The sequence below is a fragment of the Calliphora vicina genome, chromosome 4, assembly GCF_958450345.1.
Source record: "Calliphora vicina chromosome 4, idCalVici1.1, whole genome shotgun sequence".
In the NCBI taxonomy this organism is placed as follows: Eukaryota; Metazoa; Arthropoda; class Insecta; order Diptera; family Calliphoridae; genus Calliphora; species Calliphora vicina.
The window spans coordinates 99,085,119-99,147,650 of NC_088783.1; the positions used below are offsets into that span (position 1 = coordinate 99,085,119).

General features: G+C 32.1%; 2 protein-coding genes across 2 annotated transcripts; one reads left to right on the forward strand and one right to left on the reverse strand.

Moving 5' to 3' along the window:
• Window positions 1-8,044: 8,044 nt before the first annotated feature.
• On the reverse strand, window positions 8,045-9,735 carry Rpt3 (26S proteasome regulatory subunit Rpt3). The gene is made up of 4 exons (XM_065507116.1): window positions 9,606-9,735; window positions 9,463-9,546; window positions 8,953-9,400; window positions 8,045-8,882 (listed from the first exon to the last, which is right to left on the reverse strand). The coding sequence occupies exons 1-4, from the start codon at window positions 9,627-9,629 to the stop codon at window positions 8,209-8,211; spliced, it is 1,230 nt and encodes a 409-aa protein (XP_065363188.1). The 5' UTR covers window positions 9,630-9,735; the 3' UTR covers window positions 8,045-8,208.
• A 23,268-nt stretch (window positions 9,736-33,003) lies between these two features.
• On the forward strand, window positions 33,004-59,944 carry LOC135959173 (uncharacterized). The gene is made up of 3 exons (XM_065510244.1): window positions 33,004-36,216; window positions 37,088-42,539; window positions 51,084-59,944. Exons 1-3 carry the CDS (start codon window positions 33,060-33,062, stop codon window positions 53,644-53,646), a joined length of 11,172 nt encoding a protein of 3,723 aa, XP_065366316.1. The 5' UTR covers window positions 33,004-33,059; the 3' UTR covers window positions 53,647-59,944.
• Window positions 59,945-62,532: the final 2,588 nt, after the last annotated feature.

A 62,532-nucleotide genomic window follows, 5' to 3' on the forward strand; every position in this document is an offset into this window, starting at 1 on the left:
ATTTCATATTTCTGAAAGTTACCATTCAGAATCATGTGTGCTTAATTTTTAATTTTTAGTTTTTTGGAAACTCTAGGTCCATTATAGAAAATTTAATTTTCACTCACTAAGGACCATTTCATATTTCTATGTCCATTATTACAGAAAATTCAAAAACTACTATTAGAATATATAAAAAGTACCAAAAAGCCCCCAGTTGTGGTTTCCCACTCACTCGGGTCCATATAAGCTTAATTTCATGCCTTTAACTTCATTGGTGAAGAAATTACAAAAAGTAACATTCGAATAAAGAAAAAGTACCAAAAAGTCTCCTCCTAGAATTCTCACTCACTTACGCTTAATTTCATGATTCTAAGTCCATTGTTACAGAAAATTAAAAAAAGTACCATTATAATAAAGAAAAAGTACCATGAAGTATCCGCTTGAATTTTCACTCACTTAGGACCATATATGCTTAATTTCATATCTCTAGGTCCAATAATACAGAAAATTCAAAAAGTACCATTAGAATTTAGAAAAAGTACCAAAAAGCAGCCACCTGTGGATTCCCACACACTCGGGCCCATGTAAGCTTTATTTCATGTTTCTAGGTTCATTGGTGAAGAAATTACAAAAAGTACCATTCGAATAAAGAAAAAGTACCAAAAAGTCTCCCCCTAGAATTCTCACTCACTTAGGACCATATATGCTTAATTTCATGTTTGTTATAGAAAATTAAAAAAGTACCATTAGAAGAATAAAAAAGTACCTATAGTTCAGTTCTCAGATTTTGGTACCTAAATATTATCCCCTATTTTTAATACTAACTTCACTCAAATACATATCAGCTAACTTTAATGACGATAAGTGAAATAATTTAAAATATTAAAAAAGTACCATTAGGAGAAAAGTACCAATTTTCCTTTTCCTCCTTGAACACCTCTCAAGTTTGAAATTTAAAAATAAACCATTTTGCCTAAATTGTTTATGCTACAGGCATGTCTCAAAAGAATAAAATCTATGTTAATGTTCCCAAGAAAAATATGTTTTAAAAAAAGTACCAAACTGTTTACCCGGATTTCGCCCAATATCCTTGACACTCGAGTTCCTAATAACACCCTGTTAGTTAATTTTTGTATGAATCCAGGAACCAATGTTAAAAAAAATTGGCTAATAATTTCAAATAAAATGTATTTTCCCGATGTTATCTCCTTTTTGGTACCTTTTTCATCCCCATTGCGGTGGTAAAATTTTATTCAAATAAATTTCTGTGTCGTTGTGGGAGCTCATAATAAAATATTCGTATTTCTATGTCAAATTATAGAAAAACATATTTTATGAATTATTATATATTTAATATATTTTATTTTATTGAAAGGATTGCATTAAAAATTCCTTGTGTCCTTAACGTAAAATTGTGAAATCATTTCAAAAATTCTAAGCTTCGTTTTTTCGTAATCAGCATTCCTTACCATATGTGCCAATGCCGTTTGACTTGGAATTTCTAAATCTTTTACCTAGCGTTTACATATGCAAGTAACAGTTGCAAAAACTCAACACATTCATACTTTTGCACGTCCAAGCAGTTAAGCAAGTAGTCAATGTATCCCTTAAAGACAGTAATTCTCACAAATGTCTTATCTTAAGTCTTAGGACATGCCCGTGTTAAAATGACTAGTCACGTGGCTATTGAAGTAACTAGCTTCCACCCTAAAGGATGGGTAAAATCACTAGTTCGGTACTGTCTCCTAGAACTAGTAGGTTATAACACAATTAATTGTGTAAATTTACACATGCATACTGATTATGATACTTGACCTTTCAGCAGTTCTAGGAGACAGTACCCATCTAGTGATTTTACCCATCATTTAGGGTGGGAGCTAGTTACTTCAATAGCCACGTGACTAGTCATTTTAACACGGGCATGTCCTAAGCAGGGGGTCAATTGTCTCTTTTTGATTACAATGGGACTGGCTAATAGCTGGTCCAAAGTAGGCAACTCCAATGCGTTGCCTACATTGGACCAACTTCACATAATGGTTACATATTAGTTACCTTACTAGCTTTGTAACTGGTTACTTGATCAGTTACTTGGTTATTTTAACACGTGCATATCCTAAGCAGGGGGTCAATTGACCCTTTTGATTACAATGTGACTATCTGATAGCTGATCGAAAGTAGTCAACGGTTCGGAACAAATTTTGTTTAAATAGCTCTTTTATGATTTTGCATAGTTTCACTGAAAATTTTCGGGATTGGAATAGTGGGCGTGGCACGCCCAATACAAAGTAAATATTTAATTTCGAATATCTGGAGAACTATAATTGTAAAACTGTTTAAACTTTTTACGAATTAATTTCTTATTACTGTTCGGAGTTAAGCTGAATATAGACGGAATTAGATTAGAAGACGTAGCATCTCCCAGAGTAAATTTTGATTTCGAATATCTGGGGAACCAAAATGGGAGGGGTCGGAAAAGGTGGTGAGTCACCTCCCATACAATGTAATAATTGCAAGGTTCTTCAAACTTTGTCCGCATAGCTCTCTTACCATTTTACATAAAATGGTCTTGGCACAAAGTTAATAATTAATTTTGAGTATCTGGAGAACTATAACAGTATTTAAACTCTGTATCAATCAATTTATTACCATTCTACCATAGCTAAAAACGAATTTATTCCTGATCGCTGTTCGAAGTTTAGCTATGCATGATCGGCTTAGTAGGAATGAACCCTCCCTTGTAAAGGCAAGTTAAAGTAAAGCTTGATATTTACATAAAAGGTTAAAAAATGGGTGGGATCTGAGCGGTGGAGTGGTATCTCCCATATCAAATTAGTTAGTTATTTTCGAATATCAAGTGAACTGTAATTGAGAGATTCACAATATTTTGTATGTGTTATTTTCGTACCATTGCACATAGGTCTAAAACAGTGATGTTCATCCCATACAACAATTGTTTAAAAAATTTAAACACATTTGTTACGCTCTTTTAAAGAGCGTAATAAATGTCTCATTTTTTCAGAAATTCAATAAGCATTGTTGTTGGTTGGTTTTTGGATGAAGCATAGCAAACACACGCGTTTCAATTACAATTGAACACAAAAAAACAAAGTTAAAAATAAATAAAAAATTTGAGAGTATTTCGGCCGTATAATGTATATTCTTCCATTTCCTTAAAATTTAAATTATATTCATTTAATAAATTGGTTTTATTTGACAAAAATTCTAAATTTAAACTTTCTTCATTTTGTTATTATTTTAAGTGTTTGACATTATGTTTGCTGGGTAGCTCTCTCACCAAATATCTTCATTTTTATTTTTGAACATCACTGGTCTAAAAATACACAATTTATGGCAAAACTCAAATCTTGAGATGAAATTTTTGGTACTGCAATGTTGAAGTAAACACTTGAAATCAGAGTATGAAAACAAACAAAACATTTCGCAAACGTTTGCAAAATGTACAAAACAAATCAAAATTTTTATATTGTATTGTACATGAGCAAAAACAAAACAAAAACTTTTCAAGTGACAAAGAGAGAAAACGAAACGATTAGCTTTTCACTCATCTTCATTATTCAATTTACCGTTACAATCGTACATTTGAGTACAAAACAGATAGAGAAACGTATTTTTTATTCGTTTTGTTTTTTTTTTTGTACTGTGTTCTCTATTATAATGAGTAAATCAATTACCAAACGTTTGTTAAACGTTTTTTATCAGAATGTTTCAATATTGTTCTTACTCTTTTCTTTTTTAGCTGCTTACGTTTATATTATGCGCTCATGAGCAAAAACAATACAAAACAAAATATGACAATCATTCTCATTGTTTTTGTTTGGTATTTGTTTTAGTCACTGCAAAGAACAAAACAAAACGATTGCAAACGTTTCGATTTGTTTATTTCCGTACTCTGCTAGAAATATACTTATTTGTACTTCTACACTTTAGACCGCGATGAAACAAAAATAAAATATTTTTCTTAAATTAAAAAAAATATATGTATATATTCCTATTATGTTGGTACTAGCTTATCCAACAGATTTTTTAGTTAAATAAAGAAAATATTTCTTATTTAGATTATAGTTGATGATATATATTTTATATGTCAAAAGTTAAATATTAAAAAAGTTTGCTGATGTCCAGAACATATTAGATATATTTTATTCATTATTATTATTATTTTTATACAGACTTCGGTTAAGAATAAAACAAAATTCAATATGTTATGAATTATTTGCAATCAATATATTTTGCCATAACTTGCCCGTCTCGTTAAAAGTAATAGCAATTTCTTAACATTCTTTTTGCTTCAAAAATTTAGTTTTTTTCAAACATTTTATTTATATTCATTAAAACTTCGACTTTAAGAATAAAACAAAATGTAAAAACCCAAAATTAGAAAATATTTGCAATCAATTTATTTTATCATACCTTACCCGTTTTGGTCCAAACTCAACCTTCGTGTAGATATGCCAAAAGTAGGTGGGTTTGGGTCAACTAGTCAACTAGAGTATAAGATAGTCTCTGAAATAACTGGAATTGACGCTGAATTAATATATCGTTTAAAAACCATTTGACTTGTTTATCGTGCCAATTTACTCTTCAGTTAGATAATTTCGAAAATTACTGCTTTGAAACAGCTCACCGAATTCAGGAAATGTATGACTGGTTACCCATGACATCTACGGTTCATAAGGTTCTCGTCCATTCAAAAGAAATAATGCAAAACACCATGCTTCCTGTCGGTTACTTTGGAGAGGAAGCTGCAGAAGCAAGGCACAAAATTTATAAAACCGATAGGTTGTCACACGCCAGAACAAGCCGAAAGGAAAATTTTTCAGATGTTTTTAATAGAGCTTTGGATACATCAGATCCTTTAATTTCTTCGCTACTGTTGAAAACACGTGTACTAGACATGCCCTTAAAAAATAGATTTACTTTGGATGGGTCTTATTTTGTTCGTTAGTAGCTAAAACTAACTACTGCAAAATTTAAGTGCAATCGAATAACTAGAACACGTGCCGGAAATCGATTGAAAATTGTGAAATTGGGTAAATAATCACGCCTACGACTGTTTCGTATTAGATTAAAGATAAAATGCAAACTGTTTCTTTAATCTAGTACGAAACTGTCGTATGACGTTTATGCCAACCACGATGAGGGTGAATGGTACTTTTTTCGATATCTTAAAAAAATTCCCAATTTAAATACTGTTTTTTAAACATTTTCAATAAACCTAAGCTTCTAGAGAAAATTATCTTTCTAACAAGGTATAAAACATGGACATCGAGTTAAAAAAAACCCAACATATTATCGACATTTTGTTTTCTCTACATGCCAAAGCAGTAACTAAGCTAGTTATGAATTGTGAATAAGACCAACTATCTATGAACTATTTTTAAGTTTCTGTTTTACTAGTTCCGACTTTCGTTATGATTTCTGAATATGCGCCATTGAAGCCTAAGGATTTGTTTGTTTCTCTGAAATCCAATAGAAAAAGCAATTTTTTATACTTATACTTTTAAATACTTATTTCTGAGTATTAAAAATTAGAAATTGTGTCAAAAAATTTCAGAAACACCCTCAAATTCAGAAGTTATTCTGAAAAAACCGTTTTCAGTGATGTTCGTCAACTTATCGATCTGTAACTCAGTCAGTCTCTGTCCGACTTTAAATTTTTAAACGGAGTTGGAAAGAAAACCGATTACGCTTTAAGAATATATAAATGAAAAACAAAATTTATCAACTTTTTTGATTTTGGCGCTTTTTATTGCTTATTTTGATATGGAAGCTTATACATATTTATACCAATGTATTAAGGAAATTTAGTTCTTAACAAACCATCGTTTTAATTATTCAAATCGGATGAAAAAAGTAAAAGTTATTCAACTTTACATTAACAGCTTTTTTTAGTGTTTTCTCTTCCAGCCCATATTAAAAAAAAAAACCATGTAAAAAAAATTTTGTACAATTTTTAATTTACAAGGTAAATTTTTTCGAACTTTTTTCGAAAAAGTTTAATAACTTTTGCAAATATGAACCGTTTGTAACAAGCAATGTCTCATATTTGTCGACATCGACATCACCTCGACACTAAATCGGTATTTACTAACAATGTTGTGTTGATGTCGACTTGTTATCGATAATTTAAAAGAAATAAGTATCATTCCTATGCATTTCGTGACAGCTGTTGATTATTATTTATTATTCGTATAAAAAATGCTTTTTTCTATTGGATTCCAGTGAAACAAACAAATCCTTGAGCTTCAATGTAATGAAAAGAGACTATGATTTGAATATTTCGAACACCGGCTTCGATAGTAAATATTTCATATGCAGCCGGCACTCGCCCGGCCGAAATATTTTACACTGTGGTAGTACGTGGCAGGATAATTTTTTTTTATTTTGTTTACAATAGATAACTCCGCTAATAGCAATATTTTTTAAGTGATTTGAAAAGTGTCAATAGAACTGACTTAAGCCTGAGTTCATCCCAACCATGGCAGAATCTACCATGCCCAACCATGTTTAAAATTAATTGAAATAAATAAAATATTAATAAATTGTAGCTCTACCTTCTTCCATTACGGTTTCAAATTGCTTCCCAATGCTGATTTAATGTTTTTAATTTCTCTAATCACAACTATTTTTAATTTTTGTATGAGTCGTTGTCAAATATCGTATCGACAGAAAAGACTCGTTTCAGACAATGTCGACTTTAACGCGTCTTAGAAAATTTCAAATTGCTGTCAATAGTTAACCATTTTTATCGATATTGACTTCGCAAATATCGTTTTAGCGCCGTCGACGTTACTTAATGTCGTAACGACATACATAATAGGGGTGATTGTTGAATTTGAAAAATTTCGAAAAAAAAAAGCGAAACTATTTATAAAAACTTACACAATTTATTGGAATACAGATTTTATGCATACATTTTATGAAAGCTTAATTCTTTACCAAACTCTAATTGTTTAAAATTTTGAAATCGGTCTAAAAATATGTGAGTTAGAGGTACTAAAGTACTACGACCTACCCTAAAACCTTTTTTCAAAATAACTCAAAATTTTGAGGGTGTTTCAAAATCTTTGAAAACGGTTTTAGTATGTCCTCACCTAGGCCTACAACCTCCATTAGGTGGCTTTTCAAGTTCTGACAAAAAGTGTCATTTTGTAGCAGAGTGTTATCGATAACAAGTCGACATCAACATAACATTGTTAGTAAATACTAGAGATGAGCGATCCCGTAATTTTTGAAGAACGTCGTTCTCAGTGAACGTGATTTATAAATCACTGTTCTTTTAAACAGTGACCGTGATCACGTTTTGTCTATTTTAAGCAAAATAACAATTATGTTAAGAATAATATATTATATATTATTTGCATTCTTAAACCTGCTCGTATGTTAACCAAAAATTAATATTTGCTGACATAAAAACGTTTTTTAAAAAAAATTGAAAAATAACAAATTAAGCAAATGCAACACAATTTTAAGAGAATTAACTGATATGGTACTTAACATTTTATTTTATACACTGTGTTGGAGATGTACCTGTTACTTGCAATATTCAGTAACTGTTGTTACCAGTGATTTTTCAATCACAGTGATTAAATCACAGGTATGGAAATATCGCTCATCTCTAGTAAATACCGATTTAGAGTAGTGGTGATGTCGACTCGAAGTGACAAGGACTACAAAGTGATATCGACATACATAATAGGTGTTATTATCTGGTCGGAGTGGTGGACACTTAACATAACCCTTTCAGGGTCAAAAATAATTTAGGTCGAGCTAAAAGTATTAAAAAGAAATATTTATAATTTGAATACGCTGAATCCGGGAAAAATAAAATTTTTTATATTTGGTTGCACTGGTTGTCTGTGTCTGTCTTTTATTTAAAACAAAAAAATTAAAACTAACTGTATTTTATTATACAGTAAAAGCGCATAGGAGCAGAGTATGTTATAATGTCGAATATATTCGACAAAACCACTGAAAGGGTTAATCAGTCCGTTAAGGACTGCTAAGATGCAATAGTATTTCATTTACAAACGCACCTATGTCCAATACTCACAATTATTTTTTTAGATTTTATTTAAATGGACAACTTCATGAGTCACATTAAATTTTGGATTATACAACGGATATAAGCATATTAAAATACACTTATTTTAATGAAATGAGTTTTAATTACAAAAAATAGATGAACATACATATATATTTTTCTTATTTGTAGAATTCATGTTCCTGTTCGTCTTTCTTGATGTTGTTCTTATAGCCTTTTTCAAAGTCCTTCGACAAAACAATGTAACGATTTTCTCTAACTGCATGCATACCAGCTTCCTGACAAATTGCATTAATGTCAGCACCCGATATCTTATCTGGTCTTGCAACAAATTCTTCCAAGTCAACATCTTCGCTCAAGTTCATCTTGGAAGTGATTGTCGAAAATACTAAACGTTTTTGACGTCTGTCGGGCAATGGGAATTCAATTTTTCTGTCTAAACGACCAGGACGAAGTAAGGCCGGATCCAAAGTGTCAGCACGATTTGTAGCCATTATAACTTTAACGTTTGTTGTCTGATCAAAGCCATCCATTTGATTAAGTAATTCCAAAAGAATACGTTGTACTTCACGATCGGCGCCAGTCTGAGCATCAAAACGTTTTGTGGCAATAGCATCAATTTCATCTATAAAAATGATTGCTGGCGCATTTTCCTTGGCTAAACGGAATACATCGCGAACCATACGTGGACCTTCACCAAGATATTTTTGGACAAATTCGGATCCTACGACTCTAATGAACGATGCAGTTGTGTGATGGGCCACAGCTTTAGCTAACATGGTTTTACCGCAACCAGGGGGCCCGTACATAAGAACACCACGGGGCGGATCGATACCTAAAATGATAATTTCATTCCATTACTCCATAAACCTATTTTGGTCTCTGGTTTGCACTAATAAACTCACCAATTTGTTTATACAATTCAAAGTGTGTTAGCGGCAGTTCAACAGCTTCTCGTATTTCTTGTTTCTGCATATCCATACCACCAATATCTGCATAACTAACATCTGGCTTTTCATCCGGTTGCAACATTGAAATCGAACTATCGGCTTCTGGAGGTAACACATCAACCAAGGCATTACTATGCTTATGCAGGGCAACGGATGCTGACGGTTTCAACAATTCGCGATCAATTGTTGACAAAATACGAACATAATAATTTGAACCTGTCGTGGAACCAACAATACCAGTATTCTGGTCGACAGCTTCCAAAAATTGACCAATTACAAGAGGAACCGACTGAATACGTTTTACTTCCTCTTGAGCATGAAGATATTCTTTTTTCAGATTTCTTTGCTCATCCTTAATATACTCTTCCTGAACTTCTAGAAATTCTAGAGTTTTTTGCAATTTCTACCATGAAAAAATTAACTTAATACATATCCATTATACAGAAGCAGACCAATAAACTTTACCTTGTAGCGTACATATAGATCATCGACATCCAATTCATCCAGTGAACTGTGAGCATCTTTCAATTTAAAATCGAATGTCTCTTCCTAATGTTTAAAATAATTTCATTATTAGTTATAAACGCATCGATTTCAGTTTATTTTACCTTTTCTTGTGATAAAGTTTCCATTATTAGTTATATTTACTAACAAAACAAAAAATTTTCCTTCGAACTTTGCAAAATATTGCAATGACTTGTTAAAATAATTCACGGCAAAACCATAGTTGCTCAAAATAGTAGCCCAGGGAAATAAAAAGTTGCCACAGTTTTAAAGAACTGTTTTATCGACAACAATTTTTATTGATTTATTTATATATGACGTTTATTAACACACATAATTTAATAATTATTTTCAACATTTTTAACACATTTTCAAAACACGTCCAATTTGCACAAACTAAAATATTTTTTTTTATAATTTTTGACGTCTGTTTTACTAACAAACAAATGAAAATTAAAAACATTTTTATAAAACTCTGTGCATAGATAATTATATATAGAGACAAGACAGTCCGATTTGTCAAACAAAAATACAACAAAGCATAATACCATGTTCTGACGAGCGGTTGAATTACTTAATTCATAATCAGAATTACTATTGCGAAACAACCCGTTCTCACGACAGATTCGTAATTCAATTTGACATTTAATTCTTCTTCTTGTTTTATTTTTGTTTACTTGTTTTCTTTTGATTTTTCTGATTTTTTGGTGCGAATTTTAAATTTGTGTTTTGGCAATGGAGAAAGAAGGTAAGAAAAAATATAAAATTGTAATAACAATTAACAATTTTTTTTTTAATTAGATTTTTAATTATTTTTAAATAATTTATATACAAATATGTTTATATGAAATTATTTTTTTTCTTCGTTTTGTTTTGACAGCTGACATTGAAAAACACTCGATAAAAATTAGAGATGAATTCGTAAGGTAATTCAAACTGAATTACGTAATTCAGTTCGTAATTGGGGGTTGAATGACGAATGAGAGCGTGAATGACGAATAATGCCGTCGTGAGAACGGGGTATAAGTCTGATACAAGAATAAAATGATAGGACTTCAGTTTATATGCCTTCAAAAAGGTATACTTACACATTATAAAATATCCGATACTCATTCCACTCTGCCTGCTCTTAGGAATGCCTCATTACTGCATATTTTTCCCGCTGGGCATACTTAGACTTAGGTACTTTTTCACTGACACGTATTTAGAGTTACGTACTGCTGTCAAAGAGTCGGACTACTTGTTATACTTTGTTCTTAAATAAGGGAATTAGTTGCCTCAACCTTGCTACCATCAATAGATCCAAAAATCGAATAATCCCATTTTCAGGATCTTTGAAAAGTTTTTTTTTTGGGAATTGTGGGATTCTCAATAACAAATATTTTTTTTCATCTTCGGATTTTAATCAAAAAAACTATAACTGTAAAATTTAATTTAAAAAAATCAGCTAAACAGTTATAAATAATAATAGTATTTATTCACTTGTAAATGTACAAAATTTTACTTTCACAAATTAAAAATTCAATAACTCAAAAATAGTGGCAAAAAATAATGCGATCACACAATCTTCCATGAGGTATTGGTGGGTACTAAGTATGTGAACAAAAAAAAATGGTATTTTGATAAACATGACGTATCCAGTAAACAAGAACTCCATGTAGTACAGTCGGCATATCTGGGTTAAAATGTTTATACGTTTTTGGAAATAAGACAAAACTTCCTACACTTTGATATTTAATATCGATGGCTTAATATAGAAAGGTCGTATCTCGTTTTTTTCCAAATTGACCTCCCTTATATTTTCTTCTAGTCTCATTAATGGTTTCCAAATACACACATAACTTACAGTATGTCTTCACATGTAATTTTTATTTCTTAACATAAGAAATAACGTGGTGGATTTTATATTTTCTTATTTTTATTTATTTCTAGTTTTTTCTGCTTAATTTATCTTTATTAACATTATTATTTTTGTTTTGTTTTGGTTTTGCAAATTAAAAGAAAAAAATCAAATTTGACAATTTATGTTGAACATTATTTGTTCCAAGGTATATTAATTATAAGGTAGTGTTATCAGAACAGCTGATCGTTTTTTGCTACTATGTTCATTTTTCCGTGGTGCAGAATCAATGTCAAACTTTCTGAATTCGCCGATGACACTACCTTATAATTAATATACCTTGATTTGTTCCAAAAAGTTTTGCAATATATGTAGAAAAAAATGTTTCTGTCATCCACAAGTGAACATATGGTATTGGCAATAGAATTTGAAAGTTCAGTTATTCCAAGCTAATAGCGCGTGGAGACACCATGTTAGCTTCAACATGTGGTTTTATCCCATGTTTGGTAATGCAGTTCTTTTCTCGGCAATGCTGTGGCCAAGGTGCATTTAATAAGGTGCCATCGGCAGCACAGCTGATTATAGAAATAGTACGCACAAATGTCAAACTACATATATAAAAAATATTCGCCCGTACGCCCGTATGTCAAACTCTATATATAAAAAATAAGTGAATTCGCCTGTATTTATTTCAATTCGCCACTGTTGTCACCTTGTTAAATACGCCTTGGCTGTGGCCAAAAATATTGGTACGAAATTTTACTTGAATTCAAATATAACGATTTTAACAGTTGATTTAAAGTTACATAATGCTTTCAAACAAAAGTGCCTCTCAATCTGTAACATATCTGTGGGTATTATTAACATCAAGGCGTATTTAACAAGGTGACAGCAGTGGCGAATTGAAATAAATACAGGCGAATTCACATATTTTTTATATATAGAGTTTGACATACGGGCGTACGGGCGAATATTTTTTATATATGTAGTTTGACATTGGGGCGTGCTATTTCTATAATCAGCTGTGCTGCCGATGGCACCTTATTAAATGCATTTAATAAGGTGCCATCGGCAGTACAGCTGATTATAGAAATAGCACGCACCAATGTCAAACTACATATATAAAAAATATTCGCCCGTACGCCCGTACGCCCGTATGTCAAACTCTATATATAAAAAATATGTGAATTCGCCTGTATTTATTTCAATTCGCCACTGCTGTCACCTTGTTAAATACGCCTTGAATACGCCTTGCATGTTATTTACCAAAGTGCATTTAATAAGGTGCAATCGGCAGCACAGCTGATTATAGAAATATCACGCACAAATGTCAAACTACACATAAAAAAATAAGTGAATTCGCCTGTATTTATTTCAATTCGCCACTGCTGTCACCTTGTTAAATACGCCTTGTTATTTACTATCCCCCATTTTCTCAATCGCTGGTTATTTTTTATCGTGACGATAACTGACAGCTCTCATACAAAAAAAATGATAATTGGAGGTTTATGGTTACGAAAAACAATAACCAGATATTGAGAAAATGGGGGTATATGTTTTTAACTTTTGGGTACCTCGATACTATCCAACGATTTCAAAAGTCGGTTCACTTGACTTGAAATCCCTCATATATTAAAATCGAATCGAAAACAAAAATTTGATTATAGTTTTAAATTTTTCATATATTGAGGTATCCCCAATTTGGCGCATTAAGACATCATCCACCAAATTCGAAACTTAAACTCAGTTACCCATCTTATATAGGCGTGTGAAATCTTATTAAAATCGTGTATTGAACTATATTTAATCTAAAATTTTTGGTAAAAATTTCGAGACTACTGATTTGTTTACAGCTCTCAAGAGGATGTTGAATTCACACGGACTACTTGTTATGCTATGGTTTCAGCAAATAAAAGGATGCATTTTTTTTGAATCATTCAATATTTTTTTTTTAAATTCATATCTATGCTTTCATTAATGATCGACTCAGATTGGTATTATTTTTTCATTCAAATTGGAATAGATTTAAATCGGAACAAAATGTTTGAATGAAACAAAAGAATAACAGCTATATGTATAACTTAATTTGTATTAATTCTAGTTGGCACCGAACATACTGTCTTCAGATTAATAATATTTTAAAATGTATAACAATATTTTTAACGAGATGTTTTTAATTCAAAATACAATTGCCATTAATTAAAATAATCGACTTAATACTATTTTATAAAAATTATTTGTACAATAAAGTACAACTATGTAAATAATGCAACTTTGAAGAAATTTAATATGGCAACGTTCTAAAGTAGTCGACATTTTGACGAAGTTCAATCGAGTACATAAATATTTTCTCTCACAGAGATGGAAAAAGAAAAATACATTTTCTGAATTATTAAACATTTAAAAATCACAAGTGTTATTAAAAAAATATCCCCTAATATTTGTTATAATAAAATAATGAATTGATTTTACTGCATGGGCAGTTGTTTGCCCTAAAAACTTGAGGAAAATTTGTGCTGAAAGTCAAAGTAGTTCGTTGCACGTCTCGCAGCAGCTCCCCTCAAAAAAAAAAAAAAAACAATGTTGAAAAAATCGCCTTCGCCCATAATCGTAATCAAAGTTTTCATATATCCTTTATAAAACACTAAGATATTTTACTATGCTCGTACACCTCACCTAAGCTTTACAACATTCACTTTAAAATTTGGGCAAAACTTGGATACCTCCTGAAAAAATTGAGCTAGCTCACTTATTCATTGTACTCCCTTAGATTGGGCTTAGGTGGATGCGCCTTTTGCATTAGTGAAAAGTCATATAATATATAAGAAATATCAGTGCAATTTGTTGGAAATATTTATATATAATAAAAGACCGATCGATGGAATGAGCATCTACTCTGTAAATATATTGAAAACAAAAAAAATTAAAAAAAAAAAATACATGCAAAATTGTGTACTAAAGGTGTCCTTGTTGATTTGCAATGAATGAAAGTTATTGAAAATTAAGTGCAATAAGAAAATAAATTTGTAAAATGCTGCTAATGCATTTACTGTTGATGCATTATCTTTGTTTATATCCAATTTGATTTGCGGAAATATTAAGAACAACAACAACAATCAGAAGATTTTGTCTCAACTACAACCACCATTTACCCTGACTGCCAGCCTGTGTGCCTGACCGCCAGCCAGCCTGCTGTTTTTTCCCGTATGTAAGTTATTCGTCTTTTTCACTACCTACTAATCGTTCAACTTTACTCAATTGCAGTATGAGTGAGTGGATGAATATACGAGCGCTTTTTTTATTTAGTTGTAGTTGTTGTAGCACTGTTGTTGGTTAGTTAGATTTCAACGATTGTTGTTTGTGTTGTATGTTTGCTTCAATGGTTGTGGGACTGTGAGTTATTTGGTTTTTGTTAGTTTTCTTGGTTTCTTGACGATTTTTTCCTGTCTTTTTTTGTTACATTATACAACCAAACATTTTATTTCGAACTCCTTATACATTTATAATACAGTCATTGTGTATGTGTCACATTGCGAGTTGGTTGATGGTGTTACTTGCTATAGTCAGTACATGTAGTATGTAATATGGATGCCAAACGGGACTGGATTTTTCAATCCCGGTATTCGGGATTTTCTAAATGTAAATTCCGGGATTCCTTAATTTTTCGAGATTTTTGTTTCACAATAGCGGTATTCACAATGTAGAGTATTTGGCCTAGTAAAAAAGCAGAAAAGCTATTTATTGACAAACATTTCTATATCTAATGTATTTCGTTTTTAGTTTTTTGATATTGTGCTCTTTTACTACATTACATTGAAAAACATCACACTTAACAACATACATACATATATATATTTAAATAAAAATATCGTTAGTTTAGTCTGAAAACTATAGAGAAATATACATAGAGCGGAAACTCTCCTTTCAAAGACCTAACTCAGTTGTCAAAAACCTAAGAGGTGAGAATGGATTAGTAAATAAAACTACACATTTGAAAACAAAAACAACACTCGTATGTATGATTATTTTGAGTAATTTTCTTGTTTGAGTTTTTTTATAGTTTCCGCTCTGTTTATGGTTCAAACTTGTAAACCACACTTTTTATGAAAATTGAGATTTTAATACAAAACGTTAGAATAAGAGGCTAACTATAAAACTATACGGTGGCGGTTAAAGTCGGCTAACTAGAAAATTATTTGGCGGCGACTTAAAGTCAACTAAGCCGGCAACGGCCGATAATTTTTATTAACCTTAAAAAACGAACCCATCATAGGTACATACAGTGGTGGCCAGGAATTTAAGACAAAAATTGTTTGCTAAATTCCACGTGATTGTCAATTATTTTTTCAAATATTTCCACAAATATGTATGCATGAGGACTGTTTTAACACACAAGTGTGTTTTATTCGACTGTGTCAATTCATACATATTCACCACGAACACATACAATTTTTCTACAACTTGACCAAACAAATTTTTTTTTAAATAAACATATTTTCTCACATTTATATCATTATATTTTTATTATTATAAAATATTCGGACCAAATTTCGTATTTTAAGTTCCGTTAGTTTCGGTCATATCATGTTATTAACAGCGGATGTTCGCTGAGGTGGGTCAACGTATTTCCACATATCTTTGTCCATATATGTTTTACCGATTTTTCCAAACATTTTTCAGAAACTAGAAACATTAATAATAAATTTCATACCCTTAGAGGTCTTTTTATTTATGTGTGTGAAGATAAATTCGTATTTAACTAGTAGAGACACAAACCACATTTTGTAACAGTGCTTATTTTGCAGTTAACAGTGCACTGTTATGCATTTAACAGAGATAGTATTTAAGAGGTAGTATATTTAGGAGGCTAATACAGGAGAATGGAACCAAGTCCATGACCAAAACTATATTGAAGTGGTAATCCATGAGGTCTGTAATAATGAAATATCTAAAATATTTATAGAATTACCAAATTTGGATGTCTGTTTCGAAATCAAATTCTTTAGAGGATCATTGGTAAAAATGGCCATTTTTGGAATGGTACACGTAACACACTTTATAGGTTTGGTAGTCCAAGGGGTGCCTAATGATGCACTATTAGTGGGATAGCTGAACTAATTTTGGGATTTGAGAAAATTGACTTTCAAAAAAATATGATTTTTAAAAATTCTTTAGAGGATTGGTAAAAATGGCCATTTTTGGAATGGTACACGTAACACACTATATAGGTTTGGTAGTCCAAGGGGTGCCTAATGATGCACTATTAGTGGGATAGCTGAACTAATTTTGGGATTTGAGAAAATTGACTTTCAAAAAAATATGATTTTTGAAAAAATTCTTTAGAGGATCATTAGTAAAAATGGCCATTTTTGGAATGGTACACGAAAGACACTATATACGTTTGGTAGTCCAAGGGGTGCCTAATGATGCACTATTAGTGGGACAGCTGAACTAATTTTGGGATTTGAGAAAATTGACTTTCAAAAAAATATGATTTTTACAAATTCTTTAGAGGATCATTGGTAAAAATGGCCATTTTTGGAATGGTACACGTAACACACTATATAGGTTTGGTAGTCCAAGGGGTGCCTAATGATGCACTATTAGTGGGATAGCTGAACTAATTTTGGGATTTCAGAAAATTGACTTTCAAAAAAATATGATTTTGAAAAATTCTTTGGAGGATCATTAGTAAAAATGGCCATTTTTGGAATGGTACACGTAACACACTATATACGTTTGGTAGTCCAAGGGGTGCCTAATGATGCACTATTAGTGGGATAGCTGAACTAATTTTGGGATTTGAGAAAATTGACTTTCAAAAAAATATGATTTTTAAAAATTCTTTAGAGGATCATTAGTAAAAATGGCCATTTTTGGAATGGTACACGTAACACACTATATAGGTTTGGTAGTCCAAGGGGTGCCTAATGATGCACTACTAGTGGGATAGCTGAACTAATTTTGGGATTTGAGAAAATTGACTTTCAAAAAAATATGATTTTTGAAAAAATTCTTTAGAGGATCATTAGTAAAAATGGCCATTTTTGGAATGGTACACGAAAGACACTATATACGTTTGGTAGTCCAAGGGGTGCCTAATGATGAACTATTAGTGGGATAGCTGAACTAATTTTGGGATTTGAGAAAATTGACTTTCAAAAAATATGATTTTTAAAAATTCTTTAGAGGATCATTAGTAAAAATGGCCATTTTTGGAATGGTACACGTAACACACTATATAGGTTTGGTAGTCCAAGGGGTGCCTAATGATGCACTATTAGTGGGATAGCTGAACTAATTTTGGGATTTGAGAAAATTGACTTTCAAAAAAATATGATTTTTAAAAATTCTTTAGAGGATCATTGGTAAAAATGGCCATTTTTGGAATGGTACACGTAACACACTATATATGTTTGATAGTCCAAGGGGTGCCTAATGATGCACTATTAGTGGGATAGCTGAATTAATTTTGGGATTTCAGAAAATTGACTTTCAAAAAAATATGTTTTTGAAAAATTCTTTGGAGGATCATTAGTAAAAATGGCCATTTTTGGAATGGTACACGTAACACACTATATACGTTTGGTAGTCCAAGGGGTGCCTAATGATGCACTATTAGTGGGATAGCTGAACTAATTTTGGGATTTGAGAAAATTGACTTTCAAAAAAATATGATTTTTGAAAAAATTCTTTAGAGGATCATTAGTAAAAATGGCCATTTTTGGAATGGTACACGTAACACACTATATACGTTTGGTAGTCCAAGGGGTGCCTAATGATGCAGTATTAGTGGGATAGCTAAACTAATTTTGGGATTTGAGAAAATTGACTTTCAAAAAAATATGATTTTTGAAAAAATTCTTTAGAGGATCATTAGTAAAAATGGCCATTTTTGGAATGGCACACGTAACACACTATATATGTTTGGTAGTCCAAGGGGTTCCTAATGATGCACTATTAGTGGGATAGCTGAACTAATTTTGGGATTTGAGAAAATTGACTTTCAAAAAAATATGATTTTTGATAAAATTCTTTAGAGGATCATTAGTAAAAATGGATATTTTTGGAATGGTACACGTAACACACTATATAGGTTTGGTAGTCCAAGAGGTATCTAATGATGCACTAGTAGTGTGATAGCTAATTTTGTGATTTGAGAAAATTGACTTTCAAAAAAATATGATTTTTGAAAAAATTCTTTAGAGGATCATTAGTAAAAATGGCCATTTTTGGAATGGTACACGTAACACACTATATATGTTTGGTAGTCCAAAATTAGTTCAGCTATTGGACCCCTTGGACTACCAAACATATATAGTGTGTTACGTGTACCATTCCAAAAATGGCCATTTTTACTAATGATCCTCTAAAGAATTTTTTCAAAAATCATATTTTTTTGAAAATCAATTTTCTCAAATCCAAAAATTAGTTCAGCTATCCCACTAATAGTGTATCATTAGGCACCCCTTGGACTACCAAACGTATATAGTGTGTTACGTGTACCATTCCAAAAATGGCCATTTTTACTAATGATCCTCTAAAGAATTTTTCAAAATCATATTTTTTTGAAAGTCAATTTTCTCAAATCCCAAAATTAGTTCAGCTATCCCACTAATAGTGCATCATTAGAGACCTCTTGGACTACCAAACCTATATAGTGTGTTACGTGTACCATTCCAAAATTGGCCATTTTTACTAATGATCCTCTAAAGAATTTTTTCAAAAATCATATTTTTTTGAAAGACAGTTTTCTCAAATCCCAAAATTAGTTCAGCTATCCCACTAATAGTGCATCATTAGGCACCCCTTGGACTACCAAACGTATATAGTGTGTTACGTGTACCATTCCAAAAATGGCCATTTTTACTAATGATCCTCTAAAGAATTTTTTCAAAAATCATATTTTTTTGAAAGTCAATTTTCTCAAATCCCAAAATTAGTTCAGCTATCCCACTAATAGTGCATCATTAGGAACCCCTTGGACTACCAAACATATATAGTGTGTTACGTGTACCATTCCAAAAATGGCCATTTTTACTAATGATCCTCTAAAGAATTTTTTCAAAAATCATATTTTTTTGAAAGTCAATTTTCTCAAATCCCAAAATTAGTTTAGCTATCCCACTAATAGTGCATCATTAGGCACCCCTTGGACTACCAAACGTATATAGTGTGTTACGTGTACCATTCCAAAAATGGCCATTTTTGCCAATTTGTTTTCGAAACAGACATCCTAATTTGGTAATTCTATAAATATTTTAGATATTTCATTATTACAGACCTCATGGAGTACCACTTCAATATAGTTTTGGTCATGGACTTAGTTCCATTCTCCTGTATTAGCCTCCTAAATATACTACCTCTTAAATACTATCTCTGTTAAATGCATAACAGTGCACTGTTAACTGCAAAATAAGCTCTGTTACAAAATGTGGTTTGTGTCTCTACTAGTTAAATACGAATTTATCTATGTGTGTGAAGATAAATTCGTATTTAACTAGTAGAGACAGTAGTATATTTAGGAGGCTAATACAGGAGAATGGAACCATGTCCATGACCAAAACTATATTGAAGTGGTACTCCATGAGGTCTGTAATAATGAAATATCTAAAATATTTATAGAATTTACAAATTTGGATGTCTGTTTCGAAAACAAATTCTTTAGAGGATCATTGGTAAAAATGGCCATTTTTGGAATGGTACACGTAACACACTATATATGTTTGGTAGTCCAAGGGGTTCCTAATGATGCACTATTAGTGGAATAGCTGAACTAATTTTGGGATTTGAGAAAATTGACTTTCAAAAAAATATGATTTTTGAAAAAATTCTTTAGAGGATCATTAGTAAAAATGGCCATTTTTGGAATGGTACACGTAACACACTATATAGGTTTGGTAGTCCAAGAGGTATCTAATGATGCACTAGTAGTGGGATAGCTGAACTAATTTTGTGATTTGAGAAAATTGACTTTCAAAAAAATATGATTTTTGAAAAAATTCTTTAGAGGATCATTAGTAAAAATGGCCATTTTTGGAATGGTACACGTAACACACTATATATGTTTGGTAGTCCAAGGGGTTCCTAATGATGCACTATTAGTGGGATAGCTGAACTAATTTTGGGATTTGAGAAAATTGACTTTCAAAAAAATATGATTTTTGAAAAAATTCTTTAGAGGATCATTAGTAAAAATGGCCATTTTTGGAATGGTACACGTAACACACTATATAGGTTTGGTAGTCCAAGAGGTATCTAATGATGCACTAGTAGTGGGATAGCTGAACTAATTTTGTGATTTGAGAAAATTGACTTTCAAAAAAATATGATTTTTGAAAAAATTCTTTAGAGGATCATTAGTAAAAATGGCCATTTTTGGAATGGTACACGTAACACACTTTATACGTTTGGTAGTCCAAGGGGTGCCTAATGATGCACTATTAGTGGGATAGCTGAACTAATTTTGGGATTTGAGAAAATTGACTTTCAAAAAAATATGATTTTTGAAAAATTCTTTAGAGGATCATTAGTAAAAATAGCCATTTTGGTCCATGACCAAAACTATATTGAAGTGGTACTCCATGAGGTCTGTAATAATGAAATATCTAAAATATTTATAGAATTTACAAATTTGGATGTCTGTTTCGAAAACAAATTCTTTAGAGGATCATTGGTAAAAATGGCCATTTTTGGAATGGTACACGTAACACACTATATACGTTTGGTAGTCCAAGGGGTGCCTAATAATGCACTATTAGTGGGATAGCTGAACTAATTTTGGGATTTGAGAAAATTGACTTTCAAAATTACTCTAAAGAATTTTTTCAAAAATCATATTTTTTTGAAAGTCAATTTTCTCATATCCCAAAATTAGTTCAGCTATCCCACTAATAGTGCATCATTAGGCACCCCTTGGACTACCAAACCTATATAGTGTGTTACGTGTACCATTCCAAAAATGGCCATTTTTACCAATGATCCTCTAAAGAATTTGTTTTCGAAACAAACATCCAAATTTGGTAATTCTATAAATATTTTAGATATTTCATTATTACAGACCTCATGGAGTACCACTTCAATATAGTTTTGGTCATGGACTTGGTTCCATTCTCCTGTATTAGCCTCCTAAATATACTACCTCTTAAATACTATCTCTGTTAAATGCATAACAGTGCACTGTTAACTGCAAAATAAGCTCTGTTACAAAATGTGGTTTGTGTCTCTACTAGTTAAATACGAATTTATCTTCAGACACATGCAAAATTTTACGTTTGACCTTCACGTTTTAAAGGTTAACGTTGTCCGGTTTTAGCAACACTTTCGGAGTATATTTAGAATTATCTGGCCTATAATATTCTATATAGGTTTTACATGAAATTTATAACAGTAAGGAAGTTGATATCATTCGTCAAAAAATTAGTTTTTCCGGAAAATCGCAAAATTTAAATCGCAGGTAGGGAAAAACTGTAGGAGGTATGGAAATTTTTTTATATTTTTATTCCCTTTTATATTCTCAATAAATCCCAGTGATGATCAAAAAATTCTGAAATTTGTTTAACAAAATTTTTAAAATTTTGAAACTGCCGTTAAAAAAATTAAATTTGTTTGGTCATACCAAACAAATTTAATACGATGATAAAAACTCATATACGAGTAACTATGGATATACATATTTTAAGTAAAAATGAGCTTTTATTTTAACATTTCTCAAAAAATGTTAATTTTGTTCATATATTTCTTGTTCCAGTGGCCTGAGATACGTCAATAGACTGGGGAATTTTTTATTTACTTTAACATTTTTTAACCAATTTTTGTCTTTTATATCTCAATGTGTGTGAAGTTAAATTCGAATTTAACTAGCACAGACAAAAACCACATTTTTTAACATTGATCATCATAAATAAATTTGAGTACATGAAATATATCTGAAATATGTATCTGAAATAATTTCAGAACTATAAAAAATAATAAAAAATAAATTTCTGACGTAAAATAAAAGTAAGATAGTAAGAATTAATATTGGAATTTAAATAAAATTGAGTTTTTTGAAAACAAAAGCTGGAGAGGATTAGTGACCATTTTGGGAACTGGGTGAAAGGTTCGCATACTACACTATATAGAAATGTTGGTGCAATGAGCACTTGTTGGAACTGTTATAGTGGGATACCTGAAATAATCTTGGGATTTGAGAAAATTTAAGTTTTTTGAAAAAAAAGCTCGAGATGATTTGTGACCATTTTGGAAACTGGGTGAATGGTTCGCATACTATACTATATGGAAGTGTTGGTGCAAGGAGCACTTGTTGGAACTGTGGTAGTGGGATATCTGAAATAATCTTTGGATTTGAGAAAATTTGATTTGAAAAATAGTATTTTTTTGAAAAATTTTCTGGAGAGGATTTTTGTCCATTTTGGGAATTGTGTGGAAGGTTCGCATATTACACTATATAGATATGGTGGTCCAAGAGATACTTGTTGGAACTGTGGTAGTGGGATATCTGAAATAATCTTGGGATTTGAGAAATTTCGACTTGAAAAATTAAATTTTTTAAAACTTTTCTGGAAAGGACTTTTGTCCATTTTGGGAATTGTGTGGAAGGTTCGCATATTACACTATATACATATGGTGGTCCAAGAGGTACCTGCTGGAACTGTATTATTGGGTTATCTGAAATAATCTTGGTATTTGAGAAATTTCGACTAGAAAATGTTATTTTTTGAAAAATTTTCTGGAGAGGAGTTTTGTCCATTTTGGGAATTGTGTGGAAGGTTCGCATATTACACTATATAGATATGGTGGTCCAAGAGGATATGGTGGACCATTTCAGATAACCCACTAATACAGTTCCAGCAGGTACATCTTGGACCACCATATCTATATAGTGTAATATGCGAACCTTCCACACAATTCCCAAAATGGACAAAAATCCTCTCCAGAAAATTTTTCAAAAAATAACATTTTCTAGTCGAAATTTCTCAAATCCCAAGATTATTTCAGATAACCCACTAATACAGTTCCAGCAGGTACCTCTTGGACCACCATATGTATATAGTGTAATATGCGAACCTTCCACACAATTCCCAAAATGGACAAAAGTCCTCTCCAGAAAATTTTTAAAAAAATTTAATTTTTCAAGTCGAAATTTCTCAAATCCCAAGATTATTTCAGATATCCCACTACCACAGTTCCAACAAGTACCTCTTGGTCCACCATATCTATATAGTGTAATATGCGAACCTTCCACACAATTCCCAAAATGGACAAAAATCCTCTCTACAAAATTTTTCAAAAAAAAAATAAAACTTTTCAAGTCGAAATTTCTCAAATCCCAAGATTATTTCAGATATTCCACTACCACAGTTCCAACAAGTACCTCTTGGACCACCATATCTATATAGTGTAATATGCGAACCTTCCACACAATTCCCAAAATGGACACTAATCCTCTCCAGAAATATTACATTTTTCAAGTAGAAATTTCTCAAATCCCAAGATTATTTCAGATATCGCACTACCACAGTGCCAACAAGTACCTCTTGGACCACCATATCTATATAGTGTAATATGCGAACCTTCCACACAATTCCCAAAATGGACAAAAGTTCTCTCCAGAAAATTTTTAAAAAAATTAAATTTTTCAAGTCGAAATTTCTCAAATCCCAAGATTATTTCAGATATCCCACTACCACAGTTCCAACAAGTACCTCTTGGTCCACCAAATCTATATAGTGTAATATGCGAACCTTTCACACAATTCCCAAAATGGACAAAAATCCTCTCTACAAAATTTTTCAAAAAAAAAATAAAACTTTTCAAGTCGAAATTTCTCAAATCCCAAGATTATTTCAGATATTCCACTACCACAGTTCCAACAAGTACCTCTTGGACCACCATATCTATATAGTGTAATATGCGAACCTTCCACACAATTCCCAAAATGGACACTAATCCTCTCCAGAAATATTACATTTTTCAAGTCGAAATTTCTCAAATCCCAAGATTATTTCAGATATTCCACTACCACAGTTCCAACAAGTACCTCTTGGACCACCATATCTATATAGTGTAATATGCGAACCTTCCACACAATTCCCAAAATGGACACTAATCCTCTCCAGAAATATTACATTTTTCAAGTCGAAATTTCTCAAATCCCAAGATTATTTCAGATATCCCACTACCACAGTGCCAACAAGTACCTCTTGGACCACCATATCTATATAGTGTAATATGCGAACCTTCCACCCAATTCCCAAAATGGACAAAAATCCTCTCCAGAAAATTTTTCAAATCAAATTTTCTCAAATCCCAAGATTATTTCAGATATCCCATTACCACAGTTCCAACAAGTGCTCCTTGCACCAACACTTCCATATAGTATAGTATGCGAACCATTCACCCAGTTTCCAAAATAGTCACAAATCATCTCGAGCTTTTTTTTTCAAAAAACTTAAATTTTCTCAAATCCCAAGATTATTTCAGGTATCCCACTATAGCAGATCCAACAAGTGCTCATTGCACCAACATTTCTATATAGTGTAGTATGCGAACCTTTCACCCAGTTCCCAAAATGGTCACTAATCCTCTCCAGCTTTTGTTTTCAAAAAACTCAATTTTATTTAAATTCCAATATTAATTCTTACTATCTTACTTTTATTTCACGTCAGAAATTTATTTTTTTATTATTTTTTTTATTTTTTATAGTTCTGAAATTATTTCAGATACATATTTCATGTACAACAATTTATTTATGATGACTGTTAAGTGCTTAACATGTTAAAAAATGTGGTTTTTGTCTGTGCTAGTTAAATTCGAATTTAACTTCACACACATGATAATTTGTTGCATATAAAATTGTTCGTCAAGGAAAAAAGTCTACATACACCTACATGATTTAGAAAATGCTTATGTCAATATTTAGGGCATTAATAAATAAGTTTATTTATAAAATAAAAAATTAATTAATTTACATTTTAGAAACAATAATAATAAATACATTAAAAATTCATAGGAAAAAAGTCTACATACAGCTACAAAAAAATAAATATTATTTTAATATTTGGTTGGTCCGCCTTGGGCATCAATAATTACTTGTAGACGAAGATGCATTAATTTAACTAAATTCTCTGTAATAGAGGGTGTTATTTCGGACAATGCTCGAATAAGATCAGATTCACGGCTACTAATTTCATATTTACGCACAAATTTTTCAAAACGTCTCATATGTGCTCTATTGGGTTTAATTCTGGTGACTGGGGTGGTGAATATAGCTGTATTGGCATTATAAAGAAGCCAGTCTCGAATATAGCTGTATTGGGGCATAATAAAGAAGCCAGTCTCGAACAACGTGCGCAGTATGCTTGTGGTCGTTATCATGCTGGAAAATCCATTGATTTTCCAGGCCCAAGCTATCAACAGATGCCTTTAGATTTTGTTCCAATAAGTTTTTATATTGATAGCTGTTCATGTTACCTTCGACAAAAACCAAACTACCCACACCAGATGACGCCATGGCACCACAAACCATAACGTTGCCTCCACCATGTTTGACTGTAGGTATAATATTATTTGCATCAAGTGCAGTGTTTGGTTTTCTCAAAACTTTGGATCGGCCATCACTTCCGAAAATATTATACTTATTTTCGTCGGTAAATATAACACGATTCCAAAAATCCATACCCTTGTCCATATGAGCTTTAGCAAACTCAAGACAAAGTTTAAGATTCTTCGCTGAAATGAGTGGTTTTTTGCGTGCTGTTCTGCTATTAAATCCATTGTCATGTAAAATTTTTTATAATTGTTCGTGGAGTAACAATGTTACTGAAACATTTTTCGATCTGTTCCGCCAATTTTGGGGCGTTTATTTCCTGGTTCACTACTTTCAAAATACTGGTATTATCAAGTCTCGAAAGCTTTTTAGTTCTGCCAGATCTTGGCTTATTTTCGGTTCTATTGGTGTTATTATAATTTTTTATGATCGTCTGTACAGTAGCCGACTTAATTTTGTTGTCTTAGCAATTTCACCATAAGATTTATTTTCCTTTCGGAGATTTACTACCATATTCCGAACTGAAATATGAATCTTTTTTCAATTTGCCATTTTCAAGGATAAAAATTCAAAAACAATTCTTTAAATATCACTTTGTGTCTGTCCACTTAAACAATTGCAATGCTTGTAAATTTAAATAAATCAACACAATTAACATTTTCTTTGCAGCTGAAAAACAACCACCATACCATTGCGTTGCATCCTGCATGCTTCACCGACGTTTTTCCTACGCGCAAAAAACCGCGTAACGTGATCAAAAGAAACGTTTGAAGTTTGCTAAGGAGTATTTCAATTGGTCAGAAAACAAATGGAAGACGGTCCGATTTATCGACGAATCCGAATTTAATATCATTGGATTGATTTCATGTGTTACGTAAGACGATGGTATGGATGTTGTTTTCCAGCTGCAGGAGTTGGCCCATTGCTCAAAATTAATGGAATAATGGATGGATTTATCTATAGAGACATCTTGGAAAGAGTAATGCTTCCAAATGCTGAGGATAATATGCCTCTTCGATGAGCTATTCAGACCGATAACGACCCCAAGTACTCTTCACATGTTGTTAAATCGTGGTTAGCACAAGAAAGAGTTGCGGAAATGGAATGGCCAACACAATTACCAGATCTAAACCCGATTGATTGAGAACCTTTAGGAAATCGTTAATCAATGAATCGATGCCGAAAATTGCACTAATTCAGGTATTATGTTTCAAGGATTGGTAGATGCTTGGAACGGTATTCCTGCAAATTTTATGGCCAATTTGATAGCATCACTGCCTTGCCGATGTAAGGCCGTCATTGAAAATATAGGATTTTCCACGAAATATTAAGTTTTATAGACATAAATGTTTTCGAAGCAATTTGTTGCATATGTTTTGGTCAATGCAATATCAACCCATACGTAGCAAGAGGGTATAAAATCACACTCGCTTATTTCAACAAACTCGGCAATTGTTTGTTGTTGTAACAGTTCGACTTTGACCGATTGTTCTTTCCAGAAATGATAAGAATATTATTAATTATTTGTGTTGATGACAGTAGGTTATAGTGGGAGCTGGAGAAACTGCGCCTGACTCACTCATTAGAACGACTGTTGATCTACATCTAAGGATATAGATACTCACCTTATTATCAACGCTCAACATGCCTACCTTAAGGGTAAGTCTGTTGAGAGTGCGCTTCATGAGGTGGTGGATTGTGTAGAGCACAGTTTGAAGTATTAGGGAATATACTTTGACTGCGTTTTAGGATATATAAGGAACTTCGGGTTAGTTGGATAGTTTCAATGCTGGATAGCAGGATTATCAACTTAACCCTAGGGGACGATAAGATCAGAAGACGAGTTACTAGAGTCAAGCCGCAAGGTGGAGTACTTTCTCCTGTTTTGTGGCTACTGGCGGTAAACTATATTCTCAAAAACTTTGAGTCTAAAGCAGGAGTGCACAAGCCGTATACTCTTGGTGCTCATTTGTTTTTGTAAAAACTCTTAGCTTTAGGCTGTGTGTTATATATACTCAGCACTAGCAATACAAAATACACAAACAACTTATTTTTTTGTCGTTCTTCAGTGAATACACGCATGTTCAAAACAACAATACTTTCGTATGCTTTGCTGGTAAACATTGACGACAGCGATCATCAGTGTAGATTTTGTTTTTGTTTATCGTATGCTATTGTTTAAAAAAGTGTGTTTTGAAAGTGTTTTTTTTCCTTTTTTTGTGTATGTATTGGTTTTAACAAAAAATATTGAATAAAAATTAGTTTTTAAAACCATCGAAGACAGAATTGGTGCTCTTTACCAAGAAATATAGGGTGGAGAGTTTCAATTTAACAAAATAAGACGGCCTTGAGCTGATTTTATCAGAGGGAGCCAAATATTTAGGGACCTTTCTTGATAGCAAATTGTCATGGAACATTAAAGAAGGGCTTTAATGCATACTATACATGCAGGAACTCCATTGGCAAGAATTGGGGTTTGCGACCGAGAATGGTAAGTTTGATCTATACATCTGTTATTTGGAATATTATTACTTGTGAGGAATCGTAGTTATAGGATTATACTCAAAAAAGCTCAAAGGTGTGTATTAGAGTGCCAGTTGATTTTTTTTAGATTTCAAAGAGTGCCGGGAATATTGTGATACTAGGCCTAAAAGTTAAGTTCTGAAAATTTGAGCCAAATCGGACAACGATTTCGGGACGCGCATCGAGGTCAAAGTTCAGATATATGCAAAATTTTACTATTTATATGAAATAAATATGTTAAACTCTTTAATTTTCTCCATTGTTTTCCAGAAATATGTAGATTTATATGTATTAATGAAAATTACATTAAAAAAAATTGTTGGAGATTAACCCTGTATCTCTTTTGGTTCAAAATTTCCCACAAAACTGTATTATTCTTTTGCAAATATGTTGAGAGTGTGTCGGCAAGGAACTTACTTAGGATATTTGTGTCATCGTTAGCGAAACCATTGCGGGTAGGTCACACTAGGATATTGTATGAGGCAGGTCTTATCTTATGCACATAAACTAAATAGATAGATTTGAAGAGATGTGTACGCTTCCAATCGGAGACCCATATGATACATTGTGATATAACTAGTTGTGACTAGATGACTATTCCCCTGATAAAGCCTAAAAGATTAAATCATATCTAGCTATATCCCCCAGTTCAACATGGAATCTTTCCCCTAGCCATTTTTGTCTGAAACCCTGTAGTCTAGACCGATATAGACTGGTTATCAAGTTCATCTGCTATCTCATTTCCCCGTGTGTAACAGTGCCCTGGTACCAAACACAATATAATTGTGTATGGTTCCAATAACGCTTCTAGACCCCTCTTGCAGTTCAACACTATGCTCGAGTGTACCATACGTTATGCTATTGGAAGCACATCTCTGAACTTTACTGAGTATCTTCCTATAACTACTTTTTCTCATTGCCTCCCACAAACCGTGCATCCATAAGTAATAAAGGGCCTTACAACCGATGTGTAAATCCAGTTTACTATGAATGGTCGTAGTCCCCAATTCTTATCAATAGAATTCCTACATATGTAGTAGGCATTGAGACCGCTTTTAAGCCTTTCCTGAGTATTCATATTCCATAATAATTTGTTATCTATGAAGATCCCTAAATATTTGTATCCCTCTGATAAAGTCAGCTCAACGCCGCACTGTGGGAAAAATGAACAATCTAGCTTAGAAAAAATATTTTTTTTTCAAATTTATAAACCTATAGCATAGAATAATTCTATGGTAGTTGCTACTAAAAAATGCATTCAACATTTTTCGATTGATTGTTAATTATGAAAATACAGGGCCGTAAATGTATGCAATGAATAAGTAGTACGTTCATGAGGGATTTTGGTTTCATGTTTCACCCAATGTATTATGAAAAGTTTTATTGCGCTATTTTGGATAAAACAAGTCCTAAAGATTACGAGGACATGATTTGTTGTAGTAAAAATGATTTCAGTAATTCCTTTTGCAATTAAATATATAAAAGAATGTTTTTGTCAAAATTTCTTAATGTGAAAAGGGATTAGAAAAAAGTACACCTAATTGCCGCCAAATTAATTTTTGAATTTGAAACTAGACCTAATAAAGTAAGCCTGGACAAAAAATTGGCTGCCACAAAGTGCCACAAAGTAGAATTTTAAGCAATTGTTTAACCCTCTGGCTCTGGTATCAATATTTTTCTATGAACCCTGGCACTATTTACATTTGTAAATACGTTTAATTTCTTGTATAATACATTTAATTTCCTATATAATCATATTGTTAGGGATAGTCAACCATTAGGGATTCTGGTGTAGCCGTCCTTAATTTCACCACAATAGGGCCAGGCTTCAAATAACTAGGACCAAAACATAGTTTAAAATTGAAATATTTACATATATGTATAAATAGGGTTAAACAAATATAACTTGTGGGCGATATTCAAGTGTTTGTTTTTTATGGGTTTTTGCCTGTTTTTTGAAAGTAAAACAAAAACTTTCTTATGAAACGACAATAAAAAACTAAAATTTGTTTTCTATATAAATTCCCAAATGGAAATTCTTATTTTCTAAAACAAGCAGTGAAATTATTGTGCATCTGATTTTTAAGCAATTAAGGTTTTTCCAAAATTGTATGGTCTTTTACTGTCTAATAAGGCTGTTTGTTTCTTACTGGTAACAAAACGCGAGAAACCCCATCATAAACAAGAGATTTTTTCAAAATTTTTCAATGAAAATTCATATCTTCTATATAAATAAAACTCAATTGTCGTTCGTTGGTAATTGCATCAGTTGAGAACGCCCGGACCGATTTAGACATTTATTTTTTTAAATGTTGGTCATGGTCCAACTTAGGTTTTTACGGAATGAAAAATTGACCACGCCGACTTTTTTCGATTTATCTAAAATCGGAAAACGGCTACACCGATTTGGCTAATTTTTTGTTCAGATGTTCGTAGTTATCCATTTTATGTTTTTACTGAAGGACAAATTGACCACCATGTTCGTAGTAAAATTCGTAAGCAAAATTTACCACGCCCACTTTTGTTCGATATATCTAAAATCGTAGAACGCCTGGACCGATTTGGCTATTTTTTTTTAAATGTTAGCAATAGTCCACAAAAGTTTTTTACGCCCAATAATACCCCCACTTATCAAATGCTGTAAATACCCAGCAGTTTGAAAAGTGCCAATTGGAAACCTTGCACTAGCTATATTACTACTTCTACAACTAACTAGTTCGATGTGGCTGCTAAAGTGGTAGTTAAATGGTTATCATTTGCACTACATTTCACCAGCATATTCAGTAATAAACAATAGTCAGATATTTGTCTTTAGTTTTTGAAAATAAATTCAAGAAAAATAAAATCTTCTAAAATATACCACTTCGATGGCCACATGTAATGCTGAATTCGAATTCGACGTAGCGGAATTAGTGCAATGAACTGCAGAGTATGTGACCAAAGGTAGTGACATGACATCTGGGAAATGGTTGATCGACCGCCATCTACAACATTGACCAGATTTTTTGATATGCGCCGGAATGATGAATTTGACTTGGAATCAATCGTCAAAGAAATTTCAACGGCGGAAACAAGGCATTCCAGTTCCAGGTTTCCCCCATTTATTTTCCAACGACACATTATTTGCGTTGGCAAAAATGGATTTTTTATATAAAAACTCACAATATCTAAAATCGCTTATAACTTGGCCTATAAGCGTTTAAACAAGAAAAGCAGCTCGATCTGTGATCACTCATATTTTTTAACAAAAATATCTAAATTTGCTAATAACTTGGCCAATAAGCGTCTAATCCAGAAAAGGAGCTTGCTCTGTGATCACTCATATTTCTGAACAAAAATCGATTTTTTATATAAAAACCACAATATCTTCGCTAATAACTTGGCCAATAAGCGTTTAATCAAGAAAACTAGCTTGATATGTGATCACTCATATTTCTGGCCAAAAATCAATTTTTTATATAAAAACACATAATATCTGAAATCGCTAATAACTTCGCCAATAAATGATCACAGTAGCTTGATCTGTGATCACTCATATTTCTAGACAAAAATCGATTTTTTATATAAAAACACACAATATCTGAAATCGCTAATAACTTCGCCAATAAGCGTTTAATCAAGAAAAGCAGCTCTATCTGTGACCACTCATTTTTCTGAACAAAAATAGATTTTTTATATAAAAACTAAAAAAATGTCTAAATTTGCTAATTACTTGGCCAATAAGCGTTTAATCAATAAAAGGAGCTTGATCTGTGATCACTCATATTTCTGAACAAAAATCGATTTTTTTTTATAAAAACTCAAAATATCTAAATTCGCTAATAACTTGGCCAATAGCCTTTAATCAAGAAAAAGTGCTCGATCTGTGATCACTCATATTTCTGACAAAAATTCGATTACTTATATAAAAACTCAAAATATGTACATTGATTTACATGTAAGCTGTTGTTGCTTGGACAGGACAACGTCTGTCGGGTCAGCTAGTTTTTAAATAATTCTTCAAGGTTACAAAACGCGCGAAACCCCATCACAAAAAAGAGTTTTTTTTTCAACATTTTTTAATGAAAATTCTTTTCTTAAATAATTTGTATTGCAAAAAGCTATTGCTATGATTTAATTAACCAAAAAAAATATTTTTTGTTGAGTTTTATCTAACAAAAAATTCTGATTTATTTTGTTGAACTTTAATATCAAGAAAAATTTTAATTTCCATTAAAACCTTCCTTTTGGTGCACCCTGTAATGAAACTGGGTGCCTACAAATACAATATATTTAAAGATCAACCTATTAGCTACAATCGCTCCATACATTTCTTACTCCTCAGATCAATAGTTTAAAAGATACGATTTTTTATAAGCTAGATTATGACTCTCTATCCAATATATACTGGTAAAGAGTATACTAGTTCAAATTGAAATCAAGTTAATTTAAATTTTGGTTAATTAAATATTAGTACATATTTAATTTATTAGTAAATATTTAATTTAATATTAGTACATATTTAGTTTATTATTCAATTGCTGTATTTATCAATAAATAAGTAAAATAATGAAAATATGTTTACACATTATTTTTTTCTTTTTAGATTGCTGTATACTGTAATAGCAACATCTGCAAAATACATTGATTGCAAAATCTTTAAAAATGTCTCGTTTTGGTCTACGAAGTTGTTCAGATGGTTTAAAACTTATAGAGGACAAAAACAATCGTCGTAAATCTTCTAACCCTATATCAATATCTACAAAACGTATTGTACCACAAAAAGAATTGAAATTCTCAGCACACGTCAATAACAATGAGGACAATTTTATTGATGATATAAAAATCGAGTCGGATGAAATAGAAAAGATTTCTGATACATCTGATAAACTGGCGAAGAATAAGAATCCTGGAGGAATTGGTGAAGATGACGACGATGATGATGAAGATAATAACAATGACAACGACAACGATATTGACGATGAAGACAATTACAGACAACAATCTCCTGTTTGTAAAGGAACACTTATCTGCAGTTTACCGTTAGATCGCATCAATGAGATTATATTGAAACTAAATTTAAATAAATCGAAAATTGAGCATGAAAAGGAATCTGATGAAATAATGATTGAGGAGACGTTGGACAACGACGACGATGAAGAGGATGATGCCAACATATCAAAACAGTACGCTTCGAATATAAAGAATCTTTGTTTATACTGTGATAGGAAGTTTTCATCTCATAAAATGCAATTGAAACACGTCGACAAATTCCATTGCTTGCAGCAGGACCGGCGTTGCAGTGGCCGAAAGGCTCAGTTGCAACAACAATCGCAGGTAGTTCCGAGAAAGCGCAAATCGGCCAACGGCTCACAAAACTTTCCAGGTTGCAATTTTTGTCAAAAAAGCAAAGGTCCTTTGCAACCAGTTATATTACCAGCAACGGAATTAAGTTCATTGTTTCTTCACTTAACCGACTGCCATACAGATAAATATTTCGGTTGCAAAACGTGTGTTATAAGATTTCAAAATATTTCTAAGTTATCTAAGCATATGGAAATAGTGCATAAAAGTTTGCCATTCGCCTTCGATGAAAGCAGCAGTAAATCAAAGGATAATGATACCGATTCATTAGTTTCCATTGACAAGTTAACTATCGGAGAGAGAAGCAAGTTATCTTTAAAACGGCAGCAGCGTTCACAAAAGTCGTTAAATAGTTGTGTGACAGCCAGTGGAAGCAACGTTGCTACAGTTAGTTCTACATCTCAGTGCAGCACTGCCATAGCACCGAATACGTCTGTAATCGGTGCAGAAGAGCCGATACTATCCCGCCTAGGATTGACTCAAAATCGTTTACCGAATAATCGTAAAGGAGTTCGATTGCGAAGGGAAAAACTACTTCCAGAGATGCTCCTAAAATCCGAACAAAATCACACATCATCAACTAATTTTGCATTTGGCCAAACTACCTCCATATCTGCCTCTTCCACCTCCTCCTCCACCTGCTCACCGAAATTACGTGGCAAATCAATAAAAGGGATTAGTGGATTTTCCGGCGATACAACTTCAGACGTTGTTTTTCGTGTACCCACACGCAATGATATATTGTCGTGTGTATTTGATGACAACTTCTACAAAGAAGTTGTTTCGAACGTACGCAATAATTTACTCTTCCATTTAGATGGTAAACTTATGGGGAATTCGATGCATGAACTAGATACATCATTGATCCGTCACACTCATCAACCTCCAATACGAAGTACACTAGTCAAAAGCCCGATTGTTGTTACGACTATGGATAGTGAAATTCATGCTGCAACAAGCCTTGCTGCTATTACAGCATTTCCGACGCTATTGACTGCCGAACAATTTGGTGGTGATGCCAGTTCAGCAAAGATTCGTCGACCTCATACTAAGAACTCGTGGAAGTGGAAGTGGGATAGTGTTAAAAAATTTAAACTTATCAATGAGGGTGGAAAAATCGTTAAGAAAATGAAACATCCCATGCTGGGGTTGCGCGACCTTTCCAAACTGGATATGTGGACCCAGTTGACTATGCGGCAAAAACATGAGTTACAGCAACAACAAAAAGTTAACATAACACTAGGTGAACATCATTGGCATCATGTAACAGCGGCTACAGACATTTCAACCGACCAATCGCGCGAAGAAAAACAAAGACTCAACGATCAGCTAAACTTTATATTAGACATGCGCCTTTTGCCGCACATCATACTTGAACAAAACGAACAGGCCATCATAAAGCTAGAGAATGACGAATTTGGCATAGCTCCCACCCAAATGGTGAGTGAAGACTGCGGTGATAGTTTTATGGCACAAACTTTTGCCGACGAAAGCTTCCTCTCTATGCTTAATCTTCTGCCAAATTATGACACCCAAAATACTCGCACAAAATTGGTGCTAAGCGGAGAATGGGCCAGACCACGCTGCTATCTTTGCATTTGTTGTGGAGCTAAATTCGAAAAACTGAAATCGTTAGAAGAACACAAAATGTTTCGTCACTCGCAAATTCTTTCGACTCATTATGAGGTCGTTGGTCGGGAATTATTAAATGGAAATCTATTGCGTCATTTATTTATACCGAAGAAAGCTCTCAGTCGCTATGGCAATGATAGTGACAACAGTTTGATATACAGCGGTGCTGCTCGTCGACTATTCTGGCATAAAAACGAAACGCTTATTCGTGAAATTACCAATAACGAGGAGTCCTCAGACAGTTTGCAATCGGTGCTTCATAGTTGTGCGACAAACTCACCAAGTCTCAAGAATAGCAGCAGTAGTACTGAAGACTGTGACATTGATTCAAAATTGTCAACAACAGCTGCTCTTCAACTGATTGGAGACGCAACAGTCGTCTCACCAACGCACAGTATTCAATCATGTAGTTCATCTTCATCAACACGCGTTAAAAGACAACTGAAAATTCAAACTAGTTCACGGTCATTGCCAATGGTAAATACGAATGCTAATAGTAGTAGTACTAATAGTAGCAACGTCAATGGATCCGGTTGCTCTAAATGTGGTCGCAAATGTAATGGTGTTCTCGATCTGTATCGTCATATGCTTGACTGTTCTGGCGATTACATTTGGTCTCTAGCAAAGAAACGAAAATACCGCTACTATTGCGGGTCGAAAAAACGGCGTCCCTGCAACAAGCACAGTATTTTGGAATTAAGAAAAAATAAGAGCAAAACATCTAAAACGCTATCAATTTCAAATGATAACACTACCGAAGAAGGTGCAGTATCATCATCGAATTTTACGAAAACCAAATCATCCCCTCGATCTCGTCCAAGTGATGGTAAGTTAATATCGTTGGAAGTTCACATTTTATAAATAACATACATGTTTATACTAACAAAAACAAAATATCAGAAATTAAGAATTTTACTCCATGGTATATGTAGATGTACACTTTAATCCACTCATAGGTTTTTGGTATTCTTTTCCTACCATTTTTGAACCCTATTATTTCTTCTGAACTAGAAAGTTGTCTCAATTTTAGATAATTATAAAACACTAGAATTAGTAAATAGGAGAATTTTACTCCGGACTTTTTTAGGATGTCGAAGAGATTGAGACGATGGAACACAACACCTGTTATTGTCTTATGTTACGACGACATAAGAAAAAGTCTGGGCACACGATTCTACGATCTACTAGAGGGGGATAATAAAAATCGTCCGTTTGGCATTCCTTTGGTCACCTTCCTTCTAAGACTCTCCTTCCCTATAATTTTACTACATGCAACTATCTAATTTACCAGGATATTCTGGATCAATGGTCCTTTAACGAATCCCTAATAGCTTCAATTGTAATATTATTGAAGGCTTTCTCGGTGTCCAAAAACATAAACATATTTTCATTTAATCCTATAAAAAGCTTATTTTGAATAAATCTAGAAAACATTAGTTGTGTTCGCCTACTTGTTTACTTTTAAAAACTTGTAACGAGAGAGCAAGATAGTGTTAAAAGTGACAGTTCGTAGATAGCGAACATGATATTTTTTACTGGACATTTTTTGTCCAGTAAATTATTTTTACTCTCTAATATAAAGTTACTGGATTTTTTTTACTGGAAAGTACGCAAACACACCTATTATCTATTATATATAATTTTCTATAATATGTGTACTAAAATAACATAATAATTATAAATAAATTTTATTTTAGCTGAATCCATCAAAAAGATGTTGGAAAACTTGCCTCCAAAACGTATATGCAAGAAAATATTTCCTACTCTAAGTAAGACTAAGAAATCCATCAAAAATATAAAACCCAAATTATTAGCTAAGCACAAGATTTACAATAGTTTGAGAAAGACTCGTGTACGACAAATGTCGCAAGCAGCTAAAATTTTATCAAAAACCAAATCACAATTAAAAAAACCTAAGAAAATGGCAACTAGATCAACCGCATCGACTATAAAATCTAAAGCTGCTAAAAATAGAAACATCAAAAATAAGAAAGCTATTAAAATGGCAATGAAGAAAAGTATTGAAGGGGAAATCACTGAAAAACCACAATCCAGTGAAGAAAATATTAAGAATAATATTCATGAAACATTTACAGATGAAGTGGATCATTGTAATATTAAGACGGAGAATGAACACGCAAAAGATACTATGATAAAGGAGATTGATAATTCTGTTAAACCTTCCGAAGTTGAATCCAATGATCAGATATTGAAAAATTCAAGTGATTTGTTAATACCTGAAAAATCAAAACAAAGTAATGAAGAATTGTCTCAAGCTGAGAAATCAGATTCAATTGATACAGCTACTAAAGAAACAAGCGAACCTATTCTAAATGCTAACCATATTACTATGAATAATGAAGTTCCAATGGAAATTCAAGACAAGACGAAATCTATTAGTAAAGTGGTAGGAACTAACATAATAGTGCCGGCTGAATCTGAACGTAATACTCAAATAATTACTAAAAACGTTAAGCGGAGTAAACGTATCAGTGATTGCATAGCAATGTTAACTGGGAAGCTGGAAGAAAAACTTAAAACAGAACAGAATACACTAATACCACCTCTCCAAGACAAAGTGACTGATAGTGGTATAAAGCTGCCTTTAAAAACGTTTCCGCCTCCTGCTGTTCCACCCCCTCTGCCAATACAACATCAACCGATTTTTGCTTTGCCAAAACCTACTGAAGTCACAGCATCCGGAAAGAGTTCTCCTAAAAAGACTCCAAAGCGAAAAGCTATTTCCAGACGTATTATAAAAACAGATGTGACGGAAAGTATTCCAATGCCTGTTGCAACGACAAATTTTGATAACAAAACTTATGACAATACGAAAATTATTAATCCAGTTGAAATAACTGCTCCTCCAAGAGACATTTCGTTGACAAAGCCATACACGTTACAACAGATTTCATCAACACAGCAAAGTGTAACAACAACATCAGTAAAAAATCTATCTGAACTTGTGTTTTCACAAATGGAAAATAAACGGCTATCAAATTTTATTCCTACAACAGTAGTGTCTTCAATGCCTCCACCAGTTGTTCCTCCGACTGCATCAGCATTAATGCCGAAGATGCCGCTTTTTATACCATTGGATAATGTACGGCAACAGATAGCGGCATCCCATATTACGCCAATGGGTATACCTATGTCAAATTTGCCTGTACCCATTTCAATAGAAAATGTAGTCCAAGCCACTCCCGGTTCCATACAAACAACAGCAGTCGCATTGACAAGCGGTAATATTATGCCACCACCAGTCATTCCTATTATGACAGCTGTTCCAGCCCACCTCGCAGCTCCTTCAGGACTTCAACTATCTGTGCCATCTTTTAATACAACGAATGCAGTTGCAGAACCATTAAATCTATCCAATTCCTCTAAAAACATACAGAAGCAGAGTCAGGACTTATCATGTGCTGGTAATCAACGTCTAAGTGGCATGCCTGCACGTCGACAGACTATTTGTGGCTTTGAGGTACGTAATTTTGCAATATTTGATGAAATGGAGCCACTAGATCTTTCAAAAAAACCACGTCCAGAGAAAATTCATTCTGCTGCCCCTTTTCCACCTAGACATATAGAAATGGCTTCTCTCTTATTGCCCCCACAACTTCATGGCGTAACAAGTGAGTCGTCAATTCTGGCTATGCCGCCTCTAACACCGGAAGCATTGCTGAATAAGCCATTCTACTCAAACCTAGATCTTCTGAGAATACCCCAAGTACGAAATCCGGTAGCAGGTCAAGTGGCTGTTGTCACAAATGAGCCTGTTCAACCACCTGTTGTTTTTAATACCACTGCTGTTCCACAGCCCGCTAAGACAGTAAATAAGAAACGAAATAAACCATCAGCATTACAGATAGCATCTAATATAAACGTGATGCCAGTTGCAAGTACCGGTGAAGGTATAGTTTTAAATTCAATCACAAATATTGCTAAAGGGAATAATGCCAAAGATTTAATAAGTACCACCACCAAAAAAGAATCATCTGCTAAGAACAAAAGCACTCTTCGTATGGACGAAGAAGTTATAAATCATATAGATGATGCCATTAACTCCGTGATCAATGCCGTAAATGCAAGTATGGACAGTGAAGAAGCCCAAAAGGCGCAGGAGATGACATTGCTAAATAACCAAACGGCACCGCAGACTTCGATTCAAATTAAAACTACTGATGATGTTAATGCTCCCAAGGAGTCAGTTGCTGAATTTAAATATTTAACTGCTGCCAGACGAAACATGCGATCAAAAACGTTAGACTGTCGACCGGCGGCGCTAAACAAAGCAATTGTGAAAAACCCTTCCGCCAATATTATTCAACGACCAGATGATGCTACTGCTGTTCTCACTGCTACCACCACTACTGTCATTACTACAGTTACTCCCAATAAATCAACGCCTAAGAAAAACAATGAGATCATCAAATGTTTGGGTAATAAAATACACATAACTGATTGCAGTACCCAAGTGACAATATCTGAAAGCGTTAAGGATAAAAAGGAAACTAAAAAGAATGAAAATAGAGTAAAAGTCGTAGACTTGGAATCAAAACTATTGGATAAGTCATCTAATGAAAATATGAATGATCAAAACAAAACCGCTGTCGAGGATACAATTGTTGAAAAACCTTTAACTTTAAAAACTGTTGAAAATTCTAGCAAGGAGGATGTTATGCAAACAACTAAGCCAGTTGTAGAAAATATTGCAATACCAGCAATTAGTCAAGTAGAAGAACGATTAAATAAAACTATTGTTAACTCGGTAACAACGAATACTATCAATCTGGATTTAGAACAAATGAGTAATAACAATAATACCTCATCAGGATTTCATAGTTCAGCGCAATCTGATCAACAAACCTCTGTTATGTCAACGACAACATTGGCGGTATCAGTGACTCCTGTAGCTGCCGGAAGCGATACAAAGAAGAAACAAAGACGACGTCGCAAAAATGAGTTGGCCGCTATTGTGGCGGATCAATTACTGGAGAGTTTCAAGCTTGACAAAGCGCGTCGAGATAACTTGAAAAAATTGGAAAATTTGGCTTACGAAAAAAGTGAAGATCTTCTATTGACTGGAATGCTGTTGATGTCAAGTACCAAAAGAAATGTGGCGTCGTCTTCTACAAACAACATTAATGTCCCAACGGAGAATATAGAGAATGTGGTTAGTGTAAAACGTACCGGAAAATCTCAACGAATCAATCAAAGTAGTGAAGCTCAAAAGCAAAATGAAGTTACGGCAGTTGAAAATAAAACAGTTAAGGAAAGTCCAGAAATAATTGAAAAACCTGTGGAAAATGAAAAGGATCCATTAGATGTTGGTGAATCTGTCGATGGTAAAAAGAACAACAAGCGCCGGCAGTATCGACGGCGCGGAAAAACGCTCGATAATGAGAATATAAGTAAACTAAAATCATCATTGGAATCATTTTCTATTGATATTGAACGGCAACTTACTGAATATGAAGCGAAAAATGTTAATGTGTTTAAAAATGTTTCACCTAATGAGGGCGCTAAGCAGTCATGTAATTCAAAGAACCAGACACCCACAAATGTCAATAAACCATCTATTATTCTAAGACCAAGTATTCTTTCCGTAACACTTGAGTCCGGCCCAAATCAGGAGATTCCACAAACCCCAACAAAAACTGTGACAAACGATTCTAATAAGACCGTGGTTTCAAGCAGAGATCCACGTCTTAATAAAAACATTCACAAGGAAGGTGAGAAAACCACTGAACCCATCATATGTGCTGACCCAGCTAAAGAAACTGTATTAACTCCAAAAAATAATGCAGGTCCTGAGGAAATAGGAGATTTGGAAGAGGACAACTACTTAACGGAAATAGCTAAAAACGTCAACGAGAAAATAATGTCAACCGAAAATGAAGAATTTGCATTCAAGGACGACGGTTTTGAAATGGTAAACGATATGGGAATGGATGATTCGAACAGTAAATTCTCAAGGCCACCCACGTCTATGAGTGTTCGGAGTGCACCGAATTTCAATGACGATCGCTCGAATTTTGGATCTATTTGCGATGAAAATACGAACACCGAAGTTATGGACATGGATTTGGACGATGAAATGAGTGTGTACACAAGTTATTCCCAGGATTTGGGACGTGGGCGTGGAAGAAGGCGGCGTCGTAGACGTAGTATTTTGTTGACACGAAAACCCAAGAAAAGAGCGACCAGTCGTGATATGTCGGCTGATAAAATTGAGTGTATTTTATGCAAAAAGGTATTTTACAGTGCCAATTCTTTATCAAAGCACAATATGACACTGGCCCACGTGTCAAAGGTTTCCGAGCAAGAGTATTTACTATCGAAATCTCAATCTAATATACCAATTCTTACAAATTCCGAAGAACTACAAACGTATGGTTCTTTGGGACCTTATGCAAGAAGATCAACCAGACGATCTACAATATCTGAGCCTCCCATGCTATCTCGCTGTGAATCAAATCCATCTCCATTGCCATCTACACAGACTAATGTAATTCCGCCATTAACAACTCATCAATTACCACAGGCGTTAACGACATTTAAATCCACCACACTAACAGCGCCAGAAACGAGCTGTTTGGTTCAAGAAGACTTGAAGCAAACTGAAACAATTGTAGATGCACCCAAGTCAACAAAGACTTTACAAAAACCCACCACAAAAGATCAAATTCCCGACAATGAATACGACGTTAATATTAGTATCAATACTGCATACAATGGCAACTCCCGTTTGAATCTAAATCCCGATGAACGATTATTTTTTGAATGCTGCAATATCTTAAAAAGTGCGGAAACTCCTCGCCTCAGTAATGCTGTAAGCACCGGTGAAGAATGCAACATTAATACTAATTATTCCTATGCCTATAATCATCAGGAAAAATCAACAACTCACTCCAATATTAATGTTAATCGTCCACATGCGAATAATTTGACCATAGAGCCTCCTACCTCCATGCGAACATCTAATATACCTGCAAATCATCATCAACTAGCTCCCCCGCAATTGGCTAATAATAATGTGCATGCTATAAACCTACCAACTCTGATGGACCAACAACAAATTTTATTTAGAGATCCGCAATTGGTTAACCAATCAAGTTGCTACAACAAAGGCCCCGTACATGACAATAGGTAAGTTGTAAGATACATACTTAAATTATTTTTATAACTGATCTTAGATTTCATTGTGAAACAAATATACAGGGGTTCTTATGATTTTTTGAAGTCCATAGAGTACAGAAATACTAATAGTTTTTCTTTTAGAGCTAGTTTTTGTACTTGTCAGTTAAACTCAGCTTAACACGTTGTTATATTAAACCTGAAACATGTTTAGCGGGATTTCACCAATGATTGTGTTTCTCACTAATGGATTAATTTTGTTAGCATTGGCTGAAGGAAATTGAAATAGAAGAGAAAATTATTAATAAATTAAATTACATTTTACTAAGTAGTAAAATTAAGAAAGAATTATAGATTATATATATATATATATATTATGTAAATAATATATTATTATTAAGTTCAATAGATGTACCTGAACTGTCGTTTTTATAGACCAATTTTTATAAAATTTTACAAGTCTGTGATATTTATATACATATGTATATTCATTCCTCATATATATCCACGGAAAATGAACTCTGTTAGACATATTTTTTTAACAGTTTCTTGTTTGTTAATTTGTTTCAAGTGTTATTTATGCATTTTTATTTATTTATTTTTGACAGACTCTCATGCTCTGTCTGTAAACGATTATGGCCTTGAGCAAACCTTGTTCTTCAAACCTTCTTCTTTACAAAGTAGCGTTTTTTTCATAAAACATCGAGTAATAGAATAAGACAACAGTAGTTCTATGTTATTTATATATACATATTATCATTTAGTTAAGTACAGCACATGTTATCGAAAGAAAAAAAGACTCAATAAATATTTACTTACTTGCTTACTTCCTCAAAATTTTTCATATAAACCGCGTACATAACTTTTTTTGTAAATTTTAACTTTGTAAAAGAAAAAGTAGCATTAAAGTATATAAAATGTGTATTAAAAATTATATTGATGCTAATAAAGTAATCAAAACAAAGTGCTGCTGTGCTGAATTGTTTATTTTATTTTTCATCTGTTTGTGCTTTGGCATTTATCTGAGCATCATTGGTTTAACTCACCAATGATGCTCAGATAAACCGAGATTATATAGTAAAATAAACAATAAGTGAGAAACACAATTTTTAGTTTTAATTTAGGTTTAAACGAATAATGTAGATTATCTTTATTCCAGAAACTAGCTCTTAGTAATTAGTATTTTTTTGTGAAATTAAAGTATTGTTAATAGTAGTGTTCGTGTACTTGATAATTTGTACAAATTATCACTGGAAGGTACGGGATTCCGTTCGTTTACTTTTAAAACCTTGTAACGAAAGAGCAAGAGAGTGTTAAAAGTGACAGTTTGTAGATAGAGATAAAAATATGTTTAAAACATATGGTTGCAAATATAATCAAAACTAAAAACTTGAAAATTAATACAATTTACAAGTTTGCAAAGAAAAGATTAAAATAAAACAAAACAAACGTTTTGAATTGATTTATAATAAAATACAACTTATTTTTACAAATTGTTGTTCGCGTACTTTCAGATTGAGAGTAATTTATTTTTACTCTCTAAAATAAAGTTACTGGATATTTTTTACTAGAAAGTACGCGAACACACCTAATGTTACAACTTCAAAACATCATAAGTATGTTATTTAGTAACTGATGGAAAATACCTGAGTTTCGATAGTTTAAAGTCAGCATGCTCTCCAAGTAAAGCAGTAGATTTCTATTTGCCTGCGTGTTTTGGATAAAATTTAAGTACTTCAAAGTGAATGTATATTTCGTGACTTCTTAACCCTAACCCTGCTGTTAGGTTAAGCCCATTTGTTCCAATTTTTTAATTGTTTTCTTTGTAATTTTTGAACGGTGATATATACTGAGTTTGTTTTTTAGCTCACATGCTATATAAAAAATACAAGGTTCTGACTTAAAATCGGACTTAGAAAAATAAAAAAAGTTATGAATCTTAGGTTATGGATCATTTGGTCCATAGTATATTTTCTTTGGTTTTCTTTGATTTTTTTACATTTATTTAAAAAAATAAGTAATTTATTAGTTTGTTTTATATGTTTTCTGAAATATAATCATCTTCCGAATCAGAAATATCGGAGTCACTTTCTGCATTTAGAAGTTCTCGCACTTCATCTTCGTTCAAGTTTGCCATGTCGTAAGTAAAACACGTCAGTTCTATTAAAAACTGCACACAAAGTGATCCAAGCATTTGCAAATATTTGTGCTTTTTTACAACAAAAATCCAAAAAGGGGGATCCCACAATTATCTTTTACATATTTAATCTATTTCAAAATCCATTGCAACGATGTATATAAGGCTATAATAGTAAGTTGGACCAAAATCGGGAAAAATATTTTTTAACCCGATTTTTTAAAAAGTTAAAAAACAATTTCAAAATAAAAAAATTTCAAAAACGATTTTGAAAAGAAAAAATAATTTTGTTTACCTAAAAATATTTAAACAAATTTATTTTAAAATATAATTTCGTGAAGGGTATACAGTGGCGGCCAGCTAATTAGGGACAAAATTGTTTACTGTATTCCATGTGATTCTCAATTAATTTTTCAAATATTTCCACACACAGTATTGGCCATAACTAAAGCACCCCCTCAATGAATTTTTTGAATCATAATTTTTTTTGATAAAAACGGCTTTTTTGGGATGTATTTTGTATATATTTTATTAACTAATATTGTTAATGTTCATTTAATATTCATTTAGTAAAAGATAATTTTATTAAAAATTAATTTAAAATTTAAAATCATATAAAAACTCAAAACTCAACGGACAAAACAAAAGCACCCTCTTATAAGATGTTTAAAAATTTGACTCGGTACTGCATATTTGCAATGTGAGTTATCGGGAATCACAATGAATGGACTTAAAAATTCCAGAAGATAAAAATATAGGAAGACGTAATGTGCAAAATTTAAGTTTTATAGAGTTTATTGCGAAAAAAAAACAATGACAAGGAACAAGTACTCCAGTAAATTTAAAATTAAAGTTATTGAAGACTGGAAGACGGGCTTATCACTACATGAATTTAGTAAAAAATATTCAATTAACAGATCAGTTATTTCCAGGCTCGTTTCAAAATTTTTTAAGACTTGTCGATAATCTCCGGTGCATTCTGGAGGTCGTTCGCGAAAAAAAACACGATATTATGATTTATTGATCAAAAGAGCAATACATAAAGATCCTACAGCATCAGCTATTCAAGTACGAACAAGTTTAAGATTATGCGTTAGCGAAAGAACAATCCGTAGAAGAGTAGTAGAAGCCCGATTATTCAGCTGACGACCAGCAAAAAAAAACATTTCTATCAGCTAAGAACAAGAAAGCTAGACTGAAATTTGCCAAAGCCCACATCGACTGGAGTGTCCAAAAATTAAAGACAGTACTGTTCCCTGCCGAATCCAAATACAACTTAAAAAGTTCCGCTGGAATAAGGCGTGTACGCTGACCAAAAGGAGGAAGACTGAATCCTAAGTATTGCAAAGGAACAATTAAACATGGAGGAGTCAATGTGATGGTCTGGGGTTGCTTTTCTTGTCAAGAATATGGATCGGTTCATGTACCGTGATGTATTGAAAGCTGTAATGTTGCCGTATGCCAGTGAAGAGATGCCAATTATAGGGAGCTTCCAACAGGATAACAATCCTAAGCACCCCTCCAAAGTTTGTAAGACTTGGCTACACAGCAATAAGATTCTAGTTCTTCATTTACCTGGTCAATCTCCCGATCTCAATCCTATTGAGAACTTGTGGCACATTGTTAATATGAAAATAAATCGTGAAAATTGTTGAAATAAGGATCAAAAATTTTCACGATTTATTTCATGTCGTTAAAATAGCCTGGGAAGGAATATCGAAAAACGCCATAAAAACATATTATCTTATATGCCAAGAGATGTTCTTGTGCCATCCATAACAAAGGATTTGCAACAAAAAATTAACTAACATTTTTTTTATAGTATATCCTTAAAGGGGTGCTTTAGTTGTGTCCGTTTCATTTTCTACCTTAAAATATTTTTTGATTTTAAGTTACCTCTTATAGAAAGGTTAACTTTGAAAGTATTTGTTTATCAATACTAAACATATTAACAAATGAAAATAATACATAATAGATATTTAAAACTATGATTTTATACAAAAAAATACCATATGAAAAAAATTCATTGAGGGGGTGCTTTAGTTATGGCCAATACTGTATATATACAGTGACGGACATTACAATAGAATCACTACCAATATTTCATATAAAACTATGATTTATATATAATATATTAAACTCTATTTTTATTTTGCCTTTGAATTTTGTTTATGTGGTCAACGCTTACAATTACAACTTATTACAATATTAATAACATTGTTACTTTTCAAATTAAATGATATGAAAATTGGTAAATCAACTGGTATGGTTCTACTAGATATAAAACCTGCTTTTGATTCAGTCTGGCACAATGGCTTAATCTTCAAATTGAAAAAATTTAATTTTCCTATCGAAATTATTAAAATTTTACAAAATTTCCTTGAAAACAGATTCTTCAATGTTTTCTTGGGGAATACTTCGTCACATAGGATCAATATTAACGCTGGCTGTCCTCAAGGGTCATGTCTGTCACCAGTTCTTTACAACATTTTTACAGCTGATGTTCCTGAACTTTCAAATTGCACAATGTCAATATTTGCTGACGATACATCAATTCTCTGCTCCGACATTCATTCAGTGGATATAATTCATAATTTGCAGTTTGCTCTAAATAGCTTGAATAATTATTTCAAAAAATGGAAAATTATGATAAATCCCGAAAAAACAAAAGCTATTTATTTTACGAGAAAACGGAAAGCATGTTTTATTCCCCATAGTTCGTTGCGATTTTTAAACTTCGACATACCTTGGGACAACGATGTCAAATATTTGGGTGTTATACTTGATACCAAAGTTAACTTCAATAACCATATACCATATATAGTTAATAAAATCAACAAATTAATAAGAGTATTGTACCCTCTAATAAATAGAAAATCTCAACTAAATATTGACAACAAGAAACTAATAATTAAATCCATATTTCATCCCGTTATGTTCTACTGTGCACCAGTATGGTTTTCGTCCGCTAAATGTCATATAAAGAAGCTTCAAGTAGCACAAAATAAACTACTCAAGATGGTATTCAATCTACCATGGCATTATTCCACTCGTCGTCTACATGATCTTGCTGGCTTCGAACTTGTCCAAGAAAGACTAGTCAGATTGACCACAAACTTCAACAGCAGATGTTCAACTTCTCAGTACCCATATATTAATGAACTTTATTCAACGTAATTTTACCAGTAGTATAGTTTTTTTTTTTTTATCTTAATTTGTTTCAAATAGGTTTTTGAACATTTTTTTCCTTCAATTCAAATAATAAATCATCTGTATATATGTACATATATATTATAATTCATAGCTTATTATTAAGTAGAAAAGGAGCATAAGCCCTAAACTCTTTACCTTCTAAGACAAATGTATATAAATTTAATATTATCGAAATAAATAAAACAAAACAAATGATATGAAACGTAAATTTTGTTGAATACATTGCGACAATAAATAGAATCTCATTTAAAAAATTAAATTAAAAGTTGGCTCTGACTTTTTATTTTTGGATTTTTTTGTTAATGAGAAAATATTTTAATAGTAATTATTAAATATTAGCTATCGGTAATAAAATATTTATCAAAAAATGGGTCGCGCAAAACATTGCACTGAAGAAGAAAGGAAAATTATTAAAAATTTAAGTTGTTCCGGCCGATCTCAACGTGAAATTGCTAAATTAGTAGGACGATCCCAGAAATTTGTTTTCAATGCGTTATCCATCCGCAAGCCGCCACGTTCCATAGGAAAACCACGAAAAACTATTCATCATGATGATAATTTAATTGTTATAATATCCAAACGAGATCCATTTAAGTCCGCTGACGCAATCCGGAAGGAGATTGTTCAAAGAAGATTGATGGATGCTGGTCTGCATGGCAGAACTTCAAGAAAAGTTCCTATGCTCACTAAAAAGCACGTGGCAGCAAGAAAGAAATTTGCCAAAGAACATAAGGATTGGTGTGGCCCGGAAAATATAAAAAAGTGGCGAAATGTGTTGTGGATGTAATTTGATTGGTAGCGATGGTAAAACATGGGTCAGACGTCCAAAAAATGCTGAATTAGATTCTCGGTATACAACAAAAACGTTCAAACATGGTGGTGGAAATATTATGATATGAGGATGCTTCTCTTGGTATGGCGTTGGCCCAATTTACTGGATTAAGGAAAATATGGATAAGCACCTGTACGTGAATATTTTGGAAAATGTTATGAAGCCACATGCAGAATGGAGTATTCCCTTAAAATGGGTATTCCAACAAGATAACGACCCAAAGCACACTTCAGGTCTTGCGAAAATGTGGTTTTCAGATAACAAAATTGATATTATGGAGTGGCCCTCGCAATCCCCTGACTTAAATCCTATCGAAAACCTATGGATAATAGTCAAAGATAAACTTGGACCTGAAAAAGTGAAAAACAAGGAAGAATTATGGCAAAAAAATCTGGTACGCTATTCCTCGTTCTACATGCGAAGATGTGATGCTGTTATCAAAAATAATGGTTATGCAACAAAATATTAGGAAAACGATGCGTTTTTAAGATGTTCTTTAATTTTTATAAGTATGATTGATTGATTCTATTTTAATGTCGCGTATCTCATTTAGTTTTTTTTTATTTTAGTTTTATTTATTTTTTGTGTACACCATAGGCATTAATATATACTGAAATAATTTAAATTTTTTAACTAAATTCTGTAGTTTTAATGATTTACTTAAATTTATATATAGTGCTTCTATTGTATTGTCCGTCACTGTATGCAAAAGGACTGTTTTAACACACAAGTGTGTTTTATTCAGCTGTGTCAATTTATACATATTCATATTCGATTAACCGTGAATTAACCGATTAATTTTCGAATAACAAATAAACCGATTAATTTGTGTCGATTAACCGAAATTCCTTTTTTTTGCACTTTAACATACATATTTTTTTGTATTTATTTTTCCGTTTCAATTAAGAAACAAATTTCAAATTAAAATTACATATTTTTTCGAACATTCAACAAACATGTTTAGTGAGTATAAAAACTGACATATTTAATTTACATGTATGTATTTGAAACTTTGTTTGTATTTTCATGTATAGACGAATTTTTTTTGGAAAAGTGTTTTTTATCAGAACTTAACGAAACTATTAAAAATATTCAATATCTAAAACAATCCAAAAAGGACTCCAATGGTATAACTAAAAAATAACTAATATATTGGGTATTCTTTATCATGATTTCGATTTCTCCAACAATACATCAGCGAGAGAGTTTTCTCCAAGTGAAGTTTTATTAAATCTAAAGAAAAAAATAGTTTTTAAGGAAAACATTTAAATTATATTGTTTTTTTTATTTAAATATTATTTCAGAAGTTTTCAATAAAACCCTAAAAAACTTACATGTGTATACAAAAATGATGTCAAATACCATATTTACTATTATTTTTTGGTTGAATTGTTATGTTTTGTTTTTGTATGTATTTGTACACAAAATTCTTTGTTGTATTTTCAATTTAAAATTAAAATAGAAATTATTCGGTTAATCGAATAATTTTAAATTAACCGATTATTAACCGAATAAACCTTAACCCCGATTAATTATTTGCTCATTAACCGATTAAACCAGAAACCCGATTAATTGAATTCCCTAATAAATATATTTCCTAACTTTTATATAATTATATTTTTATTATTAGAAAATATTCAGATTAGTTCCACTCTTTCTTTGTCGATATACATACATATTTTGTACCGATTTTTCCAAACATTTTTGAGCAACTAAAAACATTAATACTAAATTTCATACCACTAGGTCCTTTTGTTTTGGCACTATCGCACTTAAAATTCAGTCGACCAAAAACAAATGCATTCCTGAATAAACTAATAAATATGTACAATTTTCTGAACTGTTAGATAAGATAAGACTTTGGAATTTTAATATTTCACGTCGATCTAGAATTCTATGAGATTAATGTGCTTATTTCTAATTTCACTTAATTAAATTAATAAGCAGTATTCACGAAGGGAAGAAGTTGGCGCCAGAATTCAGATTTGTGGATTTTGAGTGTAAAGCCATTCAAGCTCTTTACTGCCACTACAAATAACATGGGGTATGGCTAAAGAAACCTTGTCGGTTATATATCAGATGATTGCCGGTAAAAGGTCAACTGACTTTTATTTGGTCGCCATCAATGACTGCTTCCCAGTGGAGAAACATTCAAAGTTGCCAAATGCCGTCCTCATAACGGTTGCGGGCTGTCTACAGAATAGTTTAGAAATTGCTTTCGATGCGGAAGGGTTTTAACCAAAACTGAATTAAAAACATCAGACTGGTTTAGTCTAGAAACCACAAGAGCGGTGATAGGACAAATAATACATTGCATTATTATAATAGATATTTATGACATTGTTAATTATATTTATTTTTTTGTTAATTACAGAAATGCAAGATCTCCAACTTACTCAGCAATTTCTCATTTATCTGCTGTTACAAACACCACATCTAGATTTAAAACAAAGGCCGCCATGAAAGGGTATGAAAACGTAAACATCGATTTGAATCAACAGCAGGAATCGAAATCTCGTACTATATGCAAATTGACAGAATTGGCAGAAATAGCATTGGGAAATGAGGAGAAACCAAATTCACATGACTTTTCACCAATTCAGAGTAGTTTAACTCCGCCGGAAGTGTCATCACATATAATCCATCCGCACCAGACGCCAAAAATTGATATGGACAATATAATGTGTCCAAAGGGGTTGAATATGCCAGAGTACGTTACGACTACATTAGTAACTGAAAACATCAGAGAATGTAATGCCCAGATGCCCACAAGAAGCGAACGTACGAAAAATAACGAGACCCGAAGTTCAACTTCATCGAAAACTATTATGCATTCATCGATTATCAAGGCGGCAGTTGAGGAGCATCAGAAGGCTCACACAAGCAATAAAATAATCATTCCTGATCGGCCGTTTAAGAACATTGGCCTAGAGGAAAAGGAGACCATCACTTTCCAGAAGCCTAAAGCTCCTGCTGTCAATCTATTAACTGAGGACAATAACAGCGTGTCTACAGGAAGTTTCTCTGATAGGGACGATTATGATTTTGGTTCCCTGAGCTGTGACGACGAAGTGAGTGTACGTGAGAGCAACGATAAAAATCAGAAAAATAATACCTCCGAATCTAGCTCGGAATCCAGTCGAGCCACAGCGAAGACATTTGAAAACAAATCCTTAATAATGGGACGAATTTTCAAGAATGCCAGCACGAAAGCCGCCATCAAAACTACTGCTGTAAATACAGTAAAGGTTAAAAGTGTAGGTGTTCAAAAAGATCAAACACCGGCACCCAAAGCAGATCTAAATCAATTATTCGATGAATTGCGTGGCAATTCTAGAGTCGATGGCATTGTTAGCGACAGAATTTCTAACCCAACTGCGATTGAGATTAGCCCAGTTGCTGGTATACCTTCTGGAGGGAATAGTCGAGCAAACCATAAGCAATATCAACAGCAACGTGAATGTTTAAAATCTGTTATTCCAGCAGCTTCTCCGCCGGCTGTAGTTAGTTCCACAACAGCAACACCGCCAACAAATGTTCGAAAAACCAAGACAAAGGCAGTACGAGGTAAGTCAAATGTCGCAACCAAATCTCGTAAAGATATATCAAAGTTACAAACAGAACTTGGAATGAGTCCCGACGAAATAAAGAAATTAATAGATGAGGGTCAACGCAAATCGAAACGTCGCTGTGCGACAAATCGTCCAAAGAAATTGGTAGAAATGTGGAGTTCTGATGAGTATGAAGAATTCCTTTCCACTAAAGACATAATCGCGCTAATTGAAGAGAAAGAACAACAAGAAAAGCGTAAAAAACGCAAAAACAGTGTAAATATCTCATCGAGTACAATTGAAGTTGTAAAGGAAAAAGAAATTCCAGACGTGACTTCAAGCACGAAAGACGTAAAACGTCGCAATACTCGCCGGATGAGTATGGCAGCAGAACGTTCAGAAAATGTTTTACTCGATCGAGACGAATTGCCTCTTAAAAATACAAAAACTAAAAAAGCCATTACTAAAAAGGAAGAACCTGTCAGTACAACCGCCAATACCACAAATGCCAGTGAATTAGCAGCAGTAAGTAAAAAAATCGAAAAAACATTGCCCGAAAAGGGCAGGGGCAAAAAAGTAGCAAAGTTAACCGAAATAATAGAATGCCCTGCAGTCGTACCAACAACAAACGATAAAAATAATGTTTCGCGCAAAAAACGTTCAAATAACAACAGTAGTGCCAATAAATCTAAGAGCAAGCTGGTGCAAAAAGCAAAACAAGCGGCAGCGGCCAAGGAGAGTTCTCGTGTAAAATACAAAAAACGTCAATTTGAAGACGATGAGGAAACCAATGAAGATGTCAGTATTGATGAAGACGTGGACGACGACGATGATGATGACTTCCTTATATCTGAATTAAAAAATAAACAAAATAAAACACGCGGCGGTAAGGTAAAAAATACAAAAACTGTAGCCGCTGCATCAGCAGCCATTGTGACGACTTCAACTGCTAACGTCAAGACATCAACACAGGAAACCTCAGCTAAAAAACGGACTTCTACCAACAACAACAATTGTAACAACTCAAATATTGGTGCTGGCAGCAGCAATGTAAAAAATCAACAACACAATCAGTCGGCAGCAAAAACTAAACGCAAAAATCAATCCAATCAATCACCCCCGCGACGTAAACGTTTGGCAACTGAGAAGCTCTACTACTGGTCTTCGTCTAGTGATGAGGATTTCGGTCGCATCAATAACAACAAAAGTAAACACCAGCCACCTGAAAACTACGAGAACGCTGCTGGCGAGCAATACCAAAAACACGGCTGGATTGTAGGTGATTCCCATAAAAAATTAGTAACACTTTTGGCCATTGCCAAAGGAAACAAAAAAGTCGACTCAAACAGCGGAGTCAAAAAGAACATTGGTAAGAAACGCAACTAAAACTGTAGTTAGTTAGTATATGTAGACCAAAAACTCAAACAAAAAATCTGCATCAATTTACCTTAATATTTATGTATGTTGTATATGAGATGACAGATTTGATTACAATACAGTTACCATAAGCAACAATGTATCTATAAGTATAAGTACATATTATATTTAAAATTTAACGGTACACATTAAAATATTATAAACATATTATATAAATACATACATACATGTGTGTATAGTAATTAATATTATATTATATATATACATACATAAAATATATTACATACGTAGATTTAACTCGCATACTTACACTCTACTCATACTAGTGATAAATTGTACTAATCAACTATAATAGGAGTCATATTCTAACATACTAAGTACTACTAATTGAAAACTGTTTATTATTTCAAAATCATTTAAAAAGATTTCAAATGGAAATTATTAATGCATTAGTGCATTTGTAAGGTTGCTGAACTATTTAGATCATTCAATTCTTAGCAGGAACAGCTGTAGTATTCCTTAAATATAATACTGTGACATTACAAAACACTGCAGTATCAAGCTTAGGGAATAACTTGGTTGGTCCAAAAGGTTCCATAAAATGTTTTTTTATTTTTTACTTTTAAGCTAGTACAAAATGTCGTTGTCGTAAAATGCCATAAATATAAAATATTCAATGAAAGGTGGTTTATTCGTTAACATTTCGCAATGATTTTCTTTTATGTCGGTAAACTTTTTAATATCAAATGTAAAGGTGGAAAAAAGTTTCCATGGTTACATACGTGACAGTGGCACACTTCATTGAAATACCAAATTGGGAAATATTTAACTTTTTTATCGAACTTCATGGTCCTAAGATACATCAATTACAGATGGTTTTACAAAAACGCAAAACTGCGAAATGTGGCAAATTTTTTTGATGAAACATTATTTAATAATATTTAAACATTTACCATCATATTCTTAATCAATTTTTAAAATTATAAAAGGTTTATAACCCTCCGTTAGTCGCAATCATTCAATCGAGACTAGTCGCAATGTATCAAATTGATGTCAGTAAAAAAAGGCGCGTTTGAAAATAATCTCTTCAATTTGTATTTCGAAAACATAAAAACAATATTAAATGCAATGTACATATTTAAAAGAGAAATACAAAAAAATTGCAGTAAAAATATTATTTTATCAAAAAATAGCTTAAAATTTAGGGTGTTTAATTTACAATAAAAAAATGTTTGCCAGTATCAACTAGTTAGATTAGTTGCGAGTAAAGGAGGGTTAAAACAAAATTTCCGTACAAAATAACGTAATTCTTGTCGTAGTAAAATAGCAACATATTGACACAAAATTTAACAAATTGTGAACGAACCTTTTTGTTTTTTTTTATCAACAAATTCGAATACATTTTCTGCTTTGTAATGCCGACTTCCGCGTCTTAATTGAATCTTTATTGATAAATTGTATTATATTACTATTTTCTGTAGAATCTGTTTAAACAAAATTTTAATTTAAAATAGCGACGAATCCTAATTTAATATCATCGGAAGTGATTTCATGTGTTACATAACACGCGACTTCAAGTGCAATACGGCAAAAAGACAGCGAAACATGGAGGAGGCAACATAATGGTATGACGACTGTTTTTCTGCTGCTTTAGTTGGCTCATTGTTCAAAATTAATTAAATAATGGATGGATTTATCTATAGAGACATCTTGGAAAGAGTAATTCTTCCAAATGCTGAGTATAATATGCCTTTTCAATGAGTTATTCAGCACGATAACGACCCCAAGCACTCTTCACATGTTAAATCGTGGTTAGCACAAGAAAGAGTTTCGGTAATATAATGGCCACCACAATTTCCAGATCTAAACCTTATATGGGAGCTATGATCAATTACGGACCGATCATCATGAAATTAGGTGATTTATGATGATTTTTGTGTGTCTTTTACGGTCTTATATGGAGGCTATGATTAATTAACGAAATATCTTCAAAATTGCGACCTGTGCTTTGCGCACAAGGTTTACATGGACATTCAGCCAGCCAGACGGACGGACATCGTTTAATCGATTCAGAAAGTCGTTCTAAGTCGATCGGTATAATGACGTTACAAACATCTGCACAAACGCATAATACCCTCCCCACTATGGTGGTGTAGGGTATAAGAAGTTACTGATTAAATACATAGTTTGACGTTTTAGGGGTAAACATTGGAAACTCTCTCTAATAATTGTACCTAGTAACTGATTGTATAAGGATATATGAATAATTAAATAAAAAATCTGTTCATTATCATCATCAGGTCACATTTTTAATGAAATACTTATTTTTTTAAAGTTTGATTTGTTTCAAAATCGCCCCACAAAATATGGAAAAATTACACGAAAAGCGTAAAATGGCAACACTGAATTCAACACCCTTGTGAGAGATGTAAACCAATCAAAAGTCTCGAAATTTTAACCGGAAATTGTAGATTAAATATAGATCACAACACGTTAAATAATTAACACACATTATTTCTTATTTTTTTAATACATTTGACACCACTTCATCAATTCCGAATCACGTTATTGTTGCACAAACTGGAAAATATTTTTTAAATTTATTTTTGACATTTTATTATAGAAAAAAATTTAAAGAAAATAAGATTTAAACATTTTTATGGAACTCTGGTGAAAATTAAAAAGACACCAATACAACCTCAAAACTATGTACTAATACATTCTCACGACTAAGGTTTTTTCGCTCTCAGTAACGCTTCTATCCATGAAACAAATATACAACGTAGTCTCACAAAATAAAACTATCTTCCACAAATAATGCTTGCTATCTTTTACATAAAAAAATAGTTGAATAACAAAACAAAACTTATAAAATCAATTCAAAATTCAATAAAATCAAATGAGTTGGAAATGAATTACTAATTCCTTTTTCTAATTCAAAATCAATTCAAATTAATTGCAATTCAATTTGACAAATTCATTTGAATTAGAAACGAATTCTACAAATTCATCTGAATTGGAAACGAATTTCAAATCATTTTTACCAAATTCATTTAAATTGACTCAAATTTCATTCAAATAATTTTTGTGTGTGAATGATGTGGGATGATTCGCGAATTAATTCAAAAATTAATGATTCATTTACAGCTCTGATCACCATATACTCGTGAAATTAGATGTCGAATGTAGTAAAAATACGTACTTAGTTCAAATCTACAAATTTTCTTTTTTTTTATAGGACTTACAATTTTTTTTTTTTCATTTTATACATCTGAAAGAATTGCGACCGTATTCAGAAAAGCTTACAATGGTTTGTGGATTTACTTAAAAGTATTACAACTAAATAAAGAACCTACTAATATCAAAGTATTAATGAAAAGTTGTCTTAGTTTTTACCTAACAGCTCCAGTTTTAAAGATATAGTGACATTTATTATTTATATAATTTACACCAGTAATTCGCGAGCGGCCTTCCGAGCCATAACATACATTCTGGATTATGAATCACCTCAAAAATCTCTTTCAATTGAGTAGAGTCATATTATTGAACATGTTGAAATTCTTGTGTTTTTGGTTTAGTTATTAAAACTTTTTTTTGTAAATTTTCTGAAATCAAAATAACTGATCGTTATGTATTTTTGTCGACTGATTACGAACATAAAAATAGTTTTTTTCTACCACCTCTTGTTTTAGAGGTATTGTGCATTAATTGAAAAAAAAATACTTTAAATTTCCCTTTTTAAGTCCATCCAAAATAATTAGGTTTTTATGTAAAATTTTTCATTAATAACATAATGGCTATGAAGAAAAGACGTTGTTAGTGAGGAGCAACGTGAAAGATTTCACCAAGATATACTAGTAATAGAGGAACGATATCAAGAAAGATGGTACCATGATGGCCGATTACAGCTGGAATCTTTGTCGGGCTCTTAAGCTGGCTCTTTATTCAAGAAAATCTTATAAGAGAACATTTTAAACTTAATCTATCTATTTGACTCTGTAAAATAAATTCGTACAAAATATTTAATTTTTATGTGATGATAAACATTTTTGGTTGCTATTTAAATAAGTAGAAAATTAGATAAAATGTGAAGTTGCTTTCTAAATATTTCAGGACCCTTTCAATGGATGTAAAATTGTTTACTTAAAATTTTAAATCCATTGTCTAGTTTGTGCATACATAAAAAATTTTTTTAAAAAAATTTAAGTTTTCAAAGTTTTAATAACTAACCTAAAAGAACATAATTTTGAATATTCTTGGAATACAACTTAGATATCCTGATATACTAACCCATGTGACTATACTCAAATGAAAGAGATTTGTATGTGAAATATTAAGCGAATAATACAAAAAATTATGTAAATCATGCAAATATTAAATGTTCTATATCTTTTCAACTACAGCTGCTAGGAAAAAACGCCATCGTAATCAGCACTCTCAATTTAATAAAAAACAATGGACAGAAGTCTGGAAAATTTGGGAGTGTTGACCAGTGTTATCACTCTTTAATTACAAAAGAGTCTTAGTGATTATTTAGCAAATTTCTTATTATTTCATGTGTAGACGTTCTGCATTTATCATTAAATGCTTTTGTTCTTAACTACCTCTGAATGCAAATTCCCATCACGTATATTTATATTATGCGATGTGACAAATTCTTCACTGATTGTCATTGTATCCAGTTTTGGTAGTCCAAACAAAACCAATTTAAAATTTGTAGCATCTTTTATTTCATGAGTATAAAACTGGAATCTATTGTCCTATGGTGCTATAGCCCCAAAGATTTCTTCTCTTTTGAGCAAACATTGACGATTTTTACAATTTTGCTTTCTGAAACTCCAGATGTAATGTATAAATTTTTCTTCGCAAGCAATGACTCAATGCAAAATCGTTTTACAAAATCGTCATTCAAGGTCTCTCAGCTTCAATGCGTATGGTACTCAATTTCCCTGCTTTTGATTGAATCCTGCTGCTTGCTAAAGTTTTCTTCCCGCATATGACGCTTTGTTGGCACAAAATTCGACATTTTCGAAGCAAAAACAAACTTTGTTGTTTACACTATAATGTTCAATAACTAAGTGAGAATAAATGACAGATATCTACTCTTCAAAATGACATATATTTTAAAATAAATGGCTCCCGTTGACTCATAAGCCAAATCACGGATCATATTTTAACCGTAGGGTTCTCAGATTTTGTATAAGTTATATTTATTTTTTAATGTACATTTTACGTTGTCGAATAGATGGTAAACGAAATCCACACTAATCAATTTGAAGAAGAATAAATGCCAAATATTTTGTTTTCATTTATCACTCAAATGTTATGATACGTACTTTTGATTTATGAAAATCATGCACATGTTGATACGTCGTTTAGAATTATGGATATAAAATCGTTATTTTTGGACACAGACGTCCAAAAATTTGTAGAGGGTAAAAAACATGATTTTGATTATTTTCATGATACGAACTTTTGGATTTTCGACGACGTTATACATATGGGGGATTTCATGCCAAGTGAACCACTGAATTACTTAAACCCTCTTAAATGGACCTAAGCTTTCTTTTGAACAAAAAAAATTAAAAAAGTGCAATTTTGGACAAAAAAAGTTAGATTTTGCAAAAATTTCGGTAAAATATTTAGCATTTCCACTTTTGCATAAGGGTAGTGTAAAATGAAAAACAATTGTCTTCGTTAATTTTTAGTTGATAAAGATTGTGTATGTTAGTGTGTTGTATATGATCCAGTTATAAATCATTAGAATAAATATTTTATCTATTAAGTGTAAATTGTTAAAACATACAAACATAATAATTAATAAATTAATTTAAACACCCTCGTCGTTCCCTATATTTCATTGTTTTCTCAAATTTTGTATATGTACAAGGAGTAGTAATATAAATATATATAAATTAGTTTAAAACAAAAATAATACAAATACTATATTTGAGTAGTTTAGCATAGATTATAAATAAGATTAAGTTGTAGTTTTGTAATGTAAGAAAGAAAGGCACTGTGCTATATATTGATAAATATAAATAAATACTATATATAAAAACATGAATAATAATTGAAACACACAAATTAACGAATGATTTTGTTGTATAAAAGTGTACTATGTTTAATTTAATAATTTGTATGTGTTACGTATTGTAATTTAGTATTTTTTTAAATAAATATTTTAAATTAATATAATCGTAAAAAACACAGAAACACATCTTTAAAATTAATAATAACAATAAAGCAAAGCTTATAATAAATAATTAAAAAAATAAAAAAAATATGTAAGCCATTTTAAACCAAATATTAATTGTTGTTTTATTTTTTAAAATCGGAAATAGGTATTAGATGTGGTTGGGTTAGGTTAGGTTAAACAGCGTGTCCTATGTAGTTGTGACATGTCCCGTTGTGATACCTGGAAAGCCGTCTCCTCCTCTTCTTTGTTATGACAACTTCTACAGAAATCGTGAAATGGAAGATTCAACCGGAAGTGCTCAGGAGTCACCAGTCACCGCAACTTCTAATTCAAAAACTATATTTTTACTGCCAAAATATTGGGACACAAGATTTAAGTTAAAGATTTATCAAAAACCAGTTTGAAAAATGCGATCCCTATTGAAACTCATTTAAGTAGAAATTGTATCGTTAATTTTCCTCGAAGCTCACCAGTGATTGTCTCATCTTTTCGAAATTTCAGCATCATTAGGAGAGATAGCGACCACGCCGGGGAACTTGCGTTCATCACAGAGCGAAATGTCAGCTACAGGCAGGTAGATATCGAATGATGGAGATATCGAATTGAAAATCGTCAATATAGCATTGGTTCAAGTTATCACCCAAGAATGTCCCATCTCTGGCAAGGTGATAGAGTAAGTTCGGGTAATGTGGTATAGCTGCTTTTCTCTAAAACTAAGAGCATAAGAGTAGCGGTACCAAGCTTAAAAGTTTTATGATCTCAGATTCACATTGGGTGAGTGTACTTAATTTTTGCAGGTCATGGAAATAGTCAGTTGTAAAAAATCAGCATTATCTTGTGGTAGACTTTTTTTTGTGATCTGTTAAAAATTAATTTTTTTCTACAATCACGTGTTTTAAACTTTATTAATTTAATTTTAAAGTCAAATGGGAATATTTTGCTATTGAAGAACATATCGTCACCTAAAATGCAAAATAACGTAACATCACTTTTCATAAGTTTATAGGATAAGCGAAAAACGATATAAAATGAAAACTACTTGAGATATTGAAACCAAATTTTCAAATCTGAATTACAATGACTCTAGAAATATATTTTATGAAAAAAAAATAATTTTTTCAAAGCACACTTTAAGATATGTGGCTTACGTTTTTTTGAATTGTTATTTTCTGAAACAAAAAAACGTATCAATATAAATTTTTATGAAAAAATAAAAACTTAAATAAAAATATTTTTTTTTTTATTTTAAATAAAAGCAGTTTATATATGCATTTTTAATTTTATTATGTTTTTTTATTTTAATTACTAACAACTATTTTTTAAACTAAAAAATTTTCAAAATATTTTTTTTTATTTTAAATAAAAGCAGTTTATATATGCATTTTTAATTTTATTATGTTTTTTTATTTTAATTACTAACAACTATTTTTTAAACTAAAAAAGGTCCTTCATTAAATTTTCATTAAGACTGCAAAAAATATTCAATTGCAACAAATTTATAAAAAAAATAAGGATACTTCCTAAAATAAGGTAAAAACGATTTATTAATTAATTACTCAAAGCGTATACGTTATTTTGTTCAAAAAAATCATATACTTGATGATACTTTAGTTTCAATTTTGGTTATAACTTGTTTATTTTTGACAGTAAAAGTTTAAAATTTTGTACACATATGTAATATGATGTAGTGAATCATAATCAATAATAAAATCAATTTCGAATTTTTTGATGATACGTTGTTTTGCATTTTAGGTGACGATATGTAACAATATAGGGTCCTCATGTAAACGCTTATATGTCTCGCAAACTGTGCAATCTGTGCATTTTTACACTCTCGCAAATGAAATGTCAAAAAATGTATGGAAATTCGTTTGCACAACTCCGATAAGTTTGCGCGTCAATTTAGACTCGCAAACTTGAATTTATTGTGCATTTGATGAATCAGCTGCTTTTGTTTATTTTTATTTATAAGAAATAAAAATCAAAAAATATAAAAATTTTGTGCATGTGAAAATTGTGTAACTTTGGGACAGAATGATTGGATTAAATGGCATTGTGTCTGAAAACATTAACCAACAGATAGAATATAAACAAAATCTTCCAAACTATGTATACCACCATTTGTTCCAAAGATTTAACTTTCATTCAACATTTTTCAAATTAAAATGTATGCAATTTGAACAAATTTTTTTAAAAGCTTTTGTTGAATTTATTTTTATTTGACATTTTTATCAAATATAAATTTTCTGTATAAACTTGCACAAAATTGAAAAGGTGAGTTCATGAAACACGTCGCGCAAATTTTGCACATTTGCACAAATGGGAAACTTAAGCGTTTAAATGAGTACCCTTAGTATATTTAGTGTATATGTTTAATTTAATAATAATTTCATTAAACCACGTGGTCGGCTAATGTGGTATAACTAAAGAATTTCAAGCAAATAATATGCCAAAGAAATGTGAAGTATGAAAATGGACAGCGGAAGATTTGAAGAACGCTATCTGAGCTATTAGAAACAACAAATGGAATTTTTTTTTCGCATCAGTCATTCAATGTCTCATACGAAGCGAAGAATGTATTGAGGAGCTTCTGGTAAGTTTGGTCAGCCGCCAAATTTAACCGCCATCATTATGATTTAAATAAAACGCAACTCATTTACAAATTAAAATACTATATATCGGTTATGCGGCTTGGT

Excerpts from the sequence above, each read along its gene's own strand:
- Rpt3 (XM_065507116.1), bottom strand. The coding sequence starts at position 9,629 with ATGGAAACTTTATCACAAGAAAAG. Across the intron at positions 9,401-9,462 it reads ATCTATATGTACGCTACAAG|AAATTGCAAAAAACTCTAGA; the intron begins GTAAAGTTTATT and ends TTTTCATGGTAG. Across the intron at positions 8,883-8,952 it reads TGAATTGTATAAACAAATTG|GTATCGATCCGCCCCGTGGT; the intron begins GTGAGTTTATTA and ends TTATCATTTTAG.
- LOC135959173 (XM_065510244.1), top strand. The coding sequence starts at position 33,060 with ATGTCTCGTTTTGGTCTACGAAGTTGTTCAGATGGTTTAAAACTTATA. Across the intron at positions 36,217-37,087 it reads TCGATCTCGTCCAAGTGATG|CTGAATCCATCAAAAAGATG; the intron begins GTAAGTTAATAT and ends ATTTTATTTTAG. Across the intron at positions 42,540-51,083 it reads GGCCCCGTACATGACAATAG|AAATGCAAGATCTCCAACTT; the intron begins GTAAGTTGTAAG and ends TGTTAATTACAG.